The 72,089-nt window shown below is 39.2% G+C and overlaps 1 protein-coding gene across 1 annotated transcript; it reads right to left on the reverse strand.

Annotated features, from left to right (window-relative positions):
* Window positions 1–23,178: 23,178 nt before the first annotated feature.
* LOC117420705 (scavenger receptor class A member 5-like) lies at window positions 23,179–47,523 on the reverse strand. The gene is made up of 11 exons (XM_059026917.1): window positions 47,332–47,523; window positions 46,135–46,256; window positions 34,121–34,246; window positions 33,412–33,866; window positions 32,756–32,942; window positions 32,299–32,542; window positions 31,749–31,775; window positions 31,024–31,077; window positions 30,890–30,913; window positions 30,359–30,547; window positions 23,179–23,896 (listed from the first exon to the last, which is right to left on the reverse strand). Exons 2-10 carry the CDS (start codon window positions 46,232–46,234, stop codon window positions 30,478–30,480), a joined length of 1,287 nt encoding a protein of 428 aa, XP_058882900.1. The 5' UTR covers window positions 46,235–46,256; window positions 47,332–47,523; the 3' UTR covers window positions 23,179–23,896; window positions 30,359–30,477.
* Between the last annotated feature and the right edge of the window lie 24,566 nt (window positions 47,524–72,089).

Consider the following 72,089-nt stretch of genomic DNA (forward strand, 5'->3'; position numbering starts at 1 on the left):
GAATACATTTTTACCTGTGCCAGCCTGATGGAGGGACTCCTGTAGTTCAAAATGAGGTAGGGTGTCAGTCTCAGATCAGTGGCAGGGCTGAGCTATGACCATTTTTATAGAAGCAGGTACTTCCTACATTTCCCCCAAATTATGCTCATTTAATAGAGTGAGGAGGACAATCTAAACCAGTGGTCTGTTAATACTAGCCTACTTGTGAGAAATGTATTGTAGAAAACACCAGTTATGGAATGTTGCATTTGAATTCTGAGAATTCCGTTAGCAGCAGGGTGATTAGTGTCAGTCATAGATAGACTGTGCTCTTGGCAGCTAATGGAAAATAAACACAAAACTATGGATGAAGGTAGTCCTTTAAAGCTTCGTCCAGCAAGAAAGCGACAGCGTCTCACCACAGATTGGGCCAGCTGTGCCATTTGTCAGTCCAACACAAGTGAACATTTAAGACAGGCTAAGTCAGAAGGTGTAAAGAAATGTTACGAAGCTATGAAGATCCGAAAGGTTTAAAAGGATTATTATTGACCATAATGGATCGTCAGCAATCTTTTGGCATGAAAATTGCTTCAAATGCACACAAACAAAACTTTCCTTGATCGACTGGTAAAGAGGGTACACTGAACTATCTGGAATTGCTTATGGCCCTTGTGCTCCTGATCGAGATACTCATCAAGTAAGAGACACCCACTCTTCACCATCAGATCTTGATTGGAGCAAGTGCTTCATCTGTCAAAAGGTGAGTCACAAAGGAAACAAGCATCTCATAGCTGTACAAAGTAAAGATAGTGAAACCTCTCTTCGAAATGCAGCAAAGAACCTAAAAGAGCATGCCATGCTTTTGAACCCGTCTGCTTTGTCTGATGTTATTGCTGCTAATGCAAAGCATCATAAGTCTTGTCGTGACATCTGCAGAGCAAAGTATGCTTGTCAGCAGGACTCACACATATATATATATATATATATATATATATATATATATATATATATATATATATATATAACCCTGTTTTGTTAAGCACACTCTAAAACAGAGTTCCAGCACACACAGAGTTAATCACGTGCATGCAACGTGCAGGGAACAGGTGACCTAACTAAAAAAAGTAAATGTATCTTTTTAGAGGCACTAGAGAGAAGCTTCTAGAAAAATTGACCAAAAGACAGAAAAAGGAAATTGCAAGCAACAGAGCAAAGTTAGAGCAATATATAGTGCTTTATTTTTTTTTTAGAAATAAAAAATAAATAAATAAAAAGAAAGCAAGCAGAGTGTAAGCAATAGAAAATACATTTTACTTATTTTTGGGAAATAGAGAAAGAAATGGCAAGCAACAGCAAGTTGTTAGGATTTATTTTGCAAACAAATATATATATATATATATATATATATATATATAGTTTAAAGGAATCCTTGAACTTTTGGAAAAGAGCTGAAGAACTTCAACGCTTTAGGAACTGAGATCTATGATTTGCTGGTTGTTTTTTTTGGGGGGGAAACTTTTATTTGACTGAGAAGCCATCACCATTTCTTCTTACCGGGACTGATGACATCATAACAGCTATTCAGCAGCAACGTTATCAACAGCTGTGAATCAACTCTCTGCAACGACTTCATTTCCATTCTTTTGTTGGCCTAAGGAGTGGTAGGATAAACTAACTGGGTAGATAAATGAATGGACACTGATCTGTGGATTGTGCTTATTGTGCTGTATTAATTGATGATGTGCATAATGATTTAATTTTGTTATTGCTTTTATTTTCTTTAAGAAAAAAGATAAATGTCATATGCAAGACAGTAATTACACGAGTTGTCAAATTATTTCTTTAGATTACCGGTATGTTACTACTGTGCAAATCAATGAAACCAGTCTCCCAACGAACCTAATGGTAACCTGGAAGTATTATTCACTAAAGTAGGGTTACATATATATATATATATATATATATATATATATATATATATATATATATATATATATATATATATATGTGCGCATTTGAGGAACTAGTAAAACTTATTCACTTTGATCTCATGAAAGGCCGACGCTTTGAATTAGCTACATTGCTTAGGCAAAATAAAGAACTGGTTGGTGATAGGGTTCCTAACATTCATAACTACCGCAGTGATAAACTAGAGCAGCGGCTTGAAAATTATTATGGTGACCAAATTTTATTTCAGCAAGCTCACAGCAATAGTAAGATGCTAATTGTTGGCAGTGCCATTACTATAAATTATGCCATAAACGTAGCTGATAATTTGAAACAAAAATTGAATGAGAACACACACATGGATTTTGAAGATGTGAGGTTGAGTGGTACACTGTATCATGCAGCTCAGATTATAAGGGCTGATCTGCAAAGAGATAAAGGACTTAAGTCTTCCCATGTTCCTTCAAGCCAGATAGCAAGCGATCAAGCTGCAGACATGTTACCTGACAGTCTGTATATGTACCTGAAGTGGTTGTTTGAAAATGCTAGTGGAAAAGATGCAATAACTTCAGCCTGTATTAATGCCACTAGTGAATCTACACATCGTGATATTCTTTCTGTTGGCCAGGACATAATCTTCAATTCATCTAGGGCACAAACACCAAAGCACATAGGGCTTGCTGGAGCTGTACACAGCAGGAGAAGCTCAAAAACTCTTCTTTCCTTGTTACATCGTCTTGGTCACACTGTTTCCTACAGTACATGGAAGAGGGTAGAAACTGGAATTGTTGAGTGCCTGTTTGAAAGCAACAACCAGGGAGAAAGTATCATCCCATCCAACATTAAGCCAGGCATTTGTTTTACAAGCTGCAGCAAACAATATTGACCTTAATGAAGAGACATTAGATGGCAAGCATACAACTCGTGCCACCAGCATAGTGCTGTACCAGCGCAAGGAAGAAAGTGCATCCAGTTTAAGTTCTGTCACCTACCTGGCTCCTGGGAATTTTGGTTCTGTGCAATGGCATCGCAAAGCTCTCAGTGTAAACCCAGCTCTGTGAAGTGGCAGATTTTTCTGCTTATGGAAAGCGCCCACTCTATCCATTAAAAGACCAAATTCACAAATAAATGTTTCTTAGGAGGATCTTCCTGCAGTGAACATGCTGTACTTGTTGATTTAAGCTGGATGCTTGCACGTCTTTGTCCAGTGAAGTTATTTGAAGTTGACATTTTGCCAAACATTACCACAACTACACAAACCATTCCTGGATGGAACAGCTTTAATACCAGAATATCCACTGTCAAGTCTACGATAACTGAGATAGGCTACTACCACCTGTTGTCGGCATCCCCAACGGAATACAGTACAGTATACACTGTTATGACAAATGTTCATAAGATGACAAAGCAGTTGGGCCAAAAGAATACAGTCATCACTTTTGATGAGGCAATCTACTGCAAAGCTGAGGAAATTCAATGGCGTCGCCCCGAAGAGTTTGCTGATATGGTTTTGCGACTGAGGAATGCACACTGCCATGACATTCCTTGCCTGTATTAGCAAATCTGATCAGAAATTTCTATAAAGATTTGTAATAAAACAATTGAAAAAAAGTAATTGGTAGTAAAATGATTTATAAGAAACAACATTGTTAACCACTGCAGTATCAAAGCAGCAAGATAAGACTGTTATTGTTACAGGTACATTTCTACAGAGAACAAGTCATTACTCAAATATTTAATGATACGTTGGTCCATTCAAGCTGTTCCTAATAAAAGGGGAATACACATATATTATTGTGGCAGAGTGTCCCGCCCCTAATTATTTGTATTTGTTTGCGGCGCGGATAAAAGCGCCGCGTCTTTTGTTATTGTTTTTTATATTTATATTTAAAAACCGCTTGAGGATGCATGACTGATCAGCTACTGATTTTAACTAGCTGACAGTCATGCATCCTTACCAAACGCGTGCAGACTGTGGCCGAGGGGTAACAAGATAATTAACAGCTAGTTAACCCCTCGGCCAGAGTATGAGAACCTGCAGCTGTCCATGCTGCAGGGTTGGGTGCAGAGAGGAGGTACGGGGAGATAGAGAGGAGACAGAAATTAACAATTGCTAAAACGTGCTGGATTAGCCAGCACAACACTTACTTGTTTGTCTGTCTGATTCGTTTGGCCCTCGTGCCCTTTTGTTTTGTTGTTTTGTTAAAATCATTTGTTTTGTTTATTTGATTTATTAAATACGCTGACCGCCGATGCGTTCAGCTTCACCCGCCCATCCATTGTTTTGGTTTCAGTTACTTCCTGGTCCGTGACGTCACCACACCTCACCACTGCGAGTCAGCCTGCCACAATTATGAATCTGTATTTTCTTTGTACATCAGATCTGTAGTTGTGGAGGTATGGGAAAAAAAACACTCTACTTCAACTTTCGACTTCAATTTATTTAAGGACTAGCAATCTAAATCTTAAAATCTTTGAAGCATGTTTTAAATGTACAGTATGAATTTTTTTTCTGTCAGCCAGCCTACTGACCCAGTCTTTGATGGATGCACCTTACCGTTGGAATCACTTTAGGTTGTCTTTCTGAAGAAGCTCAGTCTTTATACAGATACAAGCAGAGCATACTTGAATCTCTGCCAAAACAGTCTTAGTGTAGCATTTGCTTTATTTATCATTTCCTCCAAGAGCTTTTTCAACCTGTGCACCATCCCACAGGGAATAGAAAAACCAAGGTCTCTCTTACTGTACATTTTATGTGGATATTTTCTTTTGTAATCTGGTCAGTGCTATGCATGCTCACCTGCTTAATTTCAACTACTATGGTTATGTTAACAACACTTGAATTATTATGTCACAATATCGTCATTGTACTGTACTTTACTGGATTTTGCAAATGTGTGTTCCGTAAGTGGTATGCCTGGAGGGGGTAGTGTGGTGCCAGTCTGGCTTGATTTGCATGGTTCCATGGGTTGAAAAAGTGTCAAATTCCAGGGACAAATTGTATCCCAACCAGGTAAAGGACAGAAAGCTGCATCACACTGTCAAAACTACATTCTCAGACATTTCACAACAGACTTCCCTCAGTAATCTCAAAACACTTCAATCTGTAGTTATTTATAAATATAAATAAAAAAAATATTGTTAACATCCATTTTGTGCATGTCTTGTAAACAGATTAGCCTGATATTTTTTTTTTAACAAAAAGAACCTTCCGTTTTATGATACATTCTGTTTGAAAGAAAAACAATAACATATTGCTCTATAAAATGTAAGATATATATTATTTTGTTTTTATATTTGCTACACTCTGGAGCAAAAATCCAATCTCCCTTTCCATGTTTTAGTTAAACCAAAATTATCTTAAGTACTTTCAATAAAAAAAAAAATTAAAAAATTAAAAAAAATAAAACACTTCAACTGTTTACACTAATAACCTCCCCCATAACAGACATCTAATGAAGTTATAATAAATAATAATAAATCATGCACTTTTTGAATGAAAATCAGGGCCAGAAACCTTTAGCGTTAGCCCAACCCACTCCATATGAGCATTTGTTTCTGAGTAAGAGTATCAGTATGAGTAATGGGTTCACAGCACACCCCTTCTACACACTTCCTGACTGTAGCTGTGTGGCAGAGTGTCCCACCCCTTTGTTTATTTATTTATTATGATTTGTTTATTACGGTGAAAACCGATTTTGTTATTTGTATTTATATTTTAAAAACTTTGTGAGGATCTGTGGCTGATCAGCTACTGATTATTTAACTAGCTGACAGTCACGCATCCTTACTGAACTCGTGCAATAAGATAATTAACAGCTAGTTAACCCCTCGGCCAGAGTATAAGAACCTGCAGCTGTCCGTGCTGTGGAGAGCGTGTACAGAGGAGTGTATGAGAGAGCGAGGAGAGAGCAAAAACTGAACTTAAAAATAACTGCTAAGCGTGCTACACCAGCACGATACTTATTTGTTTATTTGTTGGCCAATGCGCCTTTTTGTTTGTTGTTTTGTTGTTTATTTAAATCTTTTGTTTATTATTTAATAAATACGCTGAGCGCCGTAGCGTTCAGCTTCACCCGCCCATCCATTGCTTTGTTTCTGGAACTTCCTGGTCCGTGACGTCACCACACACGCCACTCAACAGCTGCTCGACCACAAGCTGATAAAAACATTGACATCTCAGCAGCAAGTTGAACCCTCGATATAGCTCAATCAGTGGCCATTTTTCCATTAAAATATAGAAGCAAGCTTCCAAGTGGCGCATCCAGTAAAGGCGCTCCGCACGGAGTGCAAGATGTGCCCTATAGCCTGGAGATCGCATGTTCAAATCCAGGCTATGTCACAGCCGACCGTGACCGGGAGTTCCTAGGGGGCGGCGCACAATTGGCTGAGCGCTGCCCGGGTAGGGAGGGCTTAGGTCGGCAGGGGAATCCACGCCAACCTAAGCCAATAGGGCGCCTGTGGTTCTCATCCGGCACTATAGTCCAGCAAAGTTTGTCCTCTTTGCACAGCTGTCAAAACTGAATGGCAAAGTGAAGGAAAATGTAATTTTCATTTGAACAAGTTATTTTTATTCAACATCCTGTACAAAAAAGTCTTGAAGACTACTCTGCTCTCTTACCTGGTCGTGCGCTTGAACGTTCCATCCACGTACCTTCCTGTTAATCATCAGTACCACCATTTTAACCTTTCCTTTTTACTGGATCCAACATGTGTGTTGGAAAGAGTGCTATATGTCAGTAACAATGTCTGTTTCCAAACAAAGCAATGACAATTCAAGCCTTAGCAAAATGCCTGAGGAAGATATTTTTCCACCCGCAAAACATATTAAATCTACTGCACGGATGCATTTCGGATATAAGAAAAAAGTATTATTTGAAGACAGAGTGCCATTTTGTAGATGTTGCAGAACACTTGTTTCCGCTTGTGGTGGAAACACATCTAACCTTTTTACACACTTCAGGGAAGCAATATGACCGATCATCTCCTAATTCTGTTTACCAGCAAATAAACAGTGCACTTTATGTTTTTATTTATTTATTTGTACGTTAGTATTTATCTACAGTATAACAAATGAATCTAATGCCTGTTTAAAAAGGCCTGCAGCACAACATTCTTTTGAGCAAAGGATACATATTAATAATACATACATACTGTGGCAGTATAACATATATTGCACAACTTCAGGGTGTTCTTTAATGTTTTAGAATTGTGATTGTCTTTAAAAAAAACATGTTCCATGGTGTTGAAATATAAAGGTGTGATATCAAAAATTAATTTTTTTGTGTTATGTTTGAAATTTGGAATTATTGAGCATTACTCATTTACAGTGTTTCTTCCTTTCCCCAGGGCCATGCTAGTTGCAAAAAGCATGGTTGTACATCAACATCAGTACAGCAAAGGCCAAACATATTTGCAGCTTTTGAGAAAGGAGAAAGAAATTAGACTCTAGTCAGGCACAGGATCTAAATGTTGCTGTGGCTTATTTCATTGCAAAATAAATGATGCCTTTTCAGATAGTGGAGAAGCCAGGGTTTAAAAATCTAGTGTCAAAGTTAAACCCACAGTATATGCTACCTTCCAGAAAACATTTTCTCTGCAAACGACATACCCAAGATACATAATGCACTACGAAAAGAAGCTGAAAGTTCACTCTCAGAGATGGAGTGGCTTTCCTGTACAACTGATCTGTGGACCAGCAATGGAGGCAGTGGAGAACCCTATAAGAGCCTGACAGTTCATTACATATCAAAATGGAAATTACAAACATACTGTCTGGAAACAGTTTTCATCCCCCAGGACCACACCGCTGATATTCAAGCCTTTTTTCAAGATCTCCTTTCTGAATGGAACCTGAACATCTGCAACCTTGCTGGCATAACCGCTGACAATGGGGCAAACATGAAAAAAGCTTTTACAGAGCTGCTTGGATTGCATGCAGTGTGACTTTACTGCTTTGGCCACAATCTGAATCTGGCCACTGGAAAGGCTTTAAAAATGAACAGAATAGAAACTGCTGTGAGAGCTTGTTGACATCTTGTTTAGAGCTTTAACCGCAGCTGGAAAAGGAGAAGGGAGCTGGTCAAAAAAGTAGGCTGATCTAAATGTATCTCAACACACCCTAATCCATGATGGAGGCTGTGTGTGCTGCCCTGGCATGTGATAGTACATGGCATTAATGCCAAGAGACACAAATATTACCACCCTAGAAGATGTCTGTAAAGACTCTTAAACACCTTTACAGATTCTCTAGCTGCTGAAGGCTATGTCACTGTATCAGCACGGAAGCCAGTCCTTTATTATCTGACAAATGATTTACTCACAGAAGAGACCAATGACAGTGAGTTGGCCAAGCACATGAAGGCTGCAATAGAGGATGATCTGATTGCAAGGTATTCAACAGACAACATCAAAAAACTGATTGATATTGCTTGTTTCCTAGACCCCAGATTCAAGGACAGCATCTCTGAAAATATAGAGGACATAACTGCCATCACATCAAATGAGGCAGTAGTCACTGCTGCTACTGTTAAATTGCCCCAGCAAGAAGTACCCACAGGAACAGAGAATGCTGCACAAGGTAGCACAGGTGAAGGCTCGGTGCCAGGTAGCCTTTGTCAGCTACTGCAGAACATTACCACAAAGCAGCAGCAGCTACAGAGGAAATGTGCTGAAGTGGATGACTGCCAGGAGTGAGATCTCTCGCTATTAAGCTTTGCCACAAATCATTGCTGAAAACGACCCTCTGATGTGGTGGAATACTCATGCAGCAGATCTACCAATGTTAACTAGTTTGAAAAAGAAAACTCTGCATTCCTGCTACAAGTGTGCCATTACTGTGTTTAGCTCTTCAGGTCATGTTCTAACACTGTTTCAGTCAAACTTCAAACCAGAAAAACTGAATATGTTAGTGTTTTTACACCATAACCTAAAATAAAAATTGAAAAACAAGGAATACATACTGAATGAAAATTCTGGTGGTGGTGCATGTGTTAATGCATTACTTGGGTATAAAGTTGAACTGAATTTCTATGGTTCACAAAGAAAAACATTGAAACTGCTTGTCAAAACTTTTGATTAAAATTGCTACCAAGTTTATTTTGTACTTAATACAAAGAAAACATATTTAAGGTTAAAGGCTAATTTGGCCTCAGTTCAGTTTAGGTTGAATACAGAAATGTATACAGGCAAAGGATAATACAGGAATCTACCCTTCACAGACAATAAAAAGAGGGCTCTGACTCACAGGAAGAGAGAGAAAAACAAACGAATGGTGCCAAGGGAAGAGGAATACAGACCAGCAAGATCGACCCACGCACTAGTGGACCAATTAGGTGCGCAGGTGGACAAGAGTGTGTGAGCGGCGCCGGTGAAAGAAGCAAGCAAATCCACACACCTTTAAAGACCAGGAGTACGAGAGAGGAGCACAGAGATTGGAAGAGACGCAACCAAGGCAGCAAGCAGGGAAGTACATGTGCTCATGTTTGGCTGCAGAAGACACTGATGGGTGTCTATTTTTGCTTACTCTGTAATACTGTGGCTGCCGTATCCCCTTTCTGAGATAAACCGACTTAGAATGACTAGAGTAAACTGTGACTGTGTTTCTATATTTTTGATAGACTTGTAACAAATATTGACTATCAAGTGAACCTGTATCGGGACTGAAATCTATCCTTACAACCAGTTGTGCTGAATTGCTTTGTTGCGCCGGAGCCCAGTGCTGTTATCAGCTGAATCTTTATCATTGCTGCACGGAAGAATCTGTGAGCATTCCTGGAGACAAGAGGGAGTTACGCTGAACATGGACTTTTGTTTCTAAGCACCTTGCAAACACGGTTGCAATCAGTTGGACCCCCCATAGAGATTAACAGAATTAAGACACGTGAGACTGAAATGGACTTTCTTTTTGTTTTCTCTTGGCAAAAGATATAGCCAGTTGCACTTGACTATGCAGCAGTTGCAATTACAATAGTTAGATTTTATCTGTTTTTGGCAAATTCTAATGCATTATTTTTAATTACTATACCCCCGCTATTAAAAGGTTATTGAATAATGTGTTTTAAAATGTATACTAATTAGACTTATCTGGTTAACATAGAATAACAAAATAAACTATTTTGTATGCTATTACCTATGAAATTCCATCTTTTAAAGAAACTTGGGTACCAAATAAAATTTATTTATAACTACCTTGTGTTGTGTGGTCCTGGGATCAAAAAGAACCTGCCAAGAGGAATCAGAATAACAGTGTTACCAAATACTAGAGCCCTAATTACCAGCATATACCAAAATCATGGAACCTGTTGCCTGTACCTTTCACCATGTGGCATAGTTCGGCTACCTATTGTAATTAGAATAAATATGCTCACCCACTATTTACCTGTCTATCGTGACATATCCTCCCTAACTGTTTATCCGCTATGATCAAGCTCTTCAGCAATGTTACTTTATTATTGAACAGAGAAGATTAGTTCAGAGATTGTAGATCCTACCAAAGTTTTTGTACACTGTGTTGTATGTGCTCCGTGCGCTGCCATTGCTGGTAGTGTCACGTGAGCTGTTCAGTGTGTTGATATGTAAATAAATCCTGTTCGTCTGCAGGGCGTATCAACTTCAATCTCAATCTCCTGCCTGTCACTCAGCAGTAAATGCACGCACCCACACGGCTACTCTGTCACAAGCATTGATACCCTGTATCTTTCTAAACAAGGGATTTAGGGGAGCTCCCTAATAAAAGCTGAATCTCAGAACAATAATTGTGTGAATATAGTAATTGTTACAGCTGTGTATAATGGTATTTAAAACAGGATTAATTTATCCGACTTTTTACATATCCGCCTTTACTCTGGTCCCACTGCATTCGGATATGCGACGGATTACTGTATATATTTTTTTCTATTAAATAACATAGAAACATTTTTCTTTACATGACAAATAAGCTCCATAGTATATTACACAAAGTTTAGCATATAGAATGTTAACTCAGGTTAACATAATACATGATTTATTTGTATTCGCTAAAATATATTATAGAGAATTAAGAATTTCTTGGTTTTGGAGATAGGGATCTATGTTAAAAAAAAATAGTAATTTAAACACAAACTGTGCAAACCATGAATAAAATCCATGTTTAATGCAACTGTTGTATTTGATCCTTTTTATAACTTGCATGATTTATACCGTGATATTACGGTTACCGTGGTATTTATTTTTAAGGTTATCATACTATGGAAATGTTATACCGTCCCATCCCTAGTCACAGGCCTGTGCTGAGGAGGATACCACCCTGGTGGGTAGGAGCATGGATGTCTTGTGTCATCTGGAATGAGTTGCATGTTCTATGTCTTACCTGATGACGACAGTCTGCAGTTGCTTGTGGTGTCTGGTTCCTGTGGCTGCTTGTGTGGGGGTGGGAATGGCGAGTTAGGGTTAAAAACCCTAATGCCACATTTCCTTGCTTTTCTGGCGATGAGTCCAACCCTAACTGCTGCATTAACGTAGTTTTTTGCTGTTGTTGTATATATGGGATCTAAAAAAATCTAAATCTAACTGTAAACAATAATGTACCACACAAACAAATGTAGGGTTTTAATGTACCATAACTATTTTATTTCCCGGTCAATTTATTTATTCATTCAGTAAATTTCATGTAGGAGTTAGAATTGTATTTTCTTATTTTTTTGTTTTAATGCAGTTAAAAGTTTTATATCAGTTACCAGCAGTATAGTTTTTGCAATATTTCCTTTCCTCAAAATATTGATTCGGGATCAATTTCTGAAACCATCTGAGCAAAATTATGTCATTTCCACGTCCAGGTCATAAGAAAATCCCTTCTGTGTATGCGGAAGAGTGATTTCAGTATGTTGATGTGATATTGATTACCGCAGCACCTGTAAAAAGACACCAGCACTTTAGTAATTTGCAGGGCATTCTAGTAATGTGAAGAAAACTGTGACCATCTTATATGTGTATATCCTGCAGTGTTGGAGGGGGCAAAAGTGGAAGACATAATGGAGCATATAGACCTATTGAAGGTCTAGGGGGGTGGGGTAAACCAAGGTCTGGGGGGAGGGGCTGCTCCCCTACCCCATAGCAAATTTATCAAAGCACTCTATTTCTATGAATCAGTTTTCAATGGAATTACCTGAATGTAATATGCTTATCATGTGATTAGGCTAATGGTGGTGTCACGTTCAAGCACTTCCTTTAATCTCTATGAGAACCAGGGGAGGCTACAGGAGGACGAATATATCTTTTAAACTCCTACACTGGATTGTTCAGATACTGGCTTACATATTTTATCATACCCAGACAACCTTCAATCAAGAATAATCACACAGACTCAGTTTATTCAAAGTTTAATGAATCAGAGTATATATTTACTCCTTCAGTTTATTAATGAATCCTAGCTCGTAGACAATCCAGGCAGTCAGGTGTCTTTGCAAACTAACAGCATTAGTACTATAAAGCAATATGATTACAACGCATACTTTTAGTCCATAACACCAGCACCTAAAACTATCCTAAAGTATACAATATAACAACCTCTCTAAAGCTAAATACAATTATCCTATCCTTATAGTCTTATACTTTAATATAGGCGAGATATAAATTCAAGATTATGCTTGCCCTCTTTTTAGAGAAGTATGTCTTGAAATATAAAACAGAACACAGAAAGGACAGTCGTCCAAACTCGAGGCTCTGAATACAACACCAGCAGTCAGCTTCGCAAGAAGATCTCCAGTAGGTGGACCAGCGGAGTTTGTGTTACCAAACTAGACTGATAAATAAACTGCAGTTTTACCCTAATATTTATAAGACTTTTTATCTGCTTTGTCCACCAGAAGGTTTAATTAAAGTTAAAACATCTGGCTTTTTAGACAGCCTTTATCTCAATATAAATAATATACTTGTAATGTCAGGCTACTCCTTAAAATGAATAATATGCAGTAACAGGCTTTTCCCTATTTTTCTAAATCCAGGATATATGAGGTCATCTCTAAAGCTAATAACATATTTCTCTGGTACCATGTTCTATTATTTGTTTATAATAAAAGATTATAAAGACAAGGTGGCTGTAGCAAGGCAGCAGGAGAGAGCCCTGCACACTATTAGAGGGAGCATGGCAAAGCCCTGCTTGTATGTATATTTTGTATTATTATTATTATTATTATGTATAAATATTATGGTGAAAAGCTGAGTGTTTTGTTATTGTTTGATTTGAATATATTTTGTTTTGTATTTAAAATACAATGTTTTGTTATTGTTTGGCAGCATGGATGGGGAAGCCCCATCCACACAAAAACCCTGTGTAGAAGGTGATCATCTCCCGAGTTAATTCATTGATTAATTGTTGCTAATCGGGAGGTGGTCACCTGTATAAAAGCCTGCAGTTTTCTGCGCTCTGGGTGGGTGTTCAGCAGAGGAGAGAGAGAGAGAGAGAGAGAGGAGAAAACAAAACAAAACAAAACTGAAAGTAGGATCAGTGAAAGCTACTGCCCAGCCTGCTCTACATAATATATTCGTATTTTGTGTTCGTGATTTGTTTTTCTTTCAACCTTTTTATTTCGCTCTGTGAGCAGTGTTTTTCTGTTTCAATATTTTATTTATTTTTGTGTTTAAAAAACTGCGCCGCAGCGCCTTTTGAACCCAACCTACCTGTGTGTCTCTGCAGTTCCTGCTTCTGGCCTGCCGTCACCACTCAGCCATTCCTGTCACAGTGCCCCAGATTTAAAGCACCTGTTCTGTCAGTGAGTACTGCCTCGGTTTAAAATATATTTATTCACTCCCTTTAAATAAGAATAAACAGCTGACCTGTCTTTGAATTAAAGCATCTTATGTCAGTAAATTTAGCCCTGCTTGCTAAAATATTTACTTCTGGTACCAAAAGGTTCCTAGTATATTTTCAGATAAGACTTGCAAGCGAGGGGCCCCTGTTTAGGTTAAGCTGCTTCTGCAGATAAGAAACTTGGCTACAAGCACATTCCAAGGGGCTCCATTGAGGTTATTAAATTAGGTCATAGTTTTGCTAAATCTTCTCATTTTAGGCTAACACAGATTTCTGCTTGTTTAACTATTTCTAAACCAGTACGGAGTCATACAATATAATAATATTATTGTCCTCAACAGATACTTGTAACAATGGTCTTTTAATCACAGTGTCTAGTGCTCCCAGCAAGACTGAAAATCTTTGTCCAGTTCTTCTCTCAGTGGTTCTATAAAAGCCACCATAGGGTCCAGAATCCATCGCTGAGCATCGCAAGTGTGGGTGACAGTATCAAACACCTGATATTTGCAAAAGACTTGAACCCTGGATTACTTAACTGGATGATCTGCATTACACCCTATACATTAAATTCTCTTCACATTGTCTGGGTCAACATTCAAATTATAAAATGAAATTGCATTCAAACATGATTTTGCAATGCTTTACCATGTGAGTGCAAGCAGGACGTGTTTTTGGGTCTGCTTGTGGCAGCCCAGTTCTACACTTCTGACATCCATCCTTGAAGCTGGGTATGTGCCTGCCTCTTCCCCTTTTCAGACAGAGCAATGATTCTGGACTGATAACTATTTTGTTCATGCATTTCAATTTGATCACAGAGGGCTATTTTATTAGCTATCCCTTCATCCAAAATATCTGAGTTGGCCAGAATTCACTATTTTTCATATCAATGGGCTCCCAGGCCTCATTATCATTTCCATCATCAGTGGGGAACCCCCCACAAAATGAAGTTGGTTCTATCAAAGGGCCATATACTTCTACAGCATACGCTTTCCATTCAAAAGAAGCTAGCACCTTGTACAAGAGAGAGGGAGTTTTAGGGTCACTTGTGACAGTGGGATGGGAAGGTGGATAGCAAACTTTAGGATTGAACACATTTGCCATGAGTAAAACTTAAAAAATGTTAGAAATTAAGAAGTTTTGTCAATTTCAGGATGAAATTTACTTTACCGAAACTGTCATGTATTAAATAAAATTATATCATACTTTATTTAATCTACCATAGTAAATATCCAAGCAGTACTTAAGGCGAGCAAATTTACCAGAGCACTCCATTTCTATGAATCATTAGTTTTCAAGGGAATGACCTGAATGCAATATGGATGACACAAGGAAAGATTATATGGCAATAAAACCTTTGAGTTTCACATTATAATTTCAATGATCCGGTACTTCTTCAAAAATTAATTTAAATTGCATAAATAATGTTACTCCATCTCAGATACACATGATGACATAAATGACAGCCATAAATTATAGGCATTACAGGGGTGTCACGGGCATTGACTGTGACACTTTATTTGAATGTCAAAGTAATGCTTTCCAACATGAAGGATATTGTAAGAGATAATCATATTTGTTTCATCACATACAGTAACATTATGTAGTGGATGCTGTTACATTTTATATTTAGTATGGCCATCATTTTATATATGCATTACATAAAATCTGATTTAGAATGTGATGGAACCACATTGCTGACAGTGTTTCTATGATGAAAATGGTAAATCTTGACCTTGTCATGGAGTGCCATTTGAATTATGATTAGTTTTCCATGACAAATGGCATGTTGTTGACGTTAGATTAATTTGCTGTAAACTTCACTATACTATATTATGAAACCTTGTTAACGCCATCTTTGCCCATCATCATGCAATATTCCCTTGTCCCCAGTGATATTCACTGCATTCAGCAGGGCTTTCAGGAGCAAGTTATACCCTTCATTAAATTACTCCTTTCAGCACTGAAATTTCATTACACCTTTCAGCATGTTGCATAATGTAGGCCTTGAAGAGCTGATAGATGCACAACAACTTGTTGAACTGTGGAAAAAAAATGGAGCAAATATATAGACTATTACAGCACCTCAAGACATATATAACATTTAGAGAAGCTGTAAAATAATCAAAGCTTTTTAAAAAAAACTTCTTTCATACATTTCATCAGGGATTTTTTTACTGGCCACTTTATCACTGTGTAGCTGGGAAGTTTTAGTAAAACTGTCTTTCATCGCAGCTAAAATTTGCCATATAGGCTAATTCAGTGAACCCACCACCGTGCGTCCTAGTACAGTGCAACCACACCACCACGTGACCCAGTACAGCGCAACCCCATCACCGCGTGACCCCTTACTGCAGGACACCTTTATAGCGACAGACCACCACCGCAAGCCCCGTTACAGAGCATCAACACACACAATGCCATTTGTACATAGTAACCATGACCCTGTGTGCACACTCTCAGGAGTCATTAGCCAGTTTTACATTTGACCTTTAGGAGACGTCAAAGGTCACAGGCAATGACATTTTTTGATAGAGCATACATGGGTTACTATATGTGTTCCATAGCAACCATGACCCTATCGGCACTCTATAAGGAGTTATTAGCCAGTTTTATAAGTTGATGATGTCATCCAATGTGGCCGCCATGTTTTTTTTATTGTAGCAACTTCCCTTGAACAACATATAAAGACAATCACACTATGATCATGTGTACCAATTTTTGGTTCAATCGGACTAGCGGTTTCAGAGACGTTTTTTTAAGCCAGTTTTGTATGTTGATGATGTCATCCAACGTGGCCGCCAAGTTTTTTTTATTGTAGCAACTTCCCTTTAACACCCTTTAAAGACAACCACACTACGATCATATGTGCCATTGGGTTTGTTTCAATCGGACCAGCAGTTTGGGAAAAGATCTTTGTAGTTTGTGATTATGACGTCTGTACAGTGCGATTTTCACATCATGCAGCATGGCTGTCATACCACACAACCTATCAGCTTCTTACGAACACCAGTTAATCTTGGACTATCCCTCAACAACTGTACCAACTTTCAGCACTCTGCAATAAGTGGTTTTCGAAAGACACATTTTTACATTTAGGCAAAATGTTTTTTTCAAACCAATATGGAGGCCAAACCATGTGACTTACGACATATGTTCATAAGCATTCCCATAAGCATCTACCAACCTACCGAATCTGGTGAGTTTTCGAGCAAGTTTTGGCAGAAATAATAATAATAATAATAATAATAATAATAATAATAATAAACAACACAGCAATAACAGTATGCTTCCCAGCCCTATGGGCCTGGAAGCCTAATAAATAGTCAAAACAAAGTGAAACAATATTCTGCTTCCCACTCTAACAAAAATAGTTCCAGTGTCACACTAATATCTGCTTGGTTGGAAAATAAAAAAAACATTATTAATAATAATAATAATAATAATAATAATAATAATAATAATAATAATAATAATAATAATCCTGGCTTCTTTTCAAATAAACATGGTTCCTCTTTTTTGTGCTACTTTACGATATGCTATGGTAAATTAAGATTAGGTATTGAACAAATGAATAACGAGAACAATATTAATATACTGTATATATATATATATATATATATATATATATATATATATATATATATATATATATATATAGTATATCCTAAGATTTCTATTTAACTGCTAACTTTAGCCAACCCTAGAAGTTTTAACAGTCGGTTATGCAGGATTTCCTTTCTTTTTTTTTAACCTTCCTGAATTATGCAATTCATGTTCAAAGCACTTTATTATTATTATTATTATTATTATTATTATTATTATTATTATTATTATTATTATTATTATTATTATTATTATTTGTCATACAGTACCAAAATAAATAAATAAAGTCAAAACAAACAAAAAAATAAACACGGTGATTGGTTATGCACGTTATTTCTTTATTATTATTATTTTATTTTTTAAATACAGGTTTTATAGAGGTCTACTACCTGTTTTTAAGGTACGGCAAATAGGCTAACAGTAGAACAGTGTAAATTAACAACAGTTTACTCAACAGATAATGTTGAGAACATTTGAGAAAACACATTTTTGTAACAAGTTGTGATGGAACTAACAGACAGTGCGGTCAAAAAGAATGAAGTTGCCATTACAGATTACAGAGGTGCGCAACAAATAGCTCCCATCCAAATAGGCTACCATATATTTTTAAATTGAGGTAGCCTATTTAGAGGAGAGGCACGTATTATCAGATATAACAGAGAAATTGCACCTGCCCTTCAGAAAGGCTACTTCAGGGGAGGCTCATTTTGTCTGATAGTTTGAGATATGGGAAACTGGTAGTAGGGGGAGTTACACCTGGAACTCAATGTTTTGCGCAATGCCGTGCAAATAGTCACATAGAGGGCGATTGAGGTAATCAGCGACAATCAATTCAATGTTCCTGGCAATTTTGCGCGACCTCACCCTCCCCTCTGGTGGCAGATTGCCAGCAACAAGCTACTCCATTTTCAGTTCATTGAGAGCCTGTTCCTTTTTATTCCCTCAATGAACATCCAAATGGAGGGGTGACGGGATCCCAGAAGTTCCCTGAAAGCACGGTGCCACCCTTCCACCAAATTGTTTGTGGGTGGTAGGTGCTACTCCACCGCATCGTAACAATTCCACATATCTGAAATACAGAATTATATTTGAGGCTGTGTGTACAACTAAAATGTAGATAGGTGGCTTGTTAAGGCTATGGAGAGAGAGAGGTCTCCGCTATCTTGTGATCAAGAGTTAAGTTATCTCAGGATCTCGAGAAAAGTTTCCTGAGATAATTTATCACCATATAGATATTTTTTATTAAAAAGTTACTAACAGGGTGCATGTTTTGTAATCACATTTGCATTTTACTTATTTTTATGTTGATGTAACACAGTGGTGGTCTTGTAACTGTATTAATTGTTGCTTTATTTACTTTATATATTTTGGAACTACACTTTATTTTATGAATTATGTATATTTTTATTAATTCAATGTGAGCACTTGTATGTCCACTATCCCCTCTTGTAATTAGGAGTTGTTTATGCTATAAAGCTATGCTATAAACTAAACAAGCAGTGGGCATGCTAGGGGAAAGTAATTGCTTCTGTGATTCTAATTAATAAAAATGTTGTACATAATGAATATATCTATGGTGATAAATTATCTCTGAAAAAGTACTGACTTTGGTTCTCTTGAGATCCTGAGATAACTTAAGTCGTGATCACGAGATAACAGAGACAATTTTTTTCCCATGGCCTTAACAAGCCCCTGTAATAAATAAACTGCACAAACAAAGGAGAACTAACGAACCCAGTGAAAAGCAGTAGCCAAAAACAATAATAATAATTTCTCCCTCTGTATCATTTTTTTCCCCTCCCCCCTCTCTCTCGGTATCACTCCCTATCAGCAGGTAGTAGAAAGCTGACGTCACTCACTGGAATTGTATACGGACCGCCGTTGGCAACTCATGATTGAATATCAGCGGAGAAGCAGCCCTTTTATTGGTCAGTTCATGACTGTGTTTGACGTCAATGTGCGGAAGTATTCACAGGCGATACACTTAACAATGGGAAACAATGGTACACAACGACTGACCACCATGACGTTGGGGACATCCAATCCACATGTACTCAGTCGAGGACTCCCTGGAGCTCAGGGTTTTCAATGAAGAAGGGCATCGCCATCAGCTCTTCAAAACATTGCAGAACCTCGTCCGGTGGAACAAAGGCTAGGGCTGGAAGCATCTTCATTCCGAGTGCGAAGTCAGGGTCATTTGTGTAGCGTTCTTGCACATTTGGAAACTGTTGTGTTTGTCTCCAAATACAGTGGCTTAGATGGAAAAAGCACCCCCAGCTTCTGCACATTGGAAAAGAAGTCTGAAAAGCATGCACGGCAGCTTGCTCGAAATCAGTCATGATAGACTGTGGATTGAGGTCAGGCTTGATTTCCTTCAGTGCCTGTAGAGCACGCTGATAGGAAGATTGTTTCTTGTTCGGCAGGAGGATGAAGACGGTCGGGATGACAATGCATTGACAAAGTACATGTATGGTGTATAACTGCATGAACAGCGGAGGTGCAGTTTTAAAAGTCCTGTCTGCATACCAGTGAGGAGAGTGGGCCAGTGGGTTTTCAGCAGTGGAATACATCAAGATGCAGTCATCTCCTGGGCCATTGTCAAACTGGAGGAAAGACTGCCCATTTGCTGTAATGGTATATTGGCGTGGGATAACAAGATTTCCAAATTGTTGGGGACTGGCAGAGCTTGACTGTGCTGATTGCGTTGCCTTCAGATCATTTTTTTCACACTCCCCACAGAGGGCAGTTGTCCCCACATAGGGGCTGCCACCTAAGGAAGAGTTGATGCCAGGACTTGTTGCGTACCTTCCTGAGTTTCACAGGCTCTTTGCTTCATGTTATTCAGCACCTTCCTTGCTTGTATGTTTGATTGTGCACTTCATGGACTTTGTCAATATGACACCCCCCCAACCTTAATGCGACCATGACAATTAAACGCGTCGTACTCTGTACACTTCCAACATGAAGTCGTCAAAGTTTCCCTTTCTCTGCAGTACGTGAAGCCTTCATGTACCAACAGGCAATTACCACGAGCACTCACTCTGAAGTTGGGCTCCATAGAAAGGGTATTTTAGATGTGTTGCAGAAAATAACATTCAGCATGTGTATAATTTGTCTATTGTACCCCAACACATCTGGGATAAAGGGCAGATGGGGGAAAGGATGTAACGGTGCACTAGTTCCATAGTTGCAGACTACAGGATGTTAGGGTACAGCATTTTAATGAGATAACTACTGTAGATGTAGAAAAGAATAAAAAATAATAAAATATCATTTTAAAATGTAAAAGGTCCCTCCAGTTCTTCCTGTTTAAATTATTTTTTAACGAATGATTGTACTCTCCGAGCTAATGCAGTGAGTGAATAAAGGCTATCCTTAAAATGTATGGTTTAGAATTGAAACCATAGTTTTATTGCTTAATAATAGGTCAGAAAATCCCCCATTTTGTAATGTACCCCCCTTGCCACCTGCTACATTATTTAATTATTAAAGGTTTTCTGAATTGACTATGGAGCAAAATTGTTCCATTCAAGTTTTACGACTGTATACTGCTACCAGTGGTGTAGTGCTATATTTAGAAGCGAAGGATCGCTATTATCTCCGCAACTACACTTACAGCTATTTATATTAAAGATAAATAAATACACAAATACTGTACATATTTTCACAACCAGTTTCATACACTAATACACACATGATTAAAATGCTGTAATTATTATTATTATTATTATTAATTATATGCATAACACTCCCCCACTCCCCCTTCTCGTATATTGAATGGTTTGGTCCAGAATCAGCTTGTCTCACTGTCCTATTGCAACCGCTTAAGAGCGAATGAGACTGAGGGTTTGAAACAGAAGCATCCGTTTGCAAAAAAAGATGTGTTTGTTGTGAATGAGTTGTATCTTTTAAATAAATGTTTAGCTTATTTTATCTACATTATTTCTTATATAAGGGTCTAAAAATAAGAACTGTTCCAATTATTACATCGAATTATAAAATGCTGATGCTTTAGCACAGCATTAATACAAGTTTCCTTCACCTCTCTACATTATTGACACCTGTTGTTCTAGACCAGGCACGCTATATTCAAAATGTTTTCATTATTTCTCTCAAGGGTTTCTTACGGTTATTGTATTCTTTGCTTATTTGTATGGGTTATACGCATGTATATCTCCAGTTCAATATTCTACACGTGAAGTACGGAAGCGGTGCTCTCCCTGCCTAAAAGAAGTGGGTTCTCCCCCACGACCCCCCAGCACTACACCCTTGACTGCTACCGAATACAATATTAAAGGCCAGCAATGTTATATCTATGTTTATGCTGTACCTTACACTTTTCTCTATTAAATGTCATTTGCCATGTGTCTGCCCAGTTCTGAATGCTGTCTAGATCATTTTGAATGAGCTTTGCTGCTTCAACAGTGTCTGCCACTCCTCCTATTTTTGTGTCGTCTGCAAATTTAACAAGTTTGCTTACTATACCAGAATCTAAATCATTAATGTAGATTAGGAATAGCAGAAGACCTAATCCCTGTGGCTCCATTTTGAGGTTTCTCCTCTAATCAGTACTTTCTGTTTTCTACATGTTAACCACTCCCGGCCTAATCCATGTGCATGCATTTCCTTGAATCCTTACTGCGTTCAATTTGAGGATTAATCTTTCATGCGGGACTTTGTCAAAAGCTTTCTGGAAATCTAAATAAACACGTCATATTAATAGCATTTGTAACTGAGGTAATTTAGAAAATTATTTTACCATTTCTTCTCCACAGAGTATGTTAACATTTTAAGAAGAGATCAGTATTTTAGGCAACAAACTCAAAATAGTTTTAAAATTGCTTATATTCATTATGCTGTTATAGGAGTCATATCCCACCAAAAAAAAAAAAGTACACAGTTTTGGTTAATAAATAACATTCAGTGGGCTACCAAAAAAAATACAAACTTGTGCTGGTTTGTTGTGCTAGGGGATGGGGTGTATGTTACAGTACACATTTTACCCAATAGAGCAAATATCAGCCCTACAAATAAATGCAAGTGCACTGGTAGCCCAAACTGTATCCACTTTCTAGACCACACCTAGCTAAGTACCCTCCTTCCTTATTACTTGACTGAATAACAAAAATGAGTATGTGTATATCTGTCTTCTTTTGTCCTAAAACCTCAGATTTTGCTGGTGATATTTGTAAATAGCTAGCCAGCAGAGATTAAGAAAGCAATATCAACATTTGTATTCCTCACAGCTGATGTAATAAATACCAAAAGTGTGTTTTCTTGATTTAATCCACCACAACAGGCAGATGTAGAATACTGCTTTCATGGCTTGTTAATAAAACGGAATCTTTTTTTTATTATTTTATACTAGAGCTTTTTGTTTTCCTTTTCAATCCTGAGGGGACAGGTTTATTAAACAATTTAATAACCAGTCAACAACTTTTATATTCTTCCGGTACAACCAGGGTCTGAATTCCCTGTATTTAACCAGCTCTTTGTCAAGTGAAGAACCCCTATCAGATAGATCTTCTTGGGTAGATGACTTGTGTGATTATGTACATAACCTCCTCCCCTTAATTTCCTCTAACTTGCTTTAGCAAATTAAAGATTGTAGCCATCCTGAGATACAAGATGAATTCCAATACTGTTATCTACTTTTTTTTCAATACCATTCTTTTTTTATACTGTTAGCATGCTGGGTTGCTAGGTTGTGATACTGTGTACTATGTTATATATATATATATATATATATATATATATATATATATATATATATATTGTGCTTTGGTAAGATAAACTACCTTGCCATTGAGAAAACACATGGTAGATCCGAATTTCACATATTGCAAAAAAAACAGGTTGATTTTATTGTAACTTAATATTTATTATAATGAAAGCCACAACACTTTCAGAAGTGGGTAAAAATAGTAACTGTTTCCTCATTCCTCTGGTTTCCTTTTAAAATTGAAACAATTACGATTTTGCAAAAGATCACTACATACAAAATCAATGTAAAAACAACAGTAATACAACAGTCATCAAAATGAATCTAGTAATGAAAACAAGTGGCAGGAATATGTGAGCAGAAAACTGAAAATAAAAAGTGAGATTGAAACAGAAAATAAATTGGTCCTTGTGTGATTTAAGCAATATATTTTTCATAAATATGTACTGTGTATATATACTGTATTCATTCCTGCCACGTCTGTTTCTCTGCATGTTGGATTGAGTCTGCAATGTTTAGAATGTGTTATTTTTGTATCTGGTTGCAATACATTTTAAACAACTCATAATTTTGTATTAAAAGATTATCAAATAACATACTTATCATTGAGCAATTCTTACTTTCCATTATTATTACATTATTATAACTTAAATTGGTCATTCAATCTTCATAGACCTGATGCTGAAAATTGCGAACAAGAGTTTCATGTAATTTAATTGTTTACTAGGCTGAGCAAGATACACCAGCATCCTCGGTATGTTGACAGTCAGTTTTTCCCCATCCTGCAAATCGACACTCAAAGATTGAAGTCTCTCGTCCTGAACATGTAACTTCATCCATCAGTATTTTCCCAGTACCTAAAACAAATGCAGCAACATTTAAAAAATGAAACGACCTGAAACTAAATAACCTTCTTGTGCCTTGGGTTTTATTTATTTCAAACTATTTGGAACTGAAACACTGTGGACTTTTTGCTTATGTAATATGTGTAATATGGAAGGGGCAATTAGCCTGCAATTTTCGCCTAGGAAAAATAAAGGTCTTGCTTTACCATATGTATCTTTGTTGGACCCTTTCCCATGATTCCATCTAGAAACACTTTCTACTTAAAAGACATAGAACTAATGAAATAATTCAATATGATAAATGACCACTTTGTGGTAAATCTGCATTTGCTTTTATAATTATATTTTGTTTGCACCACTTAGAGAAGAAAAATGGTCTCATATTATTTATTTATTATTTATTTCTTAGCAGACGCCCTTACCTTACTTCAGTCCTGCACTTCTGAAGTGACAGTAAAAACAATGCAGTAGTTACTGAGAAAGCATGGAAGAGTTGCAATGGCTAGAATTTGATAAAGACCATTTCGCTTAAAACAAAAACAAAAAAAGATGTTTTGACTGAACTACACACAAGAGTTTTTTAACTGTAATCAATGTATGGCATCCTTTGTTTTGTAGTTAATTCACTAGGGGTAAAGTAAGGACTTAACCTATTGTTACATATAATGGCTTTAATAGCGTTTTGCAAATTAACATCATATGTTCCTTAGTTGTATTCCTCACAAGCTTGCTATTTTATCATGTGTTCAGTAGCTACCCTGCGATACCCTTTGCTCTGTCTTCAAAATCGCTTTGGTGGAAATGATAATGAAGCCACTCCCCAAATTTTTGGCCAACACCTGGCAGAAGAGCAGGCTTAAAAACTCAGGACAAAAACTAATTATGCCTGTTTTCGGGACAGACTAAAATGAATGACAAATTGGAAGGCCCATTGACTACAATGCAGAAAGGAATGCCTATTGAATATAACAGAAAAAAAGAATGACAGCTTATAACTTAAAATTCCTAAGGCAAATCTTAAAACCCATTATGTCATTACATAGACATGACCTATTATACAAACTAAAAGTGGAATGACATGGAATGACAGCTGTTTTCTGGGAATACTGAAAAACTGTAAAATCATAGATAAATAAGGAATGACAGCTTGTATCTTAAAATCCCTAACAGAAATCTTAAAACCCCTAATACCTTTTTCTTAAAACATAAACTCTTGTACAAAATAAAAATGGAATGACATGGAATGACAGCTGTTTTGACAGGCTTGGAATAGCGAAAAAAAAAACTAGTAAAACTATAGATAACTAAGGAATAACAGCTCATGTTTTATAATCCCGTACACAAATATTTTGATTTACAAGCATGTCTCACAGATGAAGTACTTGGGAAGTTTTGTGGTGTATGTTGAAATGTAAGCCCCATGGTACCACTTCCTACATTGGCAATAAAGAACCACACAGTCCACAGCTGAAAAGTTGCCAGAACATAAACTGTGCAGGTAGACCATCTGCTGTTTCATGGTTTGTAAGTGTAGATAAGTAGTGCATAAGTGGTTTTTTTCTTTCAGAGGCATGCACATATCTGTTGCCAGGAGGGTTTTGTGCAGATCTGAATAGGAATATGCAGCTGTCCTATTCTGCCTTTTGCACTTGCAGTGGTTGTGTTCTAAAATAATCACTGCTACGCATTTGCGAACGGACATACTCACTACATATGCATATCTTTCAGCTGTGATGACTGTAAATGCATTCAAAATTGTGTACAACCAACAATCGTATGAATTGTTTTGATGCACAGCGTCGGAACATAGGAACACATTCCACTCCTCTTTATTGAAAGTTGCATTGGCTATCTGATAATAGGCAGCAACGATAAATAACAATGCTTCACCATGTGCTTGAGCTCTTGTTTTTTTTTTTTTTTTTTTTTTTTTAGAATCAAGAATTACTACACCAAAACACCAGTGCTGTCCAGGACCCTACACATCAGTGTTGAATGGAATTAACACAATGAGGGTTATTTTCAAAGGCAATCCGCTGGAGGATCGCATTATTTCAACTGTTTTTTCTGTACCACTGTTTTTGAGTATATTCTAAAGCTGCGAAAAACATGGTGGGACGGTTCATTAGTTATTCTGACGGTTTCTTTTGGTGGAATACATAATGATCTAAGAATCCGTGTGTTGGATAATGGAAACTTCTAACTTGTATCATAAACACAAGGTAAGTTAGATGAAACAATTGGGGTAATAAGCGTAAACTGTAAACAAGTGATTGTTAAGACTAAGTGGAAATAAATAATTTGCCCTTGTGTTTGCATTTGCATTTTGACTAATTTTTCCACTGGTTTGGTACAGTTTTCAATTGTGTTTATATAGCATTTGCAAAAACAACTGAACCGGAAGTGTTATTTTGGCAGATAAAACTGTAAAAGAAAATTATACATGAAATGTGATCCTCTGGCTGATAAAACGGAGGATCACGTTAAAAAATGTGTTGGACATGCTAAAATTTGGCTGTTTTGCTTTACATTGCAAACAAGAGCAGAAATTGCATCTTCAATCACTGCTGAATTGAGTCAATGTTCTGTGTCTAATGATTGCACATAATGATTTCGAGGAAGACCCTGACACTTCATTTCAATTTCAGGCATGTCCCATGGAAAGCTATTCTTTATATTGCTTGACTTTGGTGTGTGTAATGTTTGGCAATTGGATTTCCATCTTCATCACTGAAGCCAAATTGTCCAGTTCCTTCCCCAAAGAAGCTGGTATCACTGAAATGTGATGCACATTCAGCTGTTTCACTGTAATTCGGTGTATCACATTGCACTTGCTTATTTTCCTGTGGAGGAGTCAGGCAAGCAGAATGTAGTGTGTTTTCCATGCTGTGCCTGGACTAATTTCTATTCTGCTTAGGCTTCCTTCGATTATCTACAAGGTCATCTAGCATTGTATCTTCATCATTTCTTCTCTTCATTGCACCTTTGAAGAGTCTGGTGCTGGTTCCACATCATAATCAAAGTCATCTTCCCTGTTTTTTTTTTCCCAGACTGGTTTGCTCTTCCACATTTTCCTTTATGTAGTATTGAGAGTGAATATATATGTATGCTTATCTTCAGCTTCTTTGTACCCAGTTGCCATCTGTGTAGCCAAAATGTGGTAGCATTTACCAGTACTTGGACAAGAGCAAGCAGAAGACACATGCAGAAGTTTTACTGCATGAAAATGTGTTCCATCTATGGAATTCACTACAAAAGTGCTAATTTGTGCACAAAGTGAAACGTATACAGAATCCAAAGTATCTTGCCATAGACTTTTGTGACATCCGGTACTGTTGTCTTTTTTCTACACGTGCCAATAGTGTTGCAGTACCACTTTTAATCTGTTCCATGATTGTTTCCAGAAGATAAAACACTGGAAGTGACATGTGAATACGACTTTTGGCCAGGTAATGAAATCTCTTCTTTAGTTCATAGTTTCCAAGCCCACAGTGTGCACGTCTGAACTCATGGATGTAGTAAGTCTGCATGGAGAACATTGCCAATACCATGCTGTCAACAGGCATGGTTTTCCAATCAGTTTGCTGCATTATGACTTTGTGCATGCTCTCACTGATATTGTTTGTTTCACTATGTTGTTCTAGAAGGCTGTGCTATGGGATCCTTGATCTGTCGGTCAAAAGACTATTGGAATGGACTGCCACCTCCCCCTTAAATGCCCAAAAGTCTCGGGAGTTTAGATTAATCTTGCTGAATTCTTTCCACGATTCCTCTTTCTCTGTCAGTAACAAAAGGAACAGCATGTATTTTGTCACTATTCAGCTGCTGCAAAATATGCTTTTCAAAGTCTCGATGATAACTATTGAACTTTCTTTCATGTAAAAAGAATGCAACAGGAAACACTGGCTCCCCAATCACAAAGGGTGATCAGTAGAAATCACCAATATTAACTGTGGTATCATATGACATCAGTGATCCACAGTTATGTGGTTGTCAGAGTTTTAGACTGTGTACTGAGTACTTTTTGATATCGAAAAACAAGTTAATTAATTAATTAATTAATTAATTAATTAATTAATTAATTAATGGAATGCTGTAATCTCTTTATTGCTGTTAATTTCTTCTTTCTTATTGTTTTATTGTATGCAAAAAAAATGCCAGTGTATATAAACACTTACAAAATACATAATTAATTACTTTGAGAGATCACGTTTCTGATACTTCATAATGAAGTCCTTAATCTGCATGCAAAAAAGTATTGCCATATATTTCATATTTAATTAAAAAGTATGTGTACATGTTTTTCTTTATATGACATGTTTATCTATCTATCTATCTATCTATCTCTTCAAATTGTACCTCACTATTCCTAATATATTTCTAAATATGATACTATTACGGTTTAAAATAAACAAGTAATACACTGCATGTTTTTATGTATCCCAAGTCTGTCATTCCTCTTTTATTTTGTACATTAGTTTATTTGTAAGAAAAGGTATTAGGGGTTTTAAGATTTCTGTTAGGGATTTTCAGATACAAGCTACCACTCTTTTCTCCATTATATTCAATGGACATTCCTTTCTCCATTGTAGTCAATGGGCATTCTGTTTTGTCATTCGTTTTAGTCTGCCCCCCGTTTTCCCCCACCTAGCGCCCCATAATCATGTGCTAAAAACCCTTGCTTACCCTTTGTGTTGTACTAGCATTAGTATTTAATCAGGGGAGTCATTTGCTATAGGCCGGGGGTGGCAGTTGCTCCCCCCCGACCTTGGGTTGCCCCCCCAGACAATCTATTTGACATTATGTCTTCCACTTTTTGACCCCCCCAGACACATAATATAATCACATAGAGTTAAATCCTTTACCCACTTTTAAAACACAAAAGTTTCAGTGAAAACAATGACCGTAACGTTACACACTTATTACTATAAAATGAGACTTAGTGGAACGACATTTTATGTTATAAACCAGTGTACTGCTTTAAAAATACTTGCATTGCACATTTTGTATAATTTATTTTAAGAATAAGAACAATGTTGAAAAAGCGCAGCACGATATCTCGTTGTAAACCGTCCCAATGATGAGAATGTTCATTCATGACACAACTTTGCCCCCCCCCCCCCCCGAATTTTTCTGAAATGATACCCCAGTATTTAATGTTCCATTTACAGTATATGTTTACTAATACATTAAAGGAAAGTTCACACCAGATGCAACGCGGCGCCAGGGCACGCCACAAAAAAAGTAGCTATTGTTTTCAGTCAAGGCATCCATATGAGGCGCCATTTCAGACAAAAGTCTGTAAAAATACAACGCAAGGAATCAGGTTGCAGTGCGAGGAATCAGGTTGGCGAAGAACAGGCCATGATGCACCGTTTCAGACAAAACTGTGTCGAATACGGCGGTGGAGGGGCCATGTTAAGTTGTGCGAAGGATCGTGATTGGTCACACTGCGTGCAAAGGGTTATGGGATATAGAGAGTTCGGGAGAAGTTTTTCTATTGAGAGTCAATGGAGCCGTGTGATATTTCACTGATTTTTGTAGATGTTTGCTATGTAAAAAATGCATCAAACTTTTGAAATAAATTTCACTTTTGGCAACATTGACAAATTATGACAGTACATAGTGATTATGATAAATGCTATCTTCTCAGCGCAGTCCCGTATTGTGATGCATGCACAGAAATACAGAGTAACAGCACAGCCAGCACAGATATTCTACTATCGGCACAGCATTCGCAAGGGTAAGCCGAGGATACCTTTGAAGCTATATCAGATATATTATATTAATATCTTTTGATATGTTCTTTATAAATTTGTAAAATAAACAAAAATTTTTAACAGTTTTTCAAGAATAAAATAACTACATACCATACAGATAGGGATGCCTGATTCGACCCAGTAGCTATATTGTTGTGTATTTTTAAAATTTGTAATGTTATCTATTCCCAAAGTTACCAATGCTACCCAAATGCTACCTACTTAAATATATACTTCTGTTTTAATAATGTTTGGGTAACATTGGTAACTTTATGAATACATAACCCTAAAAGTCTCCTAAGCTTTACCCTTCTGAATTCATTCGACCTTATGAAGCAAAATTAGTTAATTCTATAGGGTAATGCAAAACTTGTGGCCATAGCTGTAGGTCTAAGTCTAGCTCTGACTTGCCACTACACCCTTGCACTGCTTGTGTTAATGCAGATTGAGGTAATTTATGAAACCCCTGCTTAAACTACCAATCTGCCCTTGCATTAACAAAAACGCAAGACACATTTAAAAAGCCCCTAATTTAAAACAAAAATAAACAGCTCCTTAGTAAGCCTGGCAGTATCTCAGTAGAACAAAGTAATAACACAAGTGCTGTGTTTTGCTTGAATACCATTGGTAAGGTATACAATTAAGCTAGAACTCCTCATCTATAAACTGTATATTTTGATACAAATTCTTAAAAAAAATATTTGTTTATAATTACCTTCTCCAAAAACACCATTTGTGAAAACTTTTAAAACTTTGCTGTATCCAAGCATTTTACAAACAACAAGCCCATCCAGGACATCCCATTTATCATCACAAATGGTTCCCCATGCCCCTTCATGCAGCACTTCCACTCTGCCTTGGTTTGGTGTAGCTCCATTTACCAGTCGTACAGAAGCTGGGTGCCCTGGACAAAACAAATGCAAAATAATTTCCCATGAGTATAAACCTGAAAGCACCACCTATACTGAAATATTGAAGAACTGGACTGGCACCTAGGGCTTTCGAGGTCTAGGGCTACTGTCAAACTCTTTTGGTACTTGCCTGGTAGAGTTGTAAGTTATTTTCTGCAGCAAATGACAGTACTGATACATTTTTAAAGTTATAGGCTCCGTTTTGGCTGTGCTACCTAAGGTTATTAAACCTACATTTCATAGTACTGACACCTGCTTGCAATTTATACCCTTAAAACTTTGTTACTGTTGGTACTATAAATATACTGTATGCTGTAATATATGATTTCTCTTACCTGTAGGTACTGGTGCTGCTGTGCCTTAAAAAATAGGAAAAAATAACGAAAAGTTAAATTTCCACATTAAGAATCTGATAAATTGAAATGTTTAATACATATCTGGATAGATATACTGTGTCAATAAAATGTACCTGGTTCCCCTTTCTGCCCCTTTGATCCATGTAATCCAGGAAGACCAGGAAGACCTGACAAATCCAATACAATTATTTGTATTGTTTATTTATTGATTTATTTTAAATTTAGTAGTCGCCACATATTTTGTATTCTTTTCTCCTCAAATTATTAGTGTCCAATTATTTTTAGGCTCAGCTAACCGCTGCCACCCTGCGCTGACTCGGGAGGGGCGAAGACGAACACACGCTGTCCTCCGAAGCGTGTGCCGTTAGCCATCTGCTTTTGTACACACTGCAGACTCACAGAGAACAACGCAGCCCTAGGCAGGTTACAGGCAATCCCGCAGGCGCCTGGCCAGACCACAGGGGTTGTTGGTGTGCGGTGAGCCGAGGACACCCTGGCTGACCTAACCCTCCCTCCCCCCGGGCGGCGCTCGGCCAATTGTGCACTGCCCCCTGGGAGCCCCCGTCCGACAAAGGAATAACCTGGACTCGAACCGGTGACATCCAGGCTATAGGGCGCATCCTGCACTCCACGCAGAGCGCCTTTACTGGATGCGCCACTCAGGAGCCCCGGCGTTGTTTATTTTTTAAATAAAGATATACTGTTTGCAAAGTTCAAAGTGCATGCTTGGACATATATTCTTCAATACTGTCCCCCGCCCACAAGAAGGGTATACAGTATGCAATGGTTTATTTTACCACATCACATTTTAAAGATTTTAATAAAGTAACTAAACTACCTCTCTCCCCTTTTGGACCAGCAGCTCCTAAAACAAACACAATGAAATATTAGGTTTCATACAGTAGTTAATTGGTTTTACTAATTTATTCTAGTTTAATATTTTTCAAGGACCACGTCAGTAAAACCACAGATTATTACTTATTTACTATATATATATATATATATATATATATATATATATATATATATATATATATATACCAAGAGTTTACAGCCTTAGGGCTCACTTTGCAAAGCCTAGCATGCCAGCGGGACTAAGGGCATATTGATGTTTTGGGGCAGGTTTACTTCTGAATTAATCCAGTCCTGTCACACAACTGAAAAAGTGGGTGTTGCCATATGCAAATGAACAGTTTCACCTTAAAAAGTGGGAACACCCATATGTAGGTGAATGGTTTCTCCCCAAATTAGATTTAAATTAACTTTAAAAGAAAAGGAAACAAAAGAAATAAATACCAACATATATCAAGTTGTATTGCACAAAGAACTACAATGTGAGTAAATTGGATCATTGCAAGTTAAATATAAATGAGCTGTTTGTGTCATACCTGGGTTCCCAGTGGATCCAGGGAGTCCTTGCCCCTTTTCCCCTTTGGGTCCCGCAATACCACGCAAACCTGAAAAGTAAAGCAATTTTGCTCAGTATTGCACAAACACTATTCCTGATATAGCACGGATAATACATTATTAGAAAATAATGATATTGTAAACAGTAGTTGCCTGTAAGTCCTGGAGAGCCGTTATATCCTCTATCACCCGTGTCCCCTTTCTGACCTTTTGGACCAGCAGGACCTGCCAAAAAGAAGATGCAATATCCAATAATACAGACTTGTTTTCTTTCCTAGTAGAAAACCACACAAATGTATCCAGAGTTATGCAGTATTATATACAAGCAAGACTGAAGTATATTGATGTCTAATGCAATTTTGTTTTCCTCGATACTTGTAATTCCCATAATTAGTAATTAATTTTTTTTGTAAACAGACCCTAATTTATTGTATATACCTTGCATTTTGGTTATATTATTTAGAGCCAGTGAATGTTCCCAGTCCTTCAGTCTCAGGTCCTCAGTGACATTATTTAAAATGTCCATTTCTTGTTTCATATTGGCATCCATATTGATCTGTTTTTCTTCCAAGCGTCTAGCAGCCATGGTCACATTTTCAAAATTCATGTTCAGTTGAATAATGTCCTGTTAATTGAGTTGTAATATTATATAGGGTTGCTTTTTTGTTTCAACAAATAAAGAAAATAAGTACAACAGACCCTGTGGTAATTTGTTCAGAAGAATGACAGTATAACAGTAACAGCAACAGCTGTAAATGTTTTACGCACTTACAGAACTGTGATATTAAATTTTGGTTTCTGCAACTGCTATAAGTATGCATTTCAGATTATACTTTATTTAATTGACTAGTATTACTTGGTAGGGCTATAAATTATCAATCTTTTTAAGGAAATTTAATCCATGCATACGTGATGAAATGTTGACATCTTATAGAGGGATCATAGCTCAATCTATAACTAGAAAGGTAAACATACAGAATTGCTAAATTGTTTACACTTAAATGAAAACAAATACTTCAGTCAATTCAGAATATAGTGGGAAAGCTGTTTTGCATGTGTTTCTATTTACTGTAATTCAGTGTTTTATTTTTTACCTGTTGGTGAATGAAGATGTCCCCCATGCAGCTGCTATTGACAGACTTTACTGTATCCAGAATACCACGGACATCATCTTTCAAGATATTAATACGATTTGATAAATCCTCAAGATTTTGTTCATACAGTTTGATCTGAGGAATTGAGGAGTTGACATTTTGTTCTATGATATATGTCAGCTGTTCACTCTTCATATTCAGTTGTTGGATGTTACCCCCCACGACAGATAAGGAACTGTTTAATAAATCCTCTAAGACGGTGACTTTTTCAGTCAGCGTTTGAGTACTCTGGGTAAGCTTTTTCAGGGAGTCGGAGTGGGTTTTGATTGTATTTTTAAGATCTTCAAAATCATCCTGCCAGACTACTTCACCCACACTGTTTTCTCCAATTTGTTTAGATGCACTCCCTCCAGCCTCCATATCGGAAATGCTCCTTTTATACTGAGGCAGTTGCACTGTACATTACAAGAAGAAAACAACAACAACAACAACAACAACAACAACAACAGTTAACAGTGTGTAGAAAAACATAATAGAAAAAACTGACATTTTACACAGCTAAACCACTGTAAGTAAATCATCTTTACTTCTTCAGTATACATTACTTTATGTAGGTACTATGATCAGACAACAGCCTTTTGATGTCTTTAATTTCTAAACACTTAAATATAACACTTAAAATCTAATTGGATTTGGTTTCCTTTTTTACCTGTTACATAGATCATCCCTGCCAGGATGCAGAGAACGACCACATAGAGTGCAATTATAGCAATTTTCATGGAACTCAGCTTTTTCCAAATCTCAACAGCGCTGTCGTTTTTGTCCTTTCCAAGATCTAAAATACACACAAAAACACAATCCCATTGTTTTTAAAAGAAAATCACAGTTGCACTCATTAACTAGCATTCTAGTTATTTGCTTTCACTTCAATCCTGTTGTGCTGTAGCCATGTTAAATCTGCAATATACTTTTATACGCAATGGAAAGCAATGCAAATTCAAAATGCATATTAACTATGGTAAAAGGTTATGCTTTTATTTCTCCATTGTCTTGTCTTTATTATTGAAAAATAGATTCTGTATAGTAATATAAAAGTGTCTGTTCTGAGATTGAGCAGGCTGGCAAAATCTGAGCCTCTGAACACTATTCAAAACACCAATGACAGGACATTGCAGTACGTCTCTAGTTTCACAGAGGGAATGTTTTCATCGTGGAACCACACAAAGTAAATCAAGTCAAGATAGTTTAAGATGCCAGAAAAAGTTGACTGAAAGGTGCTATGTTTCATGGACTTTACAAAAAATGTAATAAGAAATATAGAACACACATAGGCCGGGTTTCCACACAGTAGAAAATAGTACTGCCTTTTATAGGAACTGTCTTTTGTTCAGTACAGAAAAGCAATCTAGGATGTCTAATGAAGTCAGCACAAAAACATGAGTGTTCCCAAAGTCACTTACAAGCCACTGTTACACTCAAAACTTTTGGACAAACCCGGAATGATGTTCAACTGCATGAGCAGAAACGTAGGGATACAATACACCACAATGAGCAAGTAAGAAAAAATCGTGAGCTTCTTAAACGCTTGATTGATTTTGTTGTTTACCATGGCAAGCAAGGCACCGATTCTTCAAACAGAGGTAATTATGTGGAATTACTTTCTCTTATTTCTGACTGCAACAGCATGTTAAGCAATCGTTTGTCAATAACCACAGCATTCTCAGGTATCTCTAAGAAGATTCAGAACGACTCAATCTCTTCGGTGTCTCAGGTTCTGCTAGAAGCTGATGTACAGGAAGTCAAGTACGTAGCTGTAATGGTAGATGAAACAACCGATGTTGGAAACGCAGCCCAGCTGTCTTGTGTTTTCAGGTACTGTATGTGACTGACAGTGGACCGAAAGAACGGTTGTTCTGTGAAAATTTGTTACATTTGCTAAAATAAAAATAATAATAAAAATGCTTTTAAAAAGACCACATTTCCATTGGGCTTGTTCTTTTTAGAATCTATTGAGTATTACTATGCAGGACAGCCTCTATAAGATTGTTACCTTTATTAAAAATGTGGATGGATTAATCTACTGATTAATCTACCGGTTAATCAACTAATGCACATATATTAACCGATCAAAAATTATAATCGAGTGACAGCCCTATTTTTTATATATATATATATATATATATATATATATATATATATATATATATATATATATATATATATATAATAAACTTTATTTGTTGAGCACCTTTCATACCAAGAGGTTCATATACAGTATATATATATATATATATATATATATATATATATATATATATATATACTGTATATATACTGTAAGTCAACCGTTTTGCATCCTACCACCATTTTCAATATTTATTTCTCTCCCAATCACTGTCATTTTTGTTTCCTGCTCTTTCTTAGTCACGAATTGCGAAAGGTTTCATAAAACAAATATGGACTGCCACTTTTTGCCATATATCAGAAAATAATTATCCTTCGGGCAATATTGTCCCTGGAAGTCAATAGTGCCTTCCCTTGGGGGCAATAATTTTGTGATATGTGACTCAAAGTGCAGTCGATATTTGCCATTATATATATATATATATATATATATATATATATATATATATATATATATATATATATATATAAAGTGTGTAGAAAAACATAATAGAAAAAACTGACATTTTACACAGTATTAGGTATTAAGCCTTGATTTAAAAATAGCCACTGTAGGTGAACTTCTAACATGATTAGGCAGAGAATTCCACAGTTGTGGAGTCCGGACACAGAAAGCAACCTCTCCTTTCCTTCTGAGCCTAAAACTCTTGGAACAGAGAGAAGGCCACTATCAGTTGACCTCAGGGCATGCTGAGGCTGATAGGGGGACAACAACTCAGACAAGTAATCAGGTGCCAAACCATTCAGTGCTTTAAAGGTAAGCAAAAGGATTTTAAAATCAATTCTATATATTACTGGGAGCCAGTGCAAAGAAGCCAGAACTGGAGTTATATGAGCTCTCTTTTTTGTATTGCTGAGGACCCTTGCAGCTGCATTTTGCACAAGCTGTAGTTGTGATACGGCTTGGCATCTAAGTCCAGCAAACAGAGCATTACAGTAGTCCAATCTCGAAGAAATAAAGGCATGGACTACATGGAAATAGACAGAAAAGATCATTACAAGCAAGCAGCATCACTTGAGGATGTAACCAGTGGGCCAGTCACACTATACAACATTTTCTGCAACATTATTCTACCTGGTAATAGAAAGTATGACCGTGTTGGTTCTTTATGAATATCTTGATGCCATTTCAGCACTCATCATTTCATACACCACTTGAGGGGTTTTGGAATACCTTTCCCTGGCTGTTTCAAAACCCTAGAAATAGAGACAAGCTCAGTTGCCACCCCTTTTAGTGTTTCAAAACACTTTCTTCTAACAGTGGAGACCCCATAATAATGTATCTTCAGGTTTCAAAATGTGTCAGATCATGACTGCAATAGGACTGTGGGAGAGGGATGATACGTCACCCAGTTCAGTGGCAGATAGACAGACAGTCTTTCAGTATGCACAGCCTTTACTTTTGCTGTGAGATATGTTTTTTTTCAGCGTAAGAAATAGATTACTTTTAAAACAGTTAATATAATTAAAGGATGGAAAAATGAATGCTTTAGCGATAACATCGTGAATGAGGCAGTGAAAATCCTAATTTCACCGCCACCAAAAAATTAAATAAAACAAGGCAACATATAAAATTATTCCTGCAGGAGCCACTTTCCACAGCCAAGCAAAAACACTGACAACTTGAAACATAGTGGGTTTGATAAGCATACACAAAGATAGAACTAACACTGTGAATACTGGAAAAATTATAGCAAATAATGAGTGCATAGAAGCCAACTTTGGGTGTGATAGCGAAATGTTTCTACATTCGTAATTTTGTACCACTATAAAAGACTGTTGAAACATTTGTTAACATTTCATGTAATTTATGTCCGAAGCAGTAAATAACTGTAGAAGTTTAAAAAAAGCCTTTAGGTAGGCTATTAAAGCTAAACAAATACTTTTCAGACATCTGTTTAATATTCTTTATCAATACATTTTTCTATCAATGTAAATGCTATATATGGTAATTTTCTTTGTCTGTTTTACAAAACAAACATTTAATTTGTTCTGAAGTAAATTAAACAATACACTAGTCCACATTCAGATGACAAGCTCATTATTATTATTATTATTATTATTATTATTATTATTATTAGTCATAGTCATAGTGTTGTTATTGTTGTTGCAAACTTTAAATAACCAGTAGACTATAAATATATAACTTGCTTCAGTATTTGACATAGTTGTTATATTGCATTCATTTATCCATAGAAATACTGCATTATTATTATTTTTTTAAAACGAAATTGGTAGGTTTTTCATGCTAGTAATCTATTTCATTTTAGGGGAAATAAAGGTTTGGCAATGAGACAAAGGTATGGCTATATTTTTCTGTTGTAAAAGCAGCCATTAACTGAACTTTATGCAAGTACAAGGTCGGTGTCTTGCATTTTGTGATAATTCTGTATTACAAAATGCATTAAGTAGACCAGTGCTGCCCAAACACGCTCCTGGAGAGCCCCTATCCAGTAAGTTTTGTAGGTCACCCTAAATCGCTAATTTCTAAAGACTAGGAACACATGGAAGTTATTGACCAATTAAGCAAATAACTTGTTCAATTAAGGGTCATTGGGCCAGTTTACATGCTGGGAAAATGTCATGACTTGTTTACTGTCATGACTTAAGGTGGTACGGTCTGGATTACAATTTTAGTTAGTTTTGGTTTATGTATAGTTTATGTTTAAATACAAATGTAACACATTATACAAAAATCAAATACAACATCAAGTTGCAAAGCAGGAATTATTAAATTAAACGAACCAAAATGATCTAAAATTATAATTCAGCCGTACCTACCTTAAATAAGTCATGACAGTAGACAGGTAAGTCATGACATTTTTCCAGCATGTAATCCAGGCCATTGAGGGCTGAAAAGGGTAGTTCATTTTTTGTACCAAATGATCTCTAAATGACTTCATTTAATAAATCACCTGCTTAATTGATCACAATGAAATTGTTCCAGGTGTTAAGAAATTGATGATTAAAGGTTACCTATAAAACCTGCTGGATAGGAGCTCTCCAGGACCAGGTTTGGGCAGCACTGAAGTAGACTATCCAGTATTACATCTTACGTTATATCAACACCTGTTAAACCATCTGTAGCAGGGTGGTAGAAAGCCCTGCTCATGAAAAGGGGGCGGGACAAAGTCCTGCTGTTTAAATATATTGTTTATTTATAGAACGGGGTCTCCTCCTCCACCCCTGTGCAATGTATTGTTTGTATTTGTGTATTATGATTTATTTTGTGTAATTATGGTTTATAAATATAGCGGCAGAGCCGTGTTTTAATTGTTTTGACGGCGTAGCTGCATGTTTTATATTGTTTAGTAGCATGGATGGGAAGCCCCATCCACAGTAATTAAAAACCTCGTGCAGAAGGTGACCATCTCCCGAGTTTAATTAGTTGTGTAATTGTTGCTAATCGGGAGATGGTCACCTGCATATAAACTTGCAGCTCTCTGCATTCCGGGTGGGTGTTCAAGAGGAGGAACGAGAGCGAGCAAGGAGCGAGCGAGAAGTTTAAAAACGAAGCTAAAACCTATAGGTTCCGTGAAGGCTGCTGCCCAGCCGGACCTCAGGGTTGAGTTTTTGTGTTCGTGATTTTGTTGTTTAAATATTTATTTTTGCTCTGAACAGTGTTTTTTGTTTTATTTTTGTATTACTTAATAAACGGCACGCAGCGTCTTTTTGCCCTGCAGTACTTGTCTTTGTTTTTGTTCCTGCATCTGGCCTGATGTCACCACAACGTCATCCTGTCACACCATCTTTCTGTTCCAGGCTTAATATGTATATTAAACCCAAATATCTTCTTGTACTTTTTTTTACAATAGGTGTGCTTAAAATTTAATACAGCCTGCAAAGCTATAATTTAATTTAAATGTATGAAAATTAGCAGTGCTTAATTTGTACAGAGTGAGGTGCCAGGGCGCAAACAGTGACAATAGGCCTAACGTTCTTAAGAACCTCACATTCAAAATCATAACCACTTTATTTGAAATAGTGTACTACTAAGGTGGTTGGCCGTGTATATTTCTGTCAGTGTTCATCGAAGCCAAACTTTGAGCCACAAAAAAAAAAAAAAAATGTTGTCTAACTAGTAGTTTTTAACCAGTATTACTGTTGTAACACAGCAGGGAGGGGGTTCAAATCCAAAATCCACATGTGCAAACGTACATTTGATTATTATTTTATTGTTAATTATGACCTGCACCTGGCTAGTATTGTAAATTAGAGCCAGGTGCAGGGTATTAATGGAAATCAGTCCGTCTGCTCACAGCTGCTGCTGTGTGGAGAGCCCGATTGATGGTGTGTTCAATCGTACTAAAAGGTACTGTGTGAAGCCTTTTTGTGTTCATCTTTAAAATCTGTGTGTTTTTCAGCCGATAAACAACTTAGCTGTCCAATTTATTAGAATAGGTTCCTGACAAACGTTTAGTTAGCGTTCCGAAAGATCTAGGTGTTTGTTTTGTTTTTGATTTATTTTGTAATAATTAAGGTGCACGACAGCGCTTTTCTTTCAATCCTGTGCGTTGGGTCGTGTTTGAAAGGGAAAAGAACCCGAGCGAGCCTGATCCACAACTAATCTGATAACATAAAAAGCTACTAAACATTGATACTTTCTGACGCTGGTCTAGAGACAAGTGAAATCATGTCTGTGACAGGACATCATAATGAAGGCTCAATTCGCAGCTACTGGACAGCAAATCAACAGGAAAGACACGACTGGTCCACAATTCTGTCATCAGCTGGATTCAAACAACACCCGCCTCAAAACCAGCCAGTCAAACTGCCAACCCTATTTCAGGTCTTTACAAACCAGCCAATCCACTCCCTGCCAGCTTGAATGAGCCCCGCCTCCAACAACAAGTTTCAAGTCCGACTCTATACTACAGGAACTATTCAACAATTGTACAGTTAATTTATCTGGCAATGTCCAGGTAAATTATATTAAGAAAGAGTATGACTCCAATAAATAAATATGTTAGCCAAATATTAATAATTTTAATAATAATGTTTTCTCTACGTGTGTGTCATTTTTCTATTCTAATTATGTTAGGGACTATTTTCCTTAGAGGAAGGTTACCATGCGAAATACCAGACGTTCAAGGTAAATATAGGTTTTAAAGTTTTCTACTACAACGCATAACTCCAGTCGCGATCATCTACCACATGGTAGAGCCCGCATCGGAGGGCTCTATCGCTTAATTATAAAACAGAGTGTTAGAATGCTGCATGCTGATTGGTCCTTCAGTGTTCCAAGCCGTTACAACATTCAGCACAATGTCATGATTAGGAACTACTTTGGAACAGAGGCAAATCACTGCACCACGCAAAATCAAAGAAAACGTGTCAAAATACGGCTGTGTGAAGCTAGCAACAATATCACTTCCAGTTGGTGCTACTAACTTCTGGAATGGTGGAAAATTCCCATTTGACCCATACTTTTGACAATCAATATCAAGTAATATACATGACAATTTTTTTTTAAATAAAATATGTATCTTATTATTATTTCTTAATTTGTATCTGTATCTACACACATTCATTCATTATTCTAAACCGAGCTGTTCCAATATACATTTAATAAATTCAGATCTCTGTTCTAAAGAATCAGAAATAGCTTTTTTCCAATTTTTCAGACAGATTACATTTTAAAGTGCACATTTGTGTCTTTCTACCCACGTATTTTCATATTAAATAATTTTTTTGCTCTTTAAAATTCTGCCACTTTTTATTATTCATACAAATAAGTTCCTCTAAAAGATGTATTTTTTTGTATATGCATTATATTAATGCTTGAAATATAATAAATATATAATATAATTGAAGTGCATAATAAATTATAAAACAAAGTTGAGTTAGCTACTTATTTGTAATCTCAGTCACATTCCCTCATACAATTCATTAATTTATCCAACCACATTTGCACTGCCAGCTTTATTATCCTATTTGAAGAATATTCTCTTAACGTATTGTTGCCTAATTTTAGGGTGTGAGTGGTGGTAGTGTTTATCTACCACATCCTTGAGTCAACAGCTGTGTGTACCCTGAGGAATATGGAGAAGTTCATAAAGAGAGGGGAGCGTCAAGAACAGAAATAAGGGAGAAGACAAAGGCTGAGAAAAGAAAGGAAAAGGCTAATAAGATAAGTCAGTCATTTTCTAAGAGTGAGGCAGATTAAGCCAGGAGCAGTTATGCCGACAGGTAAAACAGAGAACAGGTAAGGTGACAGGTGAGGAGGAAGGGCGGAGAGCAGGTAAAGTGCCACTTGTGTTTTTGATGCAAGTTCGATCCGCTTTTATTGTGCCTGGAAAACACAAGCCAAGTCAGTAGAAACAATTGGGGCAACCTTGGCCCTCATCAGTTTTACAGTTGTTCCTATTTGCTTTGTGCTGGGCAAGGTTGCCCCAATGGTTTCTTGAAACTTGGCTTGTGTTTTTGTTTCATAACACACACACACATTATGGGAATAGCAAAATTGTTCAACTTTTATTGAGGCAATGTATTGCGGTTTGGATAGGATAAATGTAAATAGTAGCCTAGTCTGCTGAAAGGGTTAAGATGTGAATCTGTGTAGCGTAGCGGTTATGTAGAGTGAAAGTATGACAGCAGGAGCTGCCTCTACCTCCACCGGCAGGAGCAGAGCAGCAGGAGCTGCCTCTGCCTCCTCCACCAGCAGAGGGTGAATAGCTGCTGGTTCCGCCTTCACTGTTGTGGGAGGACTGCTTGCCCCCTCCCACCTCCACCAGCAGAGGGTGCATACCTGCTGGTTCCACCTTCACCGCTGTGGGAAGATTGCTTGCCGCTCCCACTTCCACCACCAGAGGAGCTGCAGCTGAGTTTCGCACCGCCCAAGGATGTCTGCCTCGCACCGCCCAAGGATGCCTGCCTCGCACCGCCCAAGGATACCTGCCTCGCACCGCCAAGGGATGCCTGCCTCGCACCGCCCAGGGATGCCTGCCTCGCACCGCCCAAGGATGCTTGTCTCGCACCGCCTAAGGATGCCAGCCTCGCACCGCCCAAGGATGCCAGCCTTGCATCGCCTGGGACTGCCTGGTGCTGCGCATCGCCTGGGGCTGCCTGTTGCTCCGCATCGCCTGGGGCTGCCTGTTGCTCCGCATCGCCTGGGGCTGCCTGTCGCTTCGCATTGCCTGGGGCTGCCTGTTGCTCTGCATCGCAGCAGAAAGTACTGTGGCCGGAACCCCACCAAGGGGAGCTGCCAGCCACGAAAAAGGGAGAGGAGGTCTGGAGACCACCAACCCCAGCAGCAGTTTCGCTGCCGGAGATCGTGGGGGAGGTCAGGTGACCTGCTCCAACTGCAGCACTTTCGCTGCCGGAAGTACTGTGGCCGGAGCCCCACCAAGGGGAGCCGTCGGCTTTGAAGAAGTGGGAGGAGGTCCGGAGACCACCAACCCCATGCGGCAGTTTCGCTGCCGGAGATCGTGGGGGAGGTCAGGAGACCTGCTCCCACTGCAGCACGTGCACTGCAGGAAGTACTGTGGCCGGAGCCCCACAAAAGGGAGCTGCCAGCTACGAAGAAGGGGGGAGGTCAGGAGAGCACCCCCCAAGCAGCCTTTCCGCTGCCAGGACTGCCCCGGCTGAAGGAGTCAGTCTGGGAGCTGTCAGCATGTCTGCTGACAGCATGGCCAGTAGCAGCCTGGCTACTGGCAACATTGCCGCCCATGAACCCCTTGAAGTCCCTGTTCTTGGCCCAGGACTTTGAGCAAGACTTTGGGGATTTTAACGGGGGAGGTGGCCGTTGAGGCCATGTGTGCTGCGCACAAGGGGGGGTATATGTTGCAATGTGCCCCGCCCCTGTGTGCATTTGTGTGTTATATGTTGTATGTTACGTGTGTTAATGTTGGTGTATAGATGTGGCTGCACGGGATATAAATGGGTGTGTGCAGCACGAGTTATTTAAAATGTATAATTGTATTTAAGCATGGGAATTGCACTTCACTTCACGTGCATTTAAAGTATTTAATATGTGAGCACGAGGTTGCACATAATTAATTCACGTGCTGGGATTCAAGTGAATAATTTAGTAATTGAATCCCAGCACAACAATATATATAGATGCACGGGGTTGTGTGTTCGGTGAGTGGAGAACGGGTGTGGAGAGGAGAGAAAGTAAAACTAAGTAAAGTAAATATAAGTTTAAACTCACCGTGTTTGTTTGTCTGTTCGTCCAGTCTGTTTAGTGTTAATCCGTTTTGTTTGTCTGTTTTATTTGGCCTCAAGCGCCGTGTCCTGTTTTCTGTTTGAAACCTTTTATTTTGTTTATTAAAATACTGAGCGCTGCCATTTGCGTTTTTCAGTTTCAACTCCACTACTGTCTCTGTGTATTACTTTCTGGTCTGAAGTCATCCACTACAGCCTGCTTGTCACAAATTTATATAAAAATATATATTTTTGGTAGGCAAATGTTCCCTTTTTTAAACAGAAATAAATCATTTCATACAAATGATATAGATGTCACAATAAGTGCGTTCCCTAGTATATTATTATTATTATTTATTTATTTAGCAGACGCCTTTATCCAAGGCGACTTACAGAGACTAGGGTGTGTGAACTATGCATCAGCTGCAGAGTCACTTACAATTACGTCTCACCCGAAAGACGGAGCACAAGGAGGTTAAGTGACTTGCTCAGGGTCACACAATGAGTCAGTGGCTGAGGTGGGATTTGAACCTGGGACCTCCTGGTTACAAGTCCTTTTCTTTAACCACTGGACCACACAGCCTCCTTATTTCCATGTTGACAAACAAGTTAATTGTCATTAGACTCAGATGTCCTGTAATATACATATGCGTGGATAAAACTCCCTGGGGTTTGCCAAAAAATCTGCAAAAAAATGTTGGGAGAAAAAGAAGACAACGACGAAGGACATTTTTATCTTACTTTGGAGATTTATTTCTCTTACTGTACGACAGGTTGTGACAGAGAGCAAATTAATCCTAGTCAACAATCTCCATCCCGATCTGTGAGGGCACTGTATAATCGGAGAAGAGCGCCCCGTAATGGATGGTTTGGCAGTTCATTCCAGGGTCAGTCAGAAGCTGGCCATCCAGGAAGTGGGCGGGGCCACGATACCAGGAGTCATTGCCTTAATGTGGTAGGCGATGTGTCTGTCACAGATTGGAGAAGACGTGATTGGCCACGCCGCCGAAAGAGGGCGTGGCGGAGGGTATTTAGGGGAAGTGGCCCCAACAATCTGTTCCTTTTGATGTGGTTACCACTAGGACCGAGAAAGAAAGCAATCCATTTGTAAATCGTGAGTGAAGTGTTTTGTTTGTTTTTGTAACTGTGTATATTTGTCTTTGCCAGATGGCTATTATGAATCCAGGAGCTGTCTCTTCAAGCCAGCGCTAAACCAGGACTGCACTGTACCTGTGTTCAAACAAACACCACTGTTTAATCAAAGCAACTGTACCTAGAGCACTCACTGTCCGTAGACGTGTCTGTATCTGTGTTGTATGTCTGTTTTTGTATTATTATTTTGGGACTGCAGCCCCTTGGTTTATACGCTGGCAGTACCCATAATTAGGTAGAGCCAGCATTATTATTTCAACGGTCAAGCCGACCACTGAAGAAAATAAAAAGAAAATACTTGAACCGTGGACTTTGTGTCTGTCATTGTCTGGAGCACCTGCATCACCCCTACACCTACGCACTGCAACGCTGTTACACCTACGATTGTTGGGAACTATACACATTAAAAGTGAAATGGTGCTTTTGGCTGATTTAATTTTGCTGCAACAATACTATAAAAAATGTAATACACTATCCTTGCTGTATAGAGTGTCTGGCATTTCTCACGCTTCTCTGATAACTTGGCGCAAGGAACTACCGTTCCTCTCAATAAGGATCAGATTTGCTGAAGCTATGGTTTTGTAGGATAATAACTTGTATATATTATATGTGTATAATAGATTTATAATAAATAAATAGTCAAAAATGTTTAACAAATACTGTAAAGTCATAAATATTTGTGACCAAAATATTTGTTGAATCCCACCCATAAAACCAAATATTTAAGGCTTTACGGTAAAAAATAATGCAGCGCTTTCTTATGAAATCGGTTCTTTAATTTTTTTTATTTGTGTAACATTATGTCTGGGTTTTTATTTTCCCCACACTTTTTTATTACATTTTTTTTGGTGGCCAAATGAGGCAGGCTGCACTTTCAGTGCTTCAACACAACCTGAAAACGCGTTGTAAGCCCAGTTTAAGAAATCTGTACGATATCAGTAAGTCGCACAAGGCTAAACTGGAACTCTGACAGAAACATTTAAATATACCCTGCCGCATTTTAATATTAATTAGGTTATTTCCATCTACAAGGAGAATTTCTCTGGCTTTAAGAGTGAGATAAAGTTGAGACTTATTTTTCTTTTTCCATGGAAACCCGATCATAGATAAAACAGTGGCGTGTAAACTACATATAATTCAAAATGAAAATAATCTAAATATTGCATCTGCTGTCTGTAGTATATGAATACTGTATGTACTGTACCATACGGATATTATTTGTTACATTAACATTATACTTACCAGTAAACAAAGACTTTTTAGAGTCATCCAACTGGTCCTTTGTATTCTCCACAAATGTGATCTGCTCCGTACCTCCAGATGATCTCATCCACTTTGCCATTTTGCTAAAAAAAATACACTTTCTGAAAAACAAATAAATACAATTTTAAATATTTGTTCCAGCAGAAAATACATTGCCATTTTATAGTGCACATATTTGGACAATGTTGCTACAACTTTTGAATGTTAATTGCCAAACAGATTGTTAATGATTTCCCCACATGCTAATGTTCTCAAGGGCACTTTTCATGGCTGATCTCTGTGGATGGAAAATGACAATGCTGCACAAACAGGAGTGTTTATAAATCCTTTTTTCTACCTGGTCAACTGCATGCACAGTGCTCGGATTCAAATCAGAAAGCATAATGCACCAGTGTGGGTAGTTAATTACCTGTGATATCAGAATTAAATAAGGGTAATTTTGCAACTTAATTTGTTTAATTAATTTAAGGTAGTCTTTTTTTTTTAATAAACACAAAAAATATGAACTACAACATTTTAAAAAGTTAACACTGTAGGTCACATCACGATCATAGACAGCAGAAACATACCCAGTTACAACTTGAGGCTTGTTTAGGATTTTGCATGAGAATACAAATTAAAATCTATATGGTTCATAATTAGATGAAGTCTCTGCTGAAGGCACACCAACTGTGTGAATGTGTTGACTAACTAACTAGTTGTTAGTTAATTAGTGAACACAATAACAATATTTAATAAATACTTTATTATTATTATTATTATTATTATTATTATTATTATTATTGGTTTGTAATGCACTACTCCCTGTTCATATCATGCTTTTTTTCTACTCTTGCCAGATTATTCCATTAGGCTTTACTGTAGCTCTGCTATTACTTCTATCCATATCAGCTTATATTTAAGGAGCTCCTGAAAAACATACAGTCGTATATTTCCCTCTTTTTGATTTGACAATATTTTAGATTCTTTTGAAATGTGCTGGAGAAGTGTTAAAAATAACAGACATTAATAACATGTTATCAAAAGACAAAAACACTGTTTTACAGAGAAGAAATATTACAGTTTGGTAAATTATTTTTTACTAACCTACATTTTTATATACGTACAGAAAAGAAATATTTGATTTAAGTCCCTAGCACACACATATATAGTAAATAAGGTTTATGCATTGTTTACCTGAGCTGCCACTTTAACCGCTGTCTGTCTGGTTTATAAACACTTCCAGTTTTAAAGGAGCTGAGAGAATATTCAGAAAAATCACTATAGTTCAACTGTGGATTCAGGAAATGACTAACTTTCTTGTGACTTTTTTTTTCTTGAGGGAGGAGGCATATTGTCCTAATCTAAATATAATACTGTGATTGATATTTTATTTATTTATTTTTTCATGTATTAATATTTAGCAGTTGTTTAGTTCATAGTTTAGATTTGTTTGTAACTTTTTCTGGGTCATATAGTTTTTCTTTCTTCCTCTTTCCTTTAGTTTCAGTGTCTGGCCTTGAATAAATATATATTTTTTTGTTATCAGTTGGTAAAAAAATTAGGAATTTTTGCAATTTGATGTTGGTTAATAACAGTAACTTTTTGAGTACTGTTGAACTCTTAAAGTCAAGGACAATATGCTGCAATATAAACTATCCCAAATAAGAACACTAAGAACATTTTTAAAATGATCAACTTCTAGCTTTACATTTATTATTTCTTTATTTGGCAGATGTCTTTATCCAAAGCGACTTACAGGTATTACAGGGCAGTGCAGGGTTACAATGCAAGATTAATATTTAAATACAGTATAGTTTGCAGTAAGTGCAATAATACTAATCGAATACAATATGAAATAGGATGCAACAAGTTAGGATTACAACAAGTTATATCTACAATTACATAGTAGTGCAATAATACATTAGTAACATGGTGCTTAGGTCAGGCAAGTCCAGTGCATAGTGGGGGGGGGGGCAGATCAAGAGATCTACAAGTGTAGTCTAGATGGGTGGGTCTTGAGGAGGCGGTGGAAGGCAGTGAGAGACGGAGCAATCCTGAAGTTCTCCAGTAGCTGGTTCCACCACAGAGGGGTCAGGGAAGAGAAGTAGCGGGCACGGGAGGATGGAGAGTGGAGGGAAGGTATGACCAGTCAGCCAGTAGAGGAGGAGTGTGAGGATGAAGAGGCAGTGTGGTGAAGAGAGCGGTAGGCAAGAACAAGGGTCTTGAATTCAATGCGAGCAGAGATAGTAAGCTAGTCGAGGGTGCAAAGCAGCAGGGGTAGCATGAGAGTAGCGAGGTTGGGAGAAAACAGGACAAGCAGCAGAATTTTGAATGAGCTGAACGGGACGGATAGCTGAGTTATAGTAGATGTGTGTGTGTGTGTGTGTGTGTGTGTGTGTATATATATATATATATATATATATATATATATATATATATATATATATATATATATATATATATGTATATATATATAGTGTGTTCTTTTTATTAAAATATTAAACAAAACAAAACCGAAAGTAAAAACAATATTGCTACGAGTGCGGGAAGCTCCAGCATCGTATTTGTTTGTTTGGGTTTTGTGTGCAAGACCTGTTTTTGTTTACCTTTTTATTTTTGCTCTGTGAGCAGTGTTTTCTTTATGTTAAAATATTTTATTTATTCGGGGCTTCCGAGTGGCGCATCCAGTAAAAGCACTCGCTAGAGTGCAGGATGCGCTCTATAGCCTGGACGTCGCAAGTTTGAGTCCAGGCTATTCCACAGCCGACCGTGGACGGGAGCTTCCAGGGGGCGGCGCTCAATTGGCCGAGCGTCGTCCGGGGGGAGGGAGGGTTAGGTCGGCGAGGGTGTCCTCGGCTCACCGTGCACCAGCGACCCCTGTAGTCTGGCCGGGCGCCTGCGGGCTTGCCTGTAAGCTGCCCAGAGCTGCGCTGTCCTCCGACGCTGTAGTGAGTTTGTGAGTTCGCAGTGTGCAAAGAAGCGGGCGGCTGACGGCACACGCTTCGGAGAACAGCTTGTGTTCATCTTCGTCCCTCCCGAGTCAGCGCAGGGGTGGTAGCGGTGAGCTGAGCATAATAAAAAAATAATTGGATATTTCAAATTGGGGAGAAAATAATAAAAACTAATTGGCAACGACTAAATTTATAAAAAAAAAAAAAAAAAAAAAGATTTATTTTTGTCAAAATAAACATAGCATCGCAGTGCGCTTTGTACCCAAGTGCTACCTGAGTCTGTTTTTTTTAGTTCCTGTTTCTGGCCTGACATCATCACCCTCAGCCATCCTGTCAACTTTGACCCATTCGACTCCTCGAGACCATCACCTTCAATTCAAACACAACATGTCTAGGGGCTCCCGAGTGGCGCATCCAGTAAAGGTGCTCCACGCGGAGTGCAGGATGTGCCCTATAGCCTGGAGATCGCAGGTTCGAATCCAGGCTATGTCACAGCCGACCGTGACCGGGAGTTCCTAGGGGACGGCGCACAATTGGCTGAGCGCTGCCCGGGTAGGGAGGGCTTAGGTCGGCAGGGGAATCCACGGCTCACCGCGCATCAGCGACCCCTGTGGCCGATAGGGCGCCTGTGGTTCTGCAGTGGAGCCGCCACAATCTGTGTTGTCCTCTGGCACTATAGGTCTGGTGGCATTGCTGTGGATCTGCATTGCGAAAAATGACGGCTTGGCAGGAGCACGTTTCGGAGGACGCGTGTTCCAGCCGCCGTTTCCCGAGTCGGTGGGGGGGTTGCGAGCGGTGAGCCGAGGATACAGATAATAATTGGGCATGCTAAATTGGGGAGAAAACCGGGGTAAAAAAATTGGCGATGACTAAATTAAAAAAAAACAAAAAAACACATGTCTGGTTTTCAATCACTCGACAACACCCACAGTACAGAAATATTCATTAACCACTTCAACACCATGAAGTACACACGTACTTCAAATGAAAACCCACTTACAGTACCATGCCATACGTGCGTACGTCAAGTTTCTCATTCTATTCAGTGAGCGGTTTCTCAGCTTTTTAGGTTTCATTCTCTAAGGCAGTGCTAGTAATGTGGAATGTGCAATGAAAGTCGGGGGAGGGTCAGGTGACATTTGTATCCAATTGCGTGTCACGTAGCGATTCCAATCTACCTGTGGGCATTTAGAAGACTGAGATATATTGCAGGAAGCCATTCAACTTTTACAAGTATATATATGGTGTTTTAAATTATTATTTTTTGTTTTATTATTAGTTTTACTTTAGTTGTACTTTATATAGTTTTTAGCGAAAGCTAAACATGGCAACGTACCTGGAGAGCAACAACAGGAGTGATGAAGATTTCAAAGTTGGTTCATAGGATTTCGATACCAGCGACAGTGATGCTGACTTATCACTCAGCGATGATGAGGAAGTGGAGCCAAGAACAGCAGGGGACTGGGTGTTTATTACTGATCCCTACGATGATGCCAGTCTTCCGTGGAACTTGAGAGTTTGCGTTCTCCATTGGAGTGCTTTTTGACTATTGTTCCCGAAAAGCTAATCACTTACCTTTGTGACTGTACAAACAAAAGAGTATGCAGCTACTTTACAGGTAAGCCAGCTGCAAACGGGAAGCTATTTGGTTTGAAATGGCAGTGCTGTGACGAAATACTATCAAAACACAGTACTGGGTACAAGGCAGTAAAGCAGGCATCTGCGGCAGCCAGATCCATCACAATGCCTGCGCAAAGTAGCCCTGTACACGCATTTGTGACTATCCCTCCAACAGAAGGGAAGCAGAGACCACAAAAAAGGTGCAGGGTCTGCTACGAAAATGAAAACAAAAGAAAGGACACAAGAAAAATGTGCAGTGGTTGCGAAGGCAACCCCGGATAATAAATGGCACAGAGCAAGTCGATAATGGCACACGTTTGATGTTGTTTGATTTTTATTTGATAATTACTGATTACTGATTATTATCGTTATTAGCAACGTTTTTGTTTTCATTGTTCCAAAAAAAAAAAAAAAAAGTGTTTTTATCTCTATATTGAACATGGGTATGTAGTACACAGGAGCATAAAGGGTTAATCAAAAACACAGTTTAGGTCATTTATTTGTGTTTTATTCATCATATGTTAACATTTTATAGCAAGTACAGGTTTGAAAACATTATTATTATTATTTTCAAAATCTGGTACCTGGGAAGGGGTTTCATTTTTATATCTGGAGTTGAAGTGGTGAAGACTGCTGTCATCAGGTAAGACATAGAACACGCAACTCTTTCCAGATGGCACAAGAGACATCCATCATCATGGTCCACTGCTGCTGTAGCAATGGATATACATGTACACTTCAACACATTCACACCCACTTCAGGTTGCAGAGCCGTATCAACACTACAGAAATAGAACTGTATTTGCAGCTCACGCCTGGTATGAAGAGATGGCTGCCAAGTGTACTTTGAGGTTCATCAACCGTACGCCTGCCTGGGAGGGACCAGAAGTAATCCAGGATGTTTGCCACTGGGCAGGACAGGGGGTCTAGCTCTGTGCCCTGATACCAAATGAAAAATCTCTTCAATTTGAAGGTGTAGCACTGGTGGGTCAACTGCTTTGGAAAGGCCTGAACAACATGTAAATAATATTCTTTTTCCTCTTTAATTCTGGTCCGAAGGTTTTTAAGCTTGCTCCTTCTACCCACCCGGGTGGTATCCTCCTCGGCACAGGCCTGTGACGTCAGCTCTTACACACTGGAAGCAAGAATCGGTGTGCCATATGCCAGGGGAGGTCGGTGGGTTGTTTGATGTGCATCATATACCACTCCTAGAACTACGGTTACATGTCAGTAACCCTCATTCCTAGGGGCGTGGATAACATACACTTGTGACGTTAGTATCAGCCACTATATATGTATATAATTTTTTTTTTTAACTTGAGTACAAATAGAATGATGTAGTAGTATCTCTATGGTGATAGGTTGTTTACTGTTACATAATTTGGCGACCACGAAGGGACTAAATGTTATAGTTGTGTCCCATTATTGTTTATTGTATGTACACATTGTATGGTGTTGTGACAGGATGGCTGACGTGGTGACGTCAGGCCAGATGCAGGAAGAAAAGCACAGGCAGTACTGTGGTGCAAAAGACGCCGTGTGCGCCGTTTATTTAAATAACAAAAATAAAATAAATATTTAAACAAAAACACTGCTCACAGAGCAAAATAAAGGTTTTAACAAAAACAAAAATCATGAACACAAAACACCAACCAAATGATCCAGGTCAGGCTGGGCAAATCGCCTTCCCTGTTCCTAGATTATATTTTACTTTACTTTCTGTTTGGTTTTGTTTCTTTCTCGTTTCTTTCTCCTCTCTTTCTCTCGCTCCGTTCTCTCCTCTGAGCAACCCACCATGAGCAGGGAGAACTGCAGGCTTATATGCAGGTGACCCGATTAGCAAAAAATTAATCACTTAATTAATTTGGGAGATGGCCACCTTCTACACAAGGTTTTTAAATTGTGGATGGGGCTTCTCATCCACGCTGCCAAACAAAACCTACGGCTCCGCTGTCACATTTATAAATAAATAAATCATAACAATAAACAACAACAACAACAACAACAACAACAATAATAATAATACAAAACAAATACAAAATAACACAAATGGGACACAGGGGCGGAGGGGGAGACCCCATTCTAAAAATAAATAATCATGTACAGGGCTCCTCGCCCTGTTACAAGTGTATATTGGGACTGCTACCTTAATCTTTTGGTATCACTTTTAATATAATTATTCTTTTTAATACTGATAATGGCCTTAATGAATGTAGGTCAGGATTTTTGGATGAATATTGTGACTGGGGAAGATGTGGTGCTAACAAAGGGGTCTCTGCAACTTGTGGAACAAGTAAAATACATTGAAAGTCTCTAATTGATATAATGGACGAGTCAGGGTTATCTTCTCCTCTTTTTCCTCCCCTTATACCATTGCCCAATGTAAACAGTGTTTTGCGTGTTTTGGTTGATGTGGTTACGTTGACACATACAGTGAAAGCAGTTCAGGTTGTGGTGGATCAGATTAAAGATACAGAAGTGAGTGAACAGAATCAACAAGGGCTCTGTAACAGGGAGAGATCTGGACTGGCCGTCTGACGCATGCACGATGCTGCAGGAAGGGGGCGGCAGTCCCGTGGGTTCTGCCTGCCAGTCATGGCGGTGACACAGAGAGGTGGGGAAGAGGGTGTGTGGGCTTTCCCCCTCTCTGAGTGGCTGGGAGGCGGGCTTTAATGGGATTGTTTAACCTATAAAGTAATACTCTGCTGTTTCCTCAGATCTGCCCCTTTAGACTGGAACAGCGAGCAAAGCGGTCTCGTTTGACTACAGAGGGACGGGAGGAAAACAAACGTCCGGAAAGAAAAATTTAAGAAAATAATTTTAAAGAAAGAGAGAGAAAAGTGGGGAATCGTTGGACAGCCCGATATTGTTGTGCAGTGAGCTGGAAACAGCATAGAGTAGGACGGAGGCCCGGGTCATACGGGTAGCGTCGACTGGGGAGATTTACGCTGCGAAGTGCAGCACATTTATTTTGTAGTTTTTCCTTACTGTATTTTATTTTCCCTGTTTCTTTTTGCCTTTTTCGTTTTTCATAATTTGTGAGCACCTGTGAGTGCTGGACTGTACTTGAGTACCCTGCCGTGGTATTCCCTGTAGGTTCTGGATACCATAGCTGGTAGCCAGACCACGGACAGCGCCCTCAAGGGGCTCAAAGAAATCGGTGCAACTCACAGGAGTAAAAATAAAACCGAGCACCTGTGTGGTGTTTCAACTACAATTTCTGTCTCCCGTGTCAGTGAATACCCACACCCTTCCACAGGCTCACAAATGTGTTTGTACAGTTGAGGAGGGGTTATGAAGAATGGGAGTTGATATTGCAGCAGGAGAGGCATGCTAATGCAGTATTGCTTGAAACACGAAATCAAGAATTAATTATTAGTACACACCAGAATTTTGTGAGTGATGTACAGGATATGAAAACTGATCTTCAGCAGGCATTTCAGAACTCTATATTTACCGTACAGCAACAAATTGTTTAGCTTGATACTGAGTTTAAGGCTTTCCAGAATTCTGCAAGGGAGGTTCGTGATGATAAGTATATTCACTTACAACATGAAATACAGTCTATAAGTAAAGAATATGAGGTTTTAAAGTGTAGAATGAAAGTATTAGAGAGCCAAGCCACTCAGGGTCAAAAATTGTCAGTTTCTTCTGAGACACATTGTCAGAAAGACGGCCGGAGTGGGTGGTGTCAGACCAGAAGCAGGAAATAAACAGACAGAGACTTGTGGTTTGGTGGAGCTGAGCGAATGCTTTCGCTCAGCATTTAATAAACAGCACAGAAAATAAAAGGTTTTAACACAAAACACGGGACACAGCACTTGCGCCAAAATAAATAGACAAACAAAACGAACTACACAGACAAACACGGTGAGCAGATTTTAACTATTATTACTATTACTATTACAAATATTACCTCTGTCTCCTATCCCGTTCTCCACTCACCGAACACACAACAACCCCGAGTGAAAGAAAATGTGTCTATATATACTGTTGTGCTGGGATTCAATTACTAATTAATTATTCACTTGAATCCCAGCACGTGAATGAATTACGTGCAACCCCGTGCTCACATATTACATTTAACCAGCACGTGAAGTGATTTGTGCCCTCCTCGTGCCTAAATACAAATCTACATTTTAAATACTCGTGCTGCACACACCCATTTATATCCCGTGTACCAATGACTATACACCAACATTAACACACGCACGCAACACATAAATGCACACAGGGGCGGGGCACATTGCCACATATACCCCCACTTGTGCGCAGCACACATGGCCTCAACGGCCACCTCCCCCCTTAAAAACCCAGCAGTCCAGGACAAAGTCTCGGGCTGGGAAGGGAGGCTTCAGTGGGCCCATGGCTGGCAATGCTGTCAGCACCCCTGCCGGTAGTGGCACGGCTGACAGCATGCTGGTCCACTCCTGCAGCGAAATTGCTGCGGGGGATGCTGGTCTCCTGACCTCTCCCCCTTTCTTCGTAGCCGGTAGCTCCCCTTGGTGGGGCTCCGACCACAGTATTTCCGGCAGCGAAGAAGCTGCAGTAGGAGCAGGTCTCCAGACCTCTCCCACGATCTCTGGCAGCGAAACTGCTGCAGTGGGAGCAGGTCTCCGGACCTCCCCCACGATCTCCGGCAGCGAAACCGCTGCGGTGGGAGCAGGTCTCCTGACCTCCCCCACCTTCTTCGTGACTGGCAGCTCCCCTTGGTGGGGTTCCGGCCACAGTACTTCCTGCTGCGATGCGGAGCAACAGGCAGCCCCAGGCGATGCGGAGCGGCTGGCAACCCCAGGCGATGCGGAGCGGCTGGCATCCTTGGGCGAAGCGAGCCCGGCATCCTTGGGCGAAGTGAGGCAGGGAGTCAGGACAAGCTGGGGTGCGGGTGTTGGCCCTCTTCTCGGCCTCTGCGGCCGGGCGGTTCTTCCCCATGCTTCCCTCAGCAGCCTATGCAAGGGCTGCTGAGGGCCGCCAGCTTCACGTCCTGGTCCTTCTGGTGAAGGGAGAGGCAGCTCCTGCTCCTCTCCCCCTGATGGTGGAGGTGGCGGAGGCAGAGGCAGCTCCTGCTGCTCTGCTCCTGCCGGTGGCGGAGGTAGAGGCAGCTCCTGCTGCTCTGCTCCTGCCGGTGGAGGTGGCGGAGGTAGAGGCAGCTCCTGCTGCTCTGCTCCTGCCGGTGTAGGTGGCGGAGGTAGAGGCAGCTCCGGCTGCTCTGCTCCTGCCGGTGTAGGTGGCGGAGGCAGAGGCAGCTCCGGCTGCTCTGCTCCTGCCGGTGAAGGTGGGAGCAGCGTGTAGTCTCCTGCCGATGGAGGTGGGAGCAGCGTGTAGTCTCCCCCTTTTCCAGGGGACTGGTGCTGCTCTGCCTCTCTTGCAGGGAACTGGTGCGGCTCCGCCTTTGAAGGGGAAACCAGCAGGCATTCTTCCTCTGCTGGTTGTGATGGGGAAACCAGCAGGCATTCTCCCTCTGCTGGTGGAGGTGGAACCAGCAGGCATTCTCCCTCTGCTGGCAGCTTGGGTTCTAGGGCTGTGGAAGCCCCGACTTCCCTCTATTCGGGCTGTGGATGCACCGACTCCTCCCTTTTGGGCTGTGGACGTACCGACTCCTCCCTTTTGGGCTGTGGACGCACCGACTCCTCCCTTTTGGGCTGTGGACGCACCGACTCCCCCCTCTTGGGCTGTGGACGTTCGGGCTCCCCCCACTCAGGCGTAGGACGTTCGGGCTCCTCCCACTCAGGCGTAGGACGTTCGGGCTCCTCCTACTCAGGCGTAGGACGTTCGGGCTCCTCCCACTCAGGCGTAGGACGTTTGGGCTCCTCCCGCTTGGGCTGTGGACACTCAGGCTCCTCCCACTTGGGCTGTGGAGGCAAAACCAGCAGGCCTTCTTCCTCTGCTGGTGGAGACGGGGACAGCAGGTACTCCACTGCTGGTGGACCTGCTACCTGGGCTGTTGTTGTGGTTATGACTGCCTCCAGGTAGCTGAGGACCAACTCCACACCTTCCTCCCAGGTGCTTAGGGTCTGTTCCCTCTCATAAGCCTCCCATCGCTCCCTGTCCATCAACCGCAGGAACCGGATGGCTACTGGCATAGACTGGGCCTCCAGCCCAGCATTTTCCAGGATCCAGTCCCGCAGTTTGATGGCGTCTTCTGCCATTTTTTTTTTTTTCTCTTTTTTTTTAATCCAAAAATGCGGTTCCTGCTCTGGCCTGAGTCCTGGAGGCGCTGTAGATCCCACGCAGGACACCACGTGTCACAAAGACGGCCGGAGTGGGTGGCGTCAGACCAGAGCCAGGAAATAAACAGAGACTTGGGGTTTTGGTGAAGCTGAGCGCGTAATAGTGCTCAGCATTTAATAAACAGAACAGAAAATAAAAAGTTTGAAACAGAAACACAAAACAGGACACGGCACTTGCGCCAAAATAAATAGACAAACAAAACGAACTACACAGACAAACACGGTGAGCAGATTTTAACTATTATTACTATTACTATTACAAATATTACCTCTGTCTCCTATCCCGTTCTCCACTCACCGTACACACAACAACCCCGAGTGAAAGAAAATGTGTCTATATATACTGTTGTGCTGGGATTCAATTACTAATTAATTATTCACTTGAATCCCAGCACGTGAGTGAATTACGTGCAACCCCGTGCTCACATATTACATTTAACCAGCACGTGAAGTGATTTGTGCCCTCCTCGTGCCTAAATACAAATCTACATTTTAAATACTTGTGCTGCACACACCCATTTATATCCCGTGTACCAATGACTATACACCAACATTAACACACGCACGCAACACATAAATGCACACAGGGGCGGGGCACATTGCCACACACATGTATCACATAGTTCTGTTAAACCCCTTATTCAAGAAAGCATGTTACCTATAAAACGGTTATTTCCTTCCTTAGGGAGGCTAAATGATGCATCTGATATTTTGTTGTATATATCAAAATGTGAAGATTTTCTTGCCCTTTGGCCGATGTTGGATCAAGATATTATTGCGACTTTGAGAAATGTCTTGCATGGAATTGCAAGAGATTGGTGGGAGATTGCTTGTGACCAAATAAGGACATGGGAAGAATTTAAGAAACAGTTTCTTGCTGTTTTTCTATCTGATTCATTTGAGGACAAAATGGATGAAAGAGTAAGAAATAGAGTTCAAGCTGATGATGAAAGTATACAAGACTTTGCATATTCTTTCTGTGCTTTGTGTCAAAGATGGAAAGCGTTTTTGACAGACATAGACATACTTGAGCTAATGCTGAAAAATATAAATCCTACTATAGCAATTCAGTTATGGGGAAAAGTTAAAACAGTGCATGAATTGGTTCAGTTGGGAAGGCAGTATGAAAAAGACAAGGTTTCAGTTGTAGAATTTGAATTGAAAAATAAAATGAGTAAAGGGAAAAATTGTGTTTCTGGTAAATCTGCACCAGGCAAAAGCCTGACTGTACAAACTAGTGCTGTTAATCTTGGAAAAGCTGCTACTGTCTGTTGGAAGTGTCATCAAGATCATCCACCCCAAGCGTGTCCTTTAAATCGGTCTGATGGTATTAATACTTTTAAATCTTCACAGCGCAATTTCTCTTCTGACAAATCAGATGTTAGTAAGAAAACTTTGAATGCTGTCTCTAGTGCAAATGAAACAGTAGGGTCTTCAAATAAAAAAAATCATGTCCAAACAGCTGTGCAAACTGCCTTTCTTACAACAATTGGTTGTGTCCATAACAATGCGATTTTGGGGTGTAAAAGCAATGTTAGACACTGGTGCATCTTGTACTTTAATACAGGCACAGCTCTGGGATAAAATAAAAACACAGAAAGATGTTTTGCAGCCTTGGAAATATGAAGCGCTGTCTTTAGCTAATGGGGAGCAAACTTATCCGTTAAGTGTGATAGTTCTGAATTATCAAGTGCATGGTTTAAATTTTGCTGTTCCTACTGCTGTGCTTCCTCAGGATAAAATAGCTTTTGCTTTGGTCTTGGGATTGGATTGGATTGCCATATCGGCATACAGATAAATGTGAGAGGCCAGTCATATGTTATTAATAATGTCAAGTACCCTTTTCAACCTGGACATGTTAATGTTGACTCTTGGTAGTGTTTTTTCAGATGCTCGTGAACTCTCTACGTATGTGTATACTACTGTAGCTCCTAAACCAGATGTCTCTGAGTCTTGCTTGAAACTCATGGAGGAGGAAAGATGCACTTTGATTAAGGAAGCTGTTGCTCAGGCAGAATCTGATCATGGTTTTAAAAATATTCACACACTGGGGAACCCCTGAGTACATTGTGGCCGATCGAGGACCACAATTTGTTTTTGAGATACTGAAGACTATTTGTGAGGAATGGCAGGTTGTACGTAAACTGACTACTTCTTATTATCCTCAAACCAATTTCACTGAGAGATATAACCACACTTTGAAATCCATTCTTGCTTCTTTTGTTGGTGAAAATCACAAAAAGTGGGACAAGTACCTACCAGAATTTCGATTTGCCATTAATACAGCAAAGCAGAAATCCACTGGATATACTCCTGCAGAGGTGAATTTGGAAAGGATACCCCTTAGTCCCATGGAACTAGCCTTGCAAGGTAATCCTGCTCACCCTGACGTCTGCCTATGATGTTCTAAAACATCTTGGTAGTCTTCGTGAGCATGTGGATGCAAATTTGCGTAAAGCTAAAACCAGACAGCAGCTCTATTACAATAAAAAGCAAAGAGACGTGTCATATTCTCCTAGTGATCAAGTGTCGGTGAGAACTCATCCCTTGTCTAAGGCTGCCCAAAATTTTTCAGTGAAGTTAGCTCCACGATGGAAAGGACCATTCCGTGTTATTAAAAAGCTTGGACCTGTGAATTATATGGTGGCTTGTGAAGAGACTGGACAGGCTGTGCAGACTGTACATGTAACGGAACATGACTATGGGACAATTTCAGCAAAAACCTAAAACCCTAAGAATTCCTCCTCCTCCTTTCCAGGAGGAGGAAAGGAGGTAGTGTTATATTAAAATTGATTTAATAGGGATTTTTACCATTTGATTTACACAACATACTTAACACTTTGAAAGTGCAAAATATTTTTTATTGTGACACAAAAGTTAATTAAACAAAAAAAAAGACATTTGTTGGTTGCATAAGTATTCATCCCCCTAAGTCAATACTTGGTAGAAGCACCTTTGGCAGCAATTACAGCTGTGAGTCTTTTTGGGTAAGTCTCTACCAGCTTTGCACATATGGATCCCGCAATTTTTGCCCATTCTTCTTGGCAAAATTGCTCAAACTCTGTCAAGTTGGATGGGGACCGTTGGTGAACAGCAATTTTCAAGTCTTGCCACAGATTCTCAATCGGATTGAGGTCTGGGCTTTGACTGGGCCATTCTAAGACATTCAGGTTCTTGTTTTTAAACCACTCCAGTGTAGCTTTGGCTGTGTGTTTAGGGTCATTGTCCTGCTGGAAGGTGAACCTCCGCCCCAGTCCCAGGTCTCTTGCAGACTGAAACAGGTTTTCCTCTAGAATTTCCCTGTATTTGGCTCCATCCATCTTGCCCTCAATCCTGACCAGTTTCCCAGTCCCTGCCGATGAAAAGCATCCCCATAACATGATGCTGCCACCACCATGCTTCACCATGGGGATGGTGTTCTGAGGGTGATGAGCAGTGTTGGCTTTGCGCCACACATAGCGTTTTGCGCTAAGGCCAAAAAGTTCAATTTTGGTCTCATCAGACCAGAGAACATTTTTCCACATGTTTGCTGTGTCTCCCACATGCCTTTTGGCAAAATCCAAATGGGATTTGATGTGGGTTTTTTTCAGCAATGGCTTTCTTCTCGCCACTCTTCCATAAAGCCCAGCTTTGTGGAGCATCTGGTATAGTTGTCCCATGGACGGTTTCTCCCATCTCAGCTGTGGATCTCTCCAGCTCCTTCAGAGTTACCATTGGCCTCTTGGTTGCTTCTCTGACTAATGCCCTCCTTACCTGGTCACTGAGTTTTGGTGGACGGCCTTCTCTAGGCAGAGTCGCAGTTGTGCCATATTCTTTCCATTTTTTAATAATGGATTTAACGGCGCTCCGGGGGATGTTCAAAGTTTGGGATATTTTTTTATAACCCAACCCTGATTGGTGCTTCTCCAGAACTTTATCCCAGACTTGTTTTGATAGCTCCTTGGTCTTCATGATGCTGTTTGTTTAGATATGCTCTCTAACAAACTCTGGGGCCTTCCAGAAACAGGTGTATTTAATCTGAGATCATGTGACACTTTAATTGCACACAGGTGGACTCCATTCAACTAATTATGTGACTTCTGAAGGCAATTGGTTGCACCACAGCTTATTTAGGGGTGTCACAGCAAAGGGGGTGAATACTTATGCAATCAAGACTTTTCAGTTTTTTATTTGTAAATAATTTTGAAAAATATGTAGATTTTTTTCCCCACTTCGACATTTGGACTATTTTGTGTAGATCAGTGACAAAAAATCCTATTTAAATCCGTTTTAATTCCAGGTTGTAACACTACAAAATGTGGAAAAGTCCAAGGGGGGTGAATACTTATGCAAGGCACTGTACATGGTTCTTTGGGGTTGTCTTTTTCTGTGGGAGGGAAGGTGATGATACAGGGGGCTACTTTTTGGGATGGTGGAACCTCGGGAGAGTTAATGTTGTTCTATCTTATTATATTGCTTGGGCTGTCTCTGCAATAGCTTTACTCACACAATATCGTGTTTGTATTTTGCTGACTGTTAAACTTATTTTTGATTCCTATGACTAGTATTTCTGTCCTATCCTGGAATGTGCAAGGTTTAAATTCTAAACGCACAGTTTGTTTAGATCTATTACATAGCAAGAAAATTTATATCGCCATGATTCAGGAATCTCATCTTAAGCAACAAGATGTCCCTAGATTTGTCAACAAATATTTTTTATGTGGCGACTTCCTCCTCGGCTGATTACAAAACCAGAGATGCATTGATTGTTTTATGCCATAATCTTCAAATCATGACTTTGGGCTCGGGAGGAGATGAAATGGGGAGGGTAACTTATGTAAAGTCTATCATTTCAGGCAATAGGGTGGCTTTTGTTTCAGTGTACGTCCCTACAATTTTTGATTCAGGTTTTTTTTTATTTCGCTGACTAAACTGTTATTGGAGTTGTCTGATTTTTCTTTGGCCCTCGGTGCTGATATGAATGCTGTTATGAACCAAATTTGAGACATATCGAATGCACACGAAGGGAGTTCACAGCGATTGGCTTCCTTTGCATTGCAGATGTTTGTTTCGGAGATAGGTGTTGCTGATTTTTAGCGTGTGATTAATCCTTCTATTAGACAGTACACATTTTTTCACCGAGACATAAATCTTTTTCTAGGATTGATTTTATTTTATATTAAAAAAAAAACAAAAACAAAACAAAAAAAAAACAGGTGTGTGCTGACTTCCAGGTAGCAGCCCTGTAGATTTCTGGATAGGAATGTCCCTGGAAGCAGCCATTGAGGCAACAGTATAGCTGGTGGAATGAGCCTTATTGTTATTTGAATGCTTTGAAATGCTTGAAAATGGTAATAGTGCATTGGGAGATGTAAATTACTTTCATACTTGCATTGAGATCAAAAGTGCATGCAAATATAGTTCTATTTTTGTAAAGTCGATACGGTTCTGCAGCCTGAAGTGTACATGTATACTAGGGTTGGCAGTGCTCTGAGTTTGCTCGCTCTGGCTCCGGAGTGGCTCCGGTAGCTCAGCTCCAGCTCCAGGCTGACTCCAGAGCTGAAAGAGACCCCCTGCTCCAGCTCCGGAGCCGCTGGGGTGCAGCTCCGCACTGCTGCTCCAGCTCCGGCTGCTTTTACCTGGCTCTGGCTCTGGAGTCACAAAAAATAGTGTAAACTAGGATGGTATCATTATTTATAAAAAAAAAAAAAAAAAAATTAATTGATGTTGCTTGGCTATAAATATTCCAAGATGATTAAATGTGTTTTTGAGTAAAAGTGATAACAATATAGAAATCTGGTTTTAAAGCTTCACTGTTTTATTTTTTTGTGCAACTTTTCTAGGTACCTGTTTGAAAAAATCAACATATTTACAACATAAAAAAATCTGTTTAACCGTTCAAACATAAAAAAAAGAAACAAAAAATAGTGAACTATTTTTCCTGTTAAAAGTTAGGGGTAAGTAAATTATGAAATACTAGAGAAAGGAACATATTTATATGAGATTATGAATTGGAAATACTAACACAACATATTAAACATAAACATTTTTTTTCCATTTAGTTTGACCTATTATTTTTGTATAATTGCTCAATTATGGTGTCTTCTAGCAGTTACTCTCTTTGTCTGACACTTAGTGACTTTTTCCAGTTTCCCCTTTCTCAGTCCTTACTCAAGGATAGGTTACATTTTATCAGAATGACTTTTTCAACATTTGCAGAATTTAGTCCGATCCGTGATTAGGTCCCCTGCTTTGGAGAACAGTCTTTCACTTTCCACTGATGTTGCAAGCACACAAAAGAAACGATGTGACAGCTGTGCCAACAAAGGCAATGAATCTTTGCGATTTTTTCCAATAAGCCAAAGGGCAGGAGTCCAAAGGCTCCCTCTTTGCTGCATACACCTTCAGCTCATTGTGCAATGCGAATTCCAACATCTGTAGGGGCAATGAGAGATGCAGTTGGATCCTTTGCTCCAGAGAGAGTTGTGGTGGCTTCCTGGAATAGCTTGAGCATCTCACACACTTCTTCTAGGAGCATCTTATGTTCAGCAGTAATGTTTAGAGCTGGTCTCGCTCAATTTCACAGCTGCAATCTCTAATTGTTCTGCTTGCTGGACCACTTTTTCAATCATTGGCAAGCTTGAGTTCCATCTTGCAACACTTGGAATTGTCTGTGGTTCAGATCCAGTTTCGGTCAGATACACCTTAGCATAAGCATGCCAACCACTCTGTGACTTCTTAACACTAGAAACCCCCGCGGTAGTCATTTTGGCAGTTTTTGGTTTTAAAATGTAATTTTCTTGTCGTGTAACACATATGTGGCTGTGCATTCTTTTACCTTTCTGTCTGTATGTATTAAATATGCTCACAAAGCATGAGTGTGGAGGAGTGGTTAGGGCTTTGGACTCTCGATCGGAGGGTTGTGGGTTCAATCCCAGGAGGGGGACACTGCTGCTGTACCCTTGAGCAAGGTACTTTACCTAGATTGCTCCAGTAAAAACCCAACTGTATAAATGGGTAATTGTATGTAAAAATAATGTGATAACAATTGTAAGTTGCCCTGGATAAGGGCATCTGCTAAGAAATAAATAATAATGAAACACGGGAGTGCAGAAATAAAGGAGATATATTACATTATATCTAAAAGCCCCGGGAGCAGTCACATTGACGGCCACACATAAAACAATTGTATTTTCATTATACAGAACGGTATTCTACTTTATTATTTTTACTTACGTCCGCAATGTGTTTAGCTGTAATTCAATTAGTCACTACTCTCTGCCTGAGTGAATGACTGACACTCTATTATTTTTCAATCAGCCTTTTGAAAGGCTGGCGTCTGCTTGCCAGCTGCGCTGCTTTGGTCAGTCAATTAGCATCGGGACTAGTGAAAATAAGTACAGTGGAGTTTTACAACGCAACAAAATATGAAATTGATGTTTGGATCAGATGGCACGGAAGTATTCTGTGAAAGCTGGCTCCCAACAGTGGCCTGTTCAGGTGTTTTACAATGTATTGGGTACTTTACAAAGAATGCACGGAGCAGAATTTACCAAGGAGAGAATATATTTTACAGTTAGCACAGGACCTTTGCAAGAAGCATTTCGAACAGAGAGAAACTGCCAAAAGTGTACCCACAGCTGAATCTGGCAACCCCGCTGAGAGCCGCAAGAGACGACAATGCAGATTGGCAAGTGCAATAAAAATAAAACTTCGAACAGCTGTGCCCTGTGCAGAAAGGCAGCGTGGAGAAGCGCATTATCTTACTCAAGGTAAAGGAATACCATTTCGTCGAAAAACAAGAAAAAAAGTAACAGAAATTTGACTTTTTTTATAACTTCTTGTGCTGTGTGCTTCTTGCTATCATTTCAGTTTTATAAATATGTATGTTGTAAACCGATGTCTGTTCAGATGTTTATTTACTTACATTTTCTTGTTTTGATTTGTAAAATAAATGTTCATATGTGTGAGCATATATATATTATATATATATATATATGCTTTTATATATATAAAATTTTAAAAAGCTATTACATCCCACTGTTTCTCTGTTCGTTATACTATTTACAGTGTTTTGAATACAGCCGTCAGAAAACTGCTGCGGGGCTTCTAGATATGAGTATATCTCCGGTCCTTCATAAGAAAGTTTATAAATGAGAGGAGGCCATTCGGCTAATCTTGCTCATTTGATTGTTAGTAGCTTATTGATCCCAGAATCTCATCAAGCAGCTTTAAATTGATCTATTAAACCATTTTGGCAATTTTATTTTAGATTTAGATTTGTCTGCTTTAGGGTTGTAGAATCAGGTGATTTTTGGGTTGGTCAGAAAGAGGCCTTATCTTTATTTCTGTGGCGAATCAGGTGCAGGGGGGCCCTATGACTCCAGCATGTGACCTTGCAACCAACTCCCTGGCAACCAACTTTTGGCCAATCAAGTGTCAGGACATAATTTCTGAAAACAGATAGCTGTAAATTGAGGCGAATTTAGGCATAGCAAGGGTTTGGTTAAAATGACGTAATTTGAAAATACTTAGAAGAGTGTAGGGTGAAAATGGATTTGCCTTCTTTTGCAAGTGTTTTACAAAAGATGTGTACTGAGATGATAGAATCAGTTCTGGTACTAAGAAAGGGAAGGTGACATAGGATTAAAATACTTAAAAATAATGTGTTATTTACTAATAGCTGGTGTGAGAACTGCTTTTATTTCATCACCCCAACACATAACAATACCTATGAAGTTACATATTCTGGTAATTCAAGTAAACTGGACTTAATATATCAGAGTGTTTAATGTAAGGTAGGAGAGAGTGGAGCAGCTCTAGGACCTCAGTTCTGGCTCCAGGCTACGGAACACTCTGGTGAGCCTGAATCCAGCTCTGCTCCCACTCTAGCACTCCAGCTCTAGTTCCGCTCTGGCTCAGGAGCATACCTAAAAAAAACTGGCCAACTCTGCTTCAGCTCCGGGTTTTCAAGCTGGTTCCGTGCTCCAGAGCCAGAGCATGGCCAACCCTAATGTATATTCATTGCTACAGCACCAGTGGACCATGATGATGGATTTCTCTTGTGTTATCTGGAATGGGTTGCATGTTTGTCTTACCTGATGATGGCATTCTGCAGTTGCTTGTGTTGGCTGGTTCCTTTAGCTGTTTGTGTGGGGGTGGGAATGGCGAGTTAGGATTAAAAACCCTAACACCACAGTCATTGGAGCTCACTCTGGTGGAGCAAAATAATTAGTTAAGTACACCTCCGTCCCTCGCTGCTCCTCCTGCAATGAGACAACACATATTGCATTACTGTTTATACAGTTGTGAACCCATTGTCCTCGGTCTCCATTTTGTATACAAACACTGGTAGGGGAGTATGCCTTATACAGCTTCTACTGCTTCGGCTTTGACTGGATACTGACGTTGGGGGGTGTGGTTCTCCTTCTACTGCAATTTCTACACCCCTAGCCATCCCACAGTCATTGCTGTGGCCCGCTGTGACAGGGAGGCTTTGTGAATGACGTCAGACCAGAAGGGAATACAGAGAGACAGTGGTGATGAGTGAAACTGAGTCGCGGCAGCAGTCAGTGTTTAATAAACAAATAAATAAACGGTTGAACAAAACACAGGACACGGCACTTTACGCCAAAATAAATAGACAAACTAAACGGACTAACATTAACAAACGGTGGACGGACAGACACACAAACACGGTGAGTTTAAATAAACAAACAAGTATCGTGCTGGTCCTACCAGCACGCAATAGCAATTGATATCTTTTTGTTTCTCCTTCTCTCTCTCCCGTTTTCCACTCACCGAACACACAACCCCGAGTGAGTGAAACGTGCACCTATATATACTGTTGTGCCGGGATTCAATTACTAATTAATTATTCACTTGAATCCCAGCACGTGAATTAATTATGTGCAACCTCGTGCTCACATATTAAATACTTTAAATGCACGTGAAGTGAAGTGCAATCCCGTGCCTAAATACAATTATACATTTTAAATAACTCGTGCTGCACACACCCATTTATATCCCGTGCAGCCGTATTTATACACCAACATTAACACACCACACGCAACATACAACATATAACACACAAACGCACACAGGGGCGGGGCACATTGCCACACCCGCCCATACATGCAGATACTTTTCTGCTACCTGTTGTACTTCTGGACTCAACTCACTTACATGAAACAACTTCAGAGGCACTAGTCACCTGCGCCTTCCACACTGGTAATTTTTATCTGATTTACCAAAACCACACTATGTGCCCCTGTGTCAATGATCAATCTTAATTTAGACATGATATCCAATCCTAAAATACTTTGTTCATGCATTTTGACATAAAACAATTCTACCGAATTACACAGCTCTCCAATTTTCAGCTGCACCAGTTTTGTTTTATATGCAACTTGGGTTCCTCCTCCAACGCCTTCAATAATCACATAGTCAGTAGTAAGAGGAACTTATACATCAGTTATAGAGACACTGGCTCCAGTATCCACTAGCATTTCACACTGCTGCTAGGGTACCTTTCCATCAGCATCGCCTCCCTAAGCCCAGCAAGTTCCTTTTGCATGTCCTCTGTGACCACAATTAGAGCATTGCTTGGCCCCACTTTGGCCACCCTTTGGCTTACCACCCTGGTATTGCCATTAACTCAGCATCTGTCACTGTCAATCCCTCGCACCAACACTCCATTCATGGTTCAATCATCACATTAATCTAGTTATCATCACCTCTCCTGTGTATGCAGATACTGTGTTTGACCGGCTGGAAAAGCAAACTCACAAGAAGCTCCGTAAAACATTAATTGTGATGAATATAAGAACATAAGAAGAACATAAGAAAGTTTACAAACGAGAGGAGGCCATTCAGCCCATCTTGCTCGTTTGGTTGTTAGTAGCTTATTGATCCCAGAATCTCATCAAGGATCCCAGGGTGCCAGCTTCAGCAACATTACTGGGGAGTTGGTTCCAGACCCTCACAATTCTTTGTGTAAAAAAGTGCCTCCTATTTTCTGTTCTGAATGCCCCTTTATCTAATCTCCATTTGTGACCCCTGGTCCTTGTTTCTTTTTTCAGGTCAAAAAAGTCCCCTGGGTCGACATTTTCTATACCTTTTAGAATTTTGAATGCTTGAATCAGATCACCGCATAGTCTTCTTTGTTCAAGACTGAATAGATTCAATTCTTTTAGCCTGTCTGCATACGACATGCTTTTTAAACCCGGGATAATTCTGGTTGCTCTTCTTTGCACTCTTTCTAGAGCAGCAATATCCTTTTTGTAACGAGGTGACCAGAACTGAACACAATATTCTAGGTGAGGTCTTACTAATGCATTGTAAAGTTTTAACACTACTCACAATATATCCAAGCATCTTGTTGGCCTTTTTTATAGCTTCCCCACATTGTCTAGATGAAGACATTTCTGAGTCAACATAAACTCCTAGGTCTTTTTCATAGTTCCCTTCTTCAATTTCAGTATCTTACCTATGATATTTATAATGCACATTTTTATTGCCTGCATGCAGTACTTTACACTTTTCTCTATTAAATTTAATTTGCCATGTGTCTGCCCAATTCTGAATGCTGTCTAGATCATTTTGAATGACCTTTGCTGCTTCAACAGTTTTTGCCACTCTTCCTATTTTTGTGTCATCTGCAAATTTAAGGAGTTTGCTTACTATACCAGAATCTAAATCATTAATGTAGATTAGGAATAGCAGAGGACCTAATACTGATCCCTGTGGTACTCCACTGGTTACCTCGCTCAATTTTGAGGTTTTTCCTCTAATCAGTACTTTCTGTTTTCTACATGTTAACCACTCCCTAATCCATGTGCATGCATTTCCTTGAATCCCTACTGCGTTCTGTTTGAGAATGAATCTTTTATGCGGGACTTTGTCAAAAGCTTTCTATCCTAATGTACCAAGGGATCTGACACCAATGCATATATTCTGAATCACATCATACGTACTTGTTCTGATACTGCTTACTCTGTCTTTCAGCTGATGCACCCACTCGCTGTGACTCCGCAGCCTGTTGCTGCAGAGTTGAAATCTTTGTAGCTGATTCTAGCTCTGAGATCGATTGTGTAACCTCTTGTTCCCATAACATCCATGCCTGAAATGTTACCTTCCTCATTTTTTCATTTTTCATTGTAACCGAAGCTAATGTGTAATTTAAAACTTACTATCCTAACTTATGCAACAACATTAGAGTAAAACCACGGCTGGCTTCACTCATAATCATTACAAAATTACCAGTATACGTCGATAAAACCTTTAAATATGTCCTTAATTGTTTTAAACAGAATTACCTTTAAGCATAATTAGTTTTCATAGTGTTTCAGATGTACAGCTCTCCAAAAACATTTTTTTCTTTCTAAAAGTTTATTCCAACACAGTCTGTGTAACAGTGACCTCTCTCTCTCTCTCTCTCTCTCTCTCTCTCTCTCTCTCTCTCTCTCTCTCTCTCTCTCTCTCTCTCTCTCTCTGTGCTGACTTCACCCCTTTGTCTCCTAGTACCAAGTTGTTCAGCTAAACAGCACTCTTAACAGAAAACAGCTATTTTCCCCCTGTATCTTGCCATTGCTTGTAACATAATTTAAACATTATTCAAATTCCCTTGGTTTTACACTTAAATATCCTAAGAAGTAATTTTATTCAATTGGCAGTTGTTACTCGCTAGATTCCTTTCTAAAGGAACAAAGCATTCCTATGCCCAAATAACGTCATGCTCTTTTTCTTTGAATCTGCAAGACAGCGAGACACAGACCCTGAACAGCCTGACACTTTCCATAGCTCTTGATTCCAAATTAATTATCTTTTTCTGACAATCTATCAATCGTTGTCTTTGCGTTGCGTTTTCCTTACGCATTTCCAATTGGTGTGTGGCAGACAATTGCCTTTCAACCAAAGTAGTACTTGTAAGTGTTTCTAACTGCTTGACTTGCTCTCTCAAACCTTTATTCTCAACAGACAATTACTTACAATTTTCCCTTGTAAAATCATATCGCGTTTCTAACTCCTCGACAGTCTGTCACATTGCTCGAACACAATTAGCTTGATTAACTTTATTTTTTATTTCTCGTTTCTATCATTGCTGCCGACTGTGATAACAGGTTCATTGATATTCTGCACATAAACTCCCTTTTTACCACGTTTTGCAACATAATCTATGCTCCACATTCTCGTCATTCTCATTTTAGTCTTTTGACATCCTGCAGTTGATCAGACTCCCTTTTTCCCCAGACAACGTAACCAACACCATACAAAACAAAACCAAACTACACTTAGACACATACATGCAAAACTCTTGAGTAAGCCTTATGCAATACTCTACCTCTACATACCATAATTACACATGCATGTTCCAATTTGTCTTTCTTTTGTTTCACAAACCATTCTCTCTGCTCTTCGTGACTCAGATTACTTGACCAACCGTCTTCTCCATCTTTCCCTTTAATTGCAGAGTTTTCTCTATCATGTACTCGTGTATCCCGTTTTCAACCATTTTGCTATTCTGTTGTCTCTACTTTGTTTTCTTTCTACCAATATGTTGCGCCAATATTATTCTAAGAAAGCAAAAGGCAATTCCATTCTGGACATGCACTTTAATGAATGGTTTTGTTTCTTTGCACATTAAAATACACACTTTGTATGTGCACACAGAAGTTTAACTGGAGTTTATCGTCTGATCACTCCTTATCAGCCTCACCTGGTGTGAACCATTACACTACCGGCTTATCCTATGCTGTATTCAAATAAGTGACCTATTTATAGTTTCGCTCTTCCGCACCGTAATTTTACACATTTGTTGGTGCACTCATAGGTTTTAACTAGGGTTTTATGCCAATACCCTCATTCGCCCCACTATTGGTGGCACTTATTATAACAGGTTTATCCTATTACCTGATGGTGACAGCGAAACAGATTACAACTAACTTCAAAATATCCCTAGGTAAGTCGATATGCTCAAGGCCGAGTGACGTCTGCTCTTAATCCAATACAGGCTCAATAAGAGTCTAAATTAGTCAATGATTAATTGGTTCAGTTGGTATGCATAAGGCTGAGTAACGTCACCAATTAATTGATCACCTTTAGACAATTCAATACAAACAAACACATATCACAAAACAATATGAGTATCCCAGCTACTTCATATCCTTACAACACATACGTATTTAGTTCAATGGTCAATCTCAATCTCTTCTACGACTTAACTATATACTTTGTGGATAGACCAGTCTTGAGTAACACTCAGTATGGTCTCTAAGCCCCACAAACTGTCACTCCCAACCACCACTCGGCTGAGAGTAACCCGCAGGATAGACCAGTCTTGAGTAACACTCACAGTTCGGTCTCAAAGCCCCCGCGACGATCCCAACACAACGTACTACAGATCCCTTTTGTCAATTGACACAACAAAAACACAACAAAAACAAACCAACTATCATACAACTCAAGGGAAGTCCCACATTCAATTAAACACTGCAACCATAGTCACCCTTGTAGTACTGTGCAAATGCACATCGCAAGGACCAGAAACATCTCAGACCGCAGTGCAGTATCCTGCCGACTACGCCAAATTGTAGGGACGAAAAATGAAATCAATCTCCAAGAGTCGATGATCACGAAGGCTGAACAGGAACAGGTGCAGGAGTGATGCAGTGTAGTAATTAATCAGACAGAGCCTTGTAATCCAGTTTGGAAAGTGCGCTTTATTTTTATCCAAGTCTGGTGACCAATAAACAATAATCCCCCGGTAATACACAGCAATGTGTACTGCACGGGGTAGACAATAATGGGCTTCTAGACCCTAAGCAATAAACAATACGTATCTGCCCCACAATAATACACGGTCACCAGTCCTGGGTGCGTGCAGTAGTGCTCATGGTGGGTGATACAGTTTGTTTTGTGACAGTAGTGCAGTGTTGTATCGGCTAGTGCTGGCCCTCGGCGACAGCTCCGGAATCGCGTTAGCCATCTAGTGATTTATAAACAAGACGAATTACACAAAGACAAACAAACACAACACTCACGATACTGAAACAGTGGTTACGGGGGTCTCTCACTCTCTTTCTGATAACCATAATCTTAAAAATAGCATCATAAAGGTCTGATTACGCTGGGAGCGAAAGCGGAAAGGGAAACTGTGGCAAAAAAAAAATAG

Source organism: Acipenser ruthenus, chromosome 1 (genome assembly GCF_902713425.1).
Source record: "Acipenser ruthenus chromosome 1, fAciRut3.2 maternal haplotype, whole genome shotgun sequence".
Lineage (NCBI taxonomy): Eukaryota > Metazoa > Chordata > Actinopteri > Acipenseriformes > Acipenseridae > Acipenser > Acipenser ruthenus.

Coding starts and splice junctions, on each gene's coding strand:
- LOC117420705 (XM_059026917.1), bottom strand. CDS start 46,234: ATGGCAAAGTGGATGAGATCATCTGGAGGTACGGAGCAGATCACATTT. Junction 34,247..46,134: donor TAAAAAGTCTTTGTTTACTG/GTAAGTATAATG, acceptor TGTGTATTTTAG/ATCTTGGAAAGGACAAAAAC. Junction 30,548..30,889: donor AGCAGCACCAGTACCTACAG/GTAAGAGAAATC, acceptor TGTTTTGTCCAG/GGCACCCAGCTTCTGTACGA.